The sequence below is a fragment of the Passer domesticus genome, chromosome 9 (assembly GCF_036417665.1).
Source record: "Passer domesticus isolate bPasDom1 chromosome 9, bPasDom1.hap1, whole genome shotgun sequence".
Lineage (NCBI taxonomy): Eukaryota > Metazoa > Chordata > Aves > Passeriformes > Passeridae > Passer > Passer domesticus.
Genome location: NC_087482.1, coordinates 11788803 through 11859522, shown reverse-complemented (window position 1 = coordinate 11859522; position 70720 = coordinate 11788803). Strand labels below are relative to the sequence as shown.

Here is a 70720-nt window from a genome sequence, read left to right as displayed (position 1 = left end):
ACCATTAGAAATCCGGAGATTCCGGTAAGAATAAAACAATACCCGATGTCTTTGGAAGGGAGCAAAGGGTTGAAACCGGAAATTGATAGACTAATCAAACAAGGATTATTGGAACCCTGTATGTCCCCTTATAATACCCCAATTTTACCAGTAAAGAAATCAAACGGGTCTTATCGTTTAGTACATGACCTGAGAGAAATAAACAAGAGGACAATAGCTAGGTTCCCCGTGGTGGCTAACCCTTACACATTATTGAGCAAACTAAGCCCGGATAACCACTGGTACAGTGTAATCGACCTGAAGGATGCCTTTTGGGCTTGCCCCCTAGATGAAGCAAGCAGGGATTATTTCGCCTTCGAATGGGAGGACCCAGAGACAGGGAGAAAACAACAGCTTAGATGGACGGTGTTACCCCAGGGCTTTACAGAATCCCCTAATTTATTTGGACAAGCTTTGGAACAAATCTTGGAGGATTACCAAACCGAACCAGGGATAACCCTGATACAATATGTAGACGATCTATTGTTAGCAGGGAAAGATGAGGAGGGAGTACGAAGAGAAAGTATAAAACTTTTGAATTTCCTGGGGCTTAAAGGACTAAAGGTTTCGAAGGCTAAGCTGCAGTTTGTAGAGGAAGAGGTAAAGTACTTAGGACACTATCTCAGACGAGGTGAGAAGAGAATAGATCCGGAAAGGGTGCAGGCTATTCTATCATTGCCAACCCCCAGGAACAAGAGACAAATCAGACAAATCTTAGGTTTAACAGGATACTGTAGACAGTGGATAGAGAATTACAGTAGTAAGGCCAGGTTTTTATACCAAAAATTGACTCAGGATGGGTGGATGAAATGGACTCAGGAGGATACAGAAAACTTGAGAGAATTAAAGGAGAGCTTGGTGCATGCTCCAGTTCTAAGTCTCCCTGACTTAAAAAGACCCTTTTATTTATTCGTCAATATTGAAGGGGGAATTGCCTTTGGAGTACTAACCCAAGAATGGGCAGACAAAAGAAAACCGGTAGCATACTTATCGAAACTTTTGGACCCCGTGAGCAGGGGATGGCCTACGTGTTTACAAATGTTAGCCGGGTGTGCCTTATTAGTTGAGGAAGCTAGGAAAATTACCTTTAACAGTAGTCTTAAGGTTTTCTCCCCCCATAATATCAGGAGCGTAATGCAGCAAAAAGCAGATAAATGGATATCAGATGCTAGGCTCCTGAAATATGAGGGGATTTTACTAGAAGCACCAAATTTTACCCTAGAAACAACTGCTATTCAAAATCCGGCTACCTTTTTGTTCGGGAATGTAGAAGAAGCACCTTTAATACATGATTGCTTAATAACTATTGAAGAACAAACCAAGATTAGGCCTGACCTGGAAGAAGAAGAGCTAGACGAGGGAGAAAAGTTGTTCATAGATGGGTCCTCCCGGGTGGTAGATGGGAAACGTCAATCAGGATACGCTATTATTGGGGGCACAGACTTACAAGTAGTGGAATCAGGGGCTTTAGATAAATCTTGGTCAGCACAAGCCTGTGAACTATACGCTATTCTGAGAGCTTTGAAGCTCCTAAAAGGGAAAGAGGGAACGATATATACCGATTCTAGATATGGGTTCGGGGTAGTACATACCTTTGGAAAATTATGGGAGGAAAGGGGATTAGTAAACTCACAAGGGAAGGGATTAGTTCATCAACAATTGATAACTGAAGTACTGCAAGCCTTAAGGGGACCAAAAAGAATAGCAGTGGTACATTTGAAAGGCCACCAAGTAGGAACAGACCTCAAGACGAGGGGTAATAATGCAGCAGATCAAGAGGCTAAACGAGCAGCGGCTAGAGAAATGCTCTTGAGAGAAAAACCAAGGGAGCAGGATAGTCAGGAAGATCCAGCATTGGTCTTCACTCCCGAAGAGGAGGACAAATTGAAGAAAATGGGATTGTCTAAACTTAATGGGGAATGGGTAACTCGGGATAAGCGGAAAATATTGCCAAAAGCCGTGGCCCAAAGAGTCCTATATAAACTACACCAAGGTACACATTGGGGAGCACAAGGGTTAGCAGATCACTTTGCAACCCAATATATGACTATAGGGCTACATGATATCGCCAAATACATTACCAAGAGTTGCCCAACATGCTTACGGGTTAATCGAAATAACCTGAGGAAGTTGCCCCCAGGGGGTCGGCCGTTGGCCAAAAGACCATTTTCACATATACAAATTGACTTTACTGAACTTCCAAAGGTAGGGCGGACACGATATCTCTTGGTAATGGTGGACCACCTTACCCATTATGTAGAAGCATTCCCAACTACCAGGGAAACCGCCCATACTGTAGTAAGAATCCTATTAGAGGAAATAGTGCCAAGATATGGAGTACCTGAAACCATAGATTCAGACAAAGGGCCGCATTTCACTTCAAAGGTAACCCAGGATCTAGCCGACTCCCTAGGAATAAGGTGGGAGCAACATACCCCTTATCATCCCCAGAGTTCGGGAAGGGTGGAAAGAATGAACGGGGAAATAAAAAAACAGCTAACCAAGTTAGTATTAGAAACTAAGTTGTCCTGGGTAAAGTGTATACCCCTGGCATTACTAAACATTAGGACACAACCCCGGGCGGACACAGGGTTATCCCCTTTTGAGATGCTATATGGAATGCCCTACCACTTAGAAAAAGTACAGATAAACCCCAATATCAGTAATAAGAGTCTGAACAGTTATTTGGTTACCTTGGAAAAATACAGAAAGAAACTGTGGGAAAAGGGAATGTGGGTTCAACGACCTCCTTTGAATCTTGTGTTACACCAGGTTCAGCCAGGAGACTGGGTGTTAATCAAGAGTTGGAAGGAAAATCCTTTAACCCCAAGGTGGGAAGGCCCATATCTTACCCTGCTCACCACAGACACTGCTGTGAGAACTGCCGAAAAAGGGTGGACTCACGCCAGTCGAATAAAAGGACCAGTGAACCCCTCCGACTTTCCTGAGCATTCACAGAACTGTCAGTGGAGAATAAAAGGACCCCCAGACGGCCTAAGACTGACATTCACCAAAGCACCAGAAATGGGCCGTCATCCCGATGACTGAGCAGTGGGAAAGGCTAGGACCAGCGGACCAAAGGAGGGTCCAACAAAAGCTGTCATTAACTTTACAGCCGTATCTACTAAGTTTAGCACGCTTCAACTCAGCAGCTCGAGAAGCCTTAACGAATCCTCCAGACAATTGGATCTGGTGGATTGAGACTTTTGGACCCCGAGAGGAACCCTCGTTCCGACCCCTTAAACGCAGTCCCTGCTGTTGCTGTGGAAAAGAACTTTGTGAGGCATGGGTAGCCTTTAAATGCGGTGGTTGTAATAAGGTTTATTGGAAAGAACAAAGGTTAATATATCACTTGTGGTGTGAGAGGTGTGCAGGCGAAGACATTAGGAGGGGAGATTGGGCTCTAGTATTAGAGAAAGAGAACGGAATACCTTATACTCAATTTCGGAGTGTGTATGAGACCCCAGAACAGCTCTTGTTAGCATGGGCAAGGTGGCAAATTAAATGTTGGTCGAAAAAGTGCCGACAGATCGCCAATTCCCGTATTCTAACTGCAAGGTGCCGACATACGGTACCACACTTAAAGACCTCGATAGTTGGACCCCTAGGAAAAGACACAGACCCAGACACAGCTTTAAATAATTTGATTGCTAAATTTGAACGTCTACATATCAAGAAAAGCCGGGCCAATCCATCCCTGTCATAAACTTTGTAAAAGGTTGTGGTGAGTCCACTGCCAGAGAGGGAGGGCTCCCAGAAAAATACATACCAACCTCGTTGGGAGGGATTACTAGGGAAAGCTAGAGTGTCCTAACCAGTCTCTTGGTCCTTACAAGGGTAAGACTCGCAAGCAGAATAACAGCTATAGGTGCGACTCCCCATTAACCCTCTTAAGAGGCGAAGGAGGTGCAAACCCCATCCCTCAGAAGATCCTTGCCGCCGAGAAGATAACAACCCTCGTAACTAGTCGCAAACTAGTTGACGAGCGAGGCGGAGGGATACTCAGCGGAAGGATGGAATTTCACAAAATGGGAGCACCAATAAAGCTTACAGGCAGGGATCAAAAGGGCCAAGGGACTCAAGTTGAAGAAAGGGTGAAACTGGACAGGCTGATTATTCACACCCATACTGGCAGTGGATGTTACTCAACTTTAATGCGAATATTGATGATATGGTTATTGATTAGGGAAACATTAGGGGACAGCGTAAGCCATGAACCCTTCAAATGGTCACTCATTAGGTGGGAAGATCAACGAGTCATAACAACAACTACAACTTCAGGGGTCCCCTCCTTTAGATGTCAGCTATGCGATATTATCCAGGCTAAACCCTGTTTAAATAGGATAGGGTTTTATATGTGCCCAGCGTCGAATCCAGGGAAACCATACTGCAACTATCCTGGACACTTTTATTGTGGATATTGGGGATGTGAAACGATAGCTCATGGCTTTACCCCAGGAGGAGGGAGGGACTCATATATAAGAGTCGGATGGTACCCATGGGGCTGTACCCCTCCCCGATTTGATTTTGCCGGTGGAGTGACAACGGGGGGGAACTGCCAGTCCATTCAGATAAACGTGACCAATGACAAAATTAACGATCCAGTCTGGGTCACAGGAAAAACCTGGGGGGCAAGATTATGGGAACCAGGAAAGGATCGGGGAGGGCATTTTCTAATAAGAAAAGAGCCAGTCCCTCATGATCCGGAACCTGTGGGACCGAACCCCGTACTTACTGAAGAGGGGAGAAAGGGAGAAAGGGGCAATTATTCATTAGTAGAAAATCACACAAGGAAGCCGACTCAGTCGGGAGAATGGCCACTAACAGCTCCACCTGCTCGGGAGTATAGTATGCTGTGGAAAGTGATGCAAGCTACATTCAGAGTTCTCAATACTACGAACCCAAATTTAACCAATGAGTGCTGGTTGTGCTATACTGTTAACCCGCCTTTTTATGAAGCTTTAGGAACTACAGCAAAACCTAGGAGGATTAACGGAACCAATCCACGGGAGTGCCTTTGGAAGAGAGGCCAGGACAGAACCCCAGGGATATCAATAGTTCAGGTAACAGGGAAAGGGAGGTGCGTAGGAAAAATTCCATCAGACAAAAAACATCTGTGTGAAATAGATGTGACAACCGTTAAGTCTGAAAAACCGGCCAAGTGGCTTCTCCCTGCAGTAAATGCCAAATGGGTATGCAATACACTGGGAGTCACTCCATGTATATCTATACCTCATTTCAATGAGTCATCCGAATATTGCATACAGGTTGTGATAGTTCCCCGAATTATATACCATCCAAAGGAATACATATATGAACACCAGATCACTCCTGAACATCATTTAGTGAAACGAGAACCCTTTACGGCCACAGCTCTTACAGTAGCCGTCCTATTGGGCTTAGGAGGAGCAGGAGTAGGAACAGGGGCAACTGCCCTAATAAACCAGCAACGGGGTATGAAAGACTTGAGAGCCTCAGTAGATGAAGATCTAAGTAGAATCGAAAAGGCAATAGATGGACTAGTCAAATCAGTAAGATCTTTATCGGAGGTAGTACTCCAGAACAGACGGGGATTGGATATACTGTTTCTACAACAAGGAGGGTTGTGCGTAGCATTACGAGAGGAATGTTGCACATATGCAGACCACACTGGAATAGTGATAGATACCATGGCCGAGCTCAGAAAACAATTGGAGAAGCGAAAAAGGGAAAGGGAAGCACAACAAAACTGGTACGAATCATGGTTCAACCGCTCCCCTTGGCTTACCACACTCCTGTCCACTATAGCGGGACCTCTCATATTGTTCATCCTAACAATCACTTTCGGGCCTTGCATATTTAATAGATTGATTAATGTGGTAAAGGGGAGATTGGAAGCCGCCCACCTCATGCTCATTAAGGCAAGGTATGAACCTCTAAGCGATGGGAACACAGAGGACTACTTAGAGCTCAGCAGGAAGGAGCTTGCCAGATTCAGTGAACAAAAATAGTGACATAGAAAAAAAGGGGGGTTTGTGATGGGAATATGACCTTTTTGTTCACTGAAAACAGGAGAAAACATAAGGTTGTGATGGGAATGTGACCTTGTTGTTCACTAAAAGCAGGAGGAAATATAATGTAAATAAGTAACCGCCAACTGCCATGCGATAATGTATGAGACAAAACATTGCTGAGCTAATCAGGATACAAGTTATTCCCAGCCCAGGTTCCCAGAGGGGGGGGGGGCGCCGAGGAAAAGTACCAGAAGCCCTATTCAACGACCACCAGGAGGCGGAAGGAGACCCTCTAACAACCTGGTGGACATGCGCGGAGGAGCACCGGAAAGGCGACGGGGCCGGGAGCGCGGGAGAGTACAAAAAGGAGAACGGAACTGTTTTCGGCGCGGTAGTTGGCGGAGCAAGGACTCCCCCACCGCCCAGCGCTGCGATTTTGCTTTCTCTTTTCTGTATTATTAAATTGGCTATATAATTGACCCGACTGGCCCATTGTGCTCATTTATAACAATGGAATTGCACAGATAGGGCATGGGAGGACAAAAAAAATTATTCAGATAGGTGAATTCAATGTGGATTTCATGAGATTTCATTCATCTTCAAACCATTTATATATATTGTTCATGTCTCTGAATTCAGCTTGCAGATTTTTTCTTTTTTTTTCTTTTTTCTTTTTTTTTTTTTTTTTTTTTTTGTGTTTGCTTTAGGTAGATTACAGTTTAAATCTAGCATACTTTGCCTAACTACTCTTGTGTCCCATAACTCTTTAAAAATACAAACCCTCAACTTCAGCAACTAAATTCCAGGCTAAATAATAGAGAATGTTGGACCATAGGTCAGAAAAATATAAGCACATAGAAATGTTAGTGGCAAAAATGGTATGGTTCCATTTAACACAAAATGCAGAGGTAGGCCTGAGAAGCAGCACTGTCATATATAGTAGTGGAAAACTGCTATAAATAAATATTTAAATACCATTTTAAAATCTGAGCTGTAACTGTAATATTTGCTGCTGTATGTTTAACTATTTAGGTTGCATTTAATTTAGCGCTTTTTTTTTGTGGTAAAAAAGCAAGTATGGTATTTTTTGCAGTATTTTAAAATGTATTTTTCCTTTAAAAACACACTCGTAGGTCTTATATCATGTTACATTTCCGTGACATTTTTTTTTTTAATTTGAAGTCATATCACTTTATGTCAAAATATTGAGAGAAAATCACCCAATGCTTAACATCCTCTAAGAAGGGCATGAGTGCCCCACTGGCCACTTAGGGAAGGTGGAGATAAAATTTCCCCTAGAGCTCTCTAACATAATCCACCCATGTTAACCCTAAAGGAGGAGTTTGTGGGTCAGTGTGAACTTTTTCTTTTCTTTTTTTTTTTTTTAATTTTTTTTTCCCTTTCCGAACATTTCAAGATATTTTTTTTTTAATTTTTATTTTCTATTAATTTCTTTTTAGGGGTCCATCATTAGCAGTCCTCACATGCGCCGAAGAGCTACATCAACCCGAGAGTGTCCATCTCGCCCTCACCAGACTATGCCCAACTCCTCCTCACTCCTAGGGTCCCTGTTCGGTAGCAAGAGGGGCAAGCCCCCCTCGCAGAGCCACGCGGCCGCGCAGACCCCGCACCACGCGGAGGGCGCGGCCGCCGCGCCGCACCCGCACCACGCGCAGTTCTGCCACCAGAACCCGCCGCCCTACCACCACCACCACCACCACTACCACCCGCCCCCGCACCCCCACCCGCACCCGCACCAGTACCACCAGCACGGGCACGGCCACGGGCACGGCCCCTACCTGCCGCACGCCCCGCACCACGGCCCGCACCACGGCCCGCACCACCACGGGCCGCCCCCGCCGCCCGCCGCCGCCAGCACCAAGCCCAAACACAGCGGCATCAGCACCATAGTCTAGGCCTAAAGACCCTCCTCGTGAGTCTAGTTCCAAACCCAGCTGCAAAGGCACTTAGAGGAAGCAACAAAATCACACCGTCAGTTTTTACCCAGGCCGTTTAATGAGCTTAAAGGCTTGCTGTTACTAAATAAAATAATTCCAGTTAGCCCAGGCCATACTGGTTTTACTTATCTACTGGATAGATGTTCACCACCATCTGGTTAGTTCTTATTTCCAAACTTGCCTTGACAACGTGCTGCTTGCTGAATCTGAGGAAAGCTACCTTTTACACCAAACCCCTGGACAATTTTACACACATAATGAAAAGCTAGCCTATGGAAAAAAAACAGGGAAAAAAGTCAGAGAGAACCAAGTGTTGCATTCTTGCTCTTTTACTCTCAATGGGCAAAAAAAATAAGTAGACCTGATATGGTTGATGAAAGTACGTAAGTAAACTTTATATAATATAAATATATACATATAAATATATATATATATATATATACTGTATAGTTAACATTTGTGCTTGGAAAGAAATTTTTTCAGTCCACAAAACTAGCAATATAGACTTTACAAGGAATTCCACTTACTTGATAGGACAGTATAATAGATGAATAGCATATGAAAGTAGACCAAACCCATTAAACGTTAGAAACCAATTTCAAACATTTCAGTATTTTCATCACAAGTCCCCTGGACTTGTTAAGATTTCTAAGCAATCATTACTAAATGTGCCAAGTAACATAGCATTTAAATGTTATAGTCCAATACTGCTTTGTATAAATCCTTATTTTATTCACACGATGATATCATACGTAATCAGTATTAGAGCTGCTCTGCTATTTCAGGTAAGCAAACTCGTTAAGATGCAGTAATTATTCCGTAGCAATGGAGGGTGCCCACCTACCAGGGGGCACCTCCGAGCATTGGTCACACAAGTTTTTAGACACTTTAAAGGCTGTGATAACTGTGAATTTACATGATCCACATTTCTTTTGTAAGCATATGGATTGAACGAGCACATGGGAAGAGTTCCGCCAGGTGCATGTAAACACTGCAAAAACATTCATCTCAAACATGAAAATGGCAAACCTCCATCCTTCTCAGCTACTTTGGTTCCTGTTTACCATAATTGCTCATTTTTACCCCCAGCGAAGCTGAATTCTAGTCCAGAGTGTTTCCAGTGGAAGTGCTCTAAAACTTGAAGGTTTGTTTTAGAATTTAGTATAGGGTTTTTTTATATATATATATATATATTAAAAAAAATTCAAAATCTGTAATTCCATGTAGCCATGTGCTAGCAATGAAGTGGCTTTACCATTTTTACTCATCACATTTGTTAGTTTGAAACACCCAGCACTCAGCAGGCTGAGTTTATGCTCAAACCTTCACTTCCATAGTCCAGTTAGTTGCAAGACATCACATAAAAATAGGCTGTGCTGTTGTTGCTTATGTGTTGTAACCAAACAATTTGCAAATTTCTCTACAATTTGTATCCCAAAATCCTGTACAAAGTTATCCATGGCACCTACTTTGTAGTTTCAGCACTTTGAGCCACTGCAAGGACTTAACACCTAAACAGTAGAGACAAAGGAATCACAACTGCAAAACTGTACCAGCCTAAAAGCAAACCTTGAAGAGGATGAGCAAAAAGTTCCAGTGAGAGATGGGTAAAAGTAATCACAGCTCCAACCAGTCGGGTTTCTGTGTAACAGAAAACAAACAGTAATAAAAGCGTCCCAAATCGGGAGGACATGGGAGCAACAGAGTGACTTGTCCTGTTGGCTTGCTCATGGCATCTCTAGTGTGGGGAGGATGGGAGAGGTTCAGTCATTTTTTCCCTTTCATACCATGGATACCACAATACCAGCAGAACTGCAAACTGAGCACTTTGTTCACCTCCACAGAGAGCAAATACAGCAATCTAGAGTTTAGCCTTTTGTTTCCAGCAGTCCACGTTTGTTTCACACATGTGCAATATGTTTTCCCCTTCTGCTCCTTCTCCTCAGAATGATCTCCATGAAAAGAAAACAAGTGATTATTATTATTTTTCTGTGTCACTCATTCTATTCTAAATTCTGCGGCTTACCTTAAGAGGGCTCACCTGGGTCCCCTGAGGCTCTGTTCCTTGCAGTTTAAAAAATATATACTGTTCTTATAAGGGAAAGTAGAACTGTCTGCATGTCATCTAATGTTATTAGTGTGAGGCTACACTCTACATATTGTATAATTGCAAAATATATCAGTGTTACTGTTGATATTAGTTGAAGTAAAGTGATAACATGTTTCAATATGTAGACTTTTCTTCATACATCTGTACCAATAGTAGAGTCTAACTGTAATTTATAGGTTGTTCCAGAAAAGATGAAGAACCATTTAGGTGCAAACATCTCTGAGAAACTGCATCTTTTAATTAAAACAGAGGTAAGAAAGCTCCTCTTCACTGGGTGATGGAGTCTGTACTTGTTTCAGATGCAGAGGCATAATGGAAGTAAAATTCTGTAGATGGAATAAAGGCAGAATATGCAGTAGCAGTGGAGAGGAAAATCTGACTCACTGTGTTGATTAACGCTGAAGGTGTTAAATCTCCCAGATCTGCATTTGCTTTGTGTTTAAAAAACCCTTTCATTCATTTAAATTAGAGTTACATATATTCTGTGCTTAAACAGTGAGCCACAGTTTAATGCCTGCCCACTGATTTTCCATGTGCAGTCAATGTATTTGTGAACCAAAGTGTTGAGGAGATGTCACAAATGTGCATGCACAGAAACATTTCCACATGGTTCCATGGACACTGGGGAGGAGAATGTGCCTGCCCTGGGCCTGCAGGGAGTGTGAAATCACAGATCACTTGGAGGCTGGTTAGAAACCAAAACTGGTAACCTGAGAGCACGGGATTTGGAAACTCTGTTCTTGCTCTTTCAAGCCAGGGAGGAGAAACAGTGGACTTTACTTTTTTTTTTTTCCTAGTTTTGTTCTGTTTTGTTTCTTAGACTATGTGTTTCTATGTACTCCAACCAAACAAAAGTGTCTTGGTGTCAGCACAAGTCTCCAGACCTTTGCTGCTTGTATAGGGTCATAGTAAAACCTCTCTGACTCCATCCTTGATCAACAGTTGCTTAGAGCAGTGTGGGTCGTGCCTAGAATAGGAGAATTCCAGCACTTAACACTGCCTGGGGTTAAGAAAATGAATTAAAATGAATTCTTCAGCCTGCAGACAGGAGTAGAATGGAGAGGGTTTTTTATCAGATACCATTGCCAATTACAAACTGGTACAGAACTGCATAGACTGACCGTGATTCTCTCTTCCCATAAACGATGTGGCAAAGCAGTAATGTTGATTTGGACAAATGAAAGGGAAACGTAAAGAATGAAGGTGTGGCAACAACAAAAGAAATCTTTTCTGGGACAACAATCAAATATATATTTGGGGTTTTTATTTTTTTAAGTTAAGAATGAAATGTAAAACAATGTAAAGAAACAAAAAATCAAAGTTCATCCTAATATAATGTGCGTCTTGTATTGCTAAAAAAAAGAGTCTAACATACAGTGTAGAATGATTTTCCCATCATGTACTGCATACAGCAGAAGCCTCTTGTTTCTTGATAAAATGAGCTGAAAGACAGTCAGCAGATATTTAAACACTGAATCTCTAGATGTTGACTTGCTGTTCCATATGAAGCTGTGTGTTTTCTGCAGTTAAGCATGCATTTTGCTGTTCCCTTGTAAAATACCATCACACTTCTTGACTGAAAAATGGATTCTCGTGTATATATTTCAAAGAAAAGTGGAACCAATAACAAGATTCAATTTGGAAAAGAGAAAAGGGGGTGGTGAAAATGGGACCAGTAGGGGGAATAGAGAATTATCTAAATTGTACATAGTGTGTAAATTAGCATTACTATAAGTCTGCAGTCACTTTGAGGTTGCCTATCTCCTGCTAGGAACTTAAATCAGCTTTGAGTTGTATTAAACTGTTAGAATTAGGTCTTGAATGCAGACTCTTAAAGACTTCAAAAATCATTATGCTTACAAGAAGCTTCTGTTCTGGGGAGGCTCGAGACCCCTTTTGTAACTCTGGGGAAGAAAGGAGTGCTTTCATTTTAATATGCATTCTGTTTGTAAGTAGTAACAGACCCTATTGATGTAAAACTAACTGTGATCATGTGGAGAAATCAAATAAATAATTTAAAACTCTTTGTTTCTCATTTAATGCAATCCAAGAGCTTCAACTCCTCATATTTGAAATTAAGGAAATTCCTTCCAATGGTATCCTGGCCCTGCTGAGGCAGTGGGATTTGTGCTGCTCACTTCAGAGGGGCCAGGAACTGAGGATCAGGTGGAGGAGGTGGTGAGTGGAGTCTGTGACCCGTCCTCACTCAGCTTGGTGGGGTAGTGCTGAAATAAATTGAGTTCTAGAGTCACTAAAGAGCAATGAATCCAACAGCCAGATGTGCAGACAGGGAGAGAGTGACTCCAGCACCCAGATGTGCAGACAGGGAGGCATGGCAGAGGTCCTGGTGGACAATTCCTAAACCCCTCGAGCCCCGGAGAGTGCTGGCAGCTTTGAGACCTTCTGTCCCAGGGGCTGTGTGTCCAGCTGACCCCAGGCAGCCTCAGGAGCTACTGTCCAGGGCACTTGTGCCCTGCCTGGGCAGGGCCCCGTTTGTCCTTTCCAGGGTCAAGTCCTGGGCTGCTCCGTGGAACCCCCAGGAGCTGGCAGTGCCTCGTGGCCACGGGCAGGGAGCCCCGGACCCCTCAGCCCAGCACCGAGTAAGTACTGCCCAGTTACTCCTTGTCCTCTGTTTGTGTGTCTCAGTTTCCAGCCCTGAAGGATCCTTTGCCACACGTGACCTTCCCAGTGTTTGAATTGCAGTTACACTTTGATAATCACCTGTGGATATTCCATTGTGCCCTGAACTTGGTGCATTTCCAGCCTTTCCAGGAGATTGTAGTGTGTTCTGGAAAGCCTGGCCAAGCTAATGCTCAGCTGTCAGTTAAACTAAACACTATGTTTGCTTCTGTTTTCTACAAATTTTAGGACATTCTTGAATTATTTTGTGGGAATAGTCAACTATGACCTCTTTCTGGAGGGCTGTAATTTCAGGATGCACATCTTCATCAATTTTTTTTTTTGGTAGGTAAGTTCCCACTTACCATCATCCTCTGTGCCACTCTGAGCTGTGGGAGCCCTTTGAAGGTGACCAGTGAAACATCCTCTAGTGGAAGTAGAAGAATTTGCAGAGCTGTTCTTCACTGATGCTTCTATTCCTGGTTTAGAAATTAGGATTTGTAGAACTTTAGCAGATTTTGAGAAGACAAGAGGTTTGCACGTGGCAGTGCACTCACAGATTGTGGGAATGAGTCGTCATGCAATAAACAACTTCTCAAGCTCTTCTAAATAGCAACTTTTTAAAAACAGGTTCTTTCCCAAGAATTTTTGCCTTTTTTTTTTTTTTGTTGAAATAAAGAAATGCAAGATTAAAAGGACAGAAAAACAAAATAAAGATCTTCAAATGTTTTATCTGTATCTTTCTTCAGATTTTTGTTGACTTAACAATCAATGAATTCTATTTAACTTTGTTTTTTTCCAGTTGGCCTTAATGATTGATTTTGATTCAGAGTTTCATAAAAACAGGTATGGTATTTTAGCATATATTTATTTTAATAGTTGTGTAGTGTTTTATTCATCTCCACCCTGTGTTACAGCTGCATTAAATACACCTTTTCCAAAGGAATCTTTCTGGATTTTTACCCTGCTTAGTGATTTTGGTGCCATATTTTGTTGATGTAAAATTCCTGGAAGGGAACATAGCACAACCAATTTAATAGAAATATCTGAACCACACAAAAAATTCATGTTAGGTGTAGTTTTTTTAAGTAAGCCTTCTTTCTGTTTCCTATTATTTCAAGAATTAAAGACAAATCCTGTATTACTCAGCAAAAGTAAATCAACTTCAGGATGAGGCTGGTCATGAAAGTTAGGAAAATCTTAAATTAATATTTCTGCTGGAAGTACTTCCTCAGCTAAGCAAGACTTAAATGAAAGTTGTGTGTGCATGATGCTGACTTGAAGCCATCACTTCTTCACTTTTTCAAATCTTTAGATTTATCATTTTTGCCATGTGAATAATCACACATTTTTAGGGATAAAATGGAAAAAAAAAACAACAACAAAACCTTTATTTAGCATTTTTGCAGTAACTGAGATGTGAAATTAGCAGCATGGTTCACGAGACACAGCAGCTGAAAGCAGCCACAGGAGAGTGCAATCCATCAGCTCTGCTGGGTAACGGCACCACTGGAGCTTTCATTTATTTTTCATCCTTGGACACAGTGCTTTAGACAGGTCTGTGTAATGAGCAAAGCAAAAATAATCTGTCTTTAACAAGATGAGCAGAGGAAATTCATTCCAAGGCAAATGAAATATTAGGAGGGCATGATGGAAATGTCTTTTCTCTGCAGTTTCTCAGCTCTGCCACAGCACAGTGCCTGGTTTCTGATGAGGAGATGGGCCCTGGGTGAGTGTCCAGGGAAGTGGGAGAAGCAGGGACGGTGCAGGAGTTCTGTGACTCAGCAGTGGGATCAGAGTGAACCAAGGCTGGAAATTAGTTCATTTAACCATTGCCAGTCTGACTTTGTAGTGATTTTTTATAGGAGCAGAGCTCAGCTGAGTGTGGGGCCCTGAAGGGAGGTGCCCACCCCCTGAGCATCTTCCCCCTCCACCAGCTCCCCGTGTTCTCTTGGCTGATATTCCTTCACTTGCTGGCTAATATTTCTTTATGCCCATCTCCAACAAGGAAGAACATTTTTATTTAATGATTCATCCTGTATATTGTCCTTGCCATCTTTCTGGTAGTCTCGTGTCTCTCATTCTGCCTCAGCCCTTACACCAGGCTCCAAAAAATGACTCTGCTGTAATTAAAAATAACATCCAAAAAAACCCCAACCAAACCCCAAAAAACCAACCAACCAAACACACCCCTGCAATCAGCAGAGTTTGAGATGCTTCTGTTGTCCTTCAACCCCTGAAATTGGAAGAGCAGCAACATTTTCCAGCCCAGTGACGAATGCGCTGAATATTCCAATTCAGACTTGGAGCATTCCACGTGTTTATAGCCCTGAATTTTCATGGCATTTCAGCAGGTTTTAAAAATGTCCTTGATTATGTGCTAACTCCTCTGCTATGCCAATCTGTACATTTTCAAAATCTTTTGTTTGTGTATTTTGTGCCTAAAGGAGGAGGAAACTTTGTTTCTGCTCTTACTATTTTTTTTCTACTAGTACAATATGCAGTTTCCTGGGCTGTTGCAATATTCCATTACCCTCCTCACAAATTTCCAGACTGCCAGCATAGCTTCATGCAAAAAAACCCACAAAAAACCCAAACAAACAATAACAACAACAACAACAAAAAAAAAAAAAAAACAAAACAAAAACAAAAAAAACCCCACAAACCCAACCTGTCTATATATTAGTAGTGAACCACAGGGGACATGTCCTCAGCAATTCCTCTGACTGCAGGAATTTGAAATGCCTTTGAAAAAAAGCTGGTGAAAAAGCACTGGCATTTTGGGTCATCTGTTTCTCTTCCCAGATGAGAAAAGGGAGAAACAGATGCCTCATTGAACTAATAAATAAATAATAAATTAAATTAATAATAGAAATATTTAACATAAATATATAAATAAATTATTTAATAGAAATACTTAAATTATTTAATATAAATAATGTAAATAATAGTTTATTAATATTGTACTAATAATTATTAATGAAATGTTCTTGAGTTCATGGAGCTCTTCCCTTGTCTCTGACATTACAGTGCAATGAAGGTTATTTTGGCAAAGAGCTTCTTGACCCATGTCCCTTCTGTATCCATTAATAGTGCCAAGATGTGCTTTAACCAGTTGCTGCAAGGTCTTTTTATAGCCAGCCTTGGCCTCTCACTCATCACTGTCCCCTGTGTGTGACATAAAGGCAGCACTCTCCAGGCTGGCCCACAGCTCCTTGGGTGCAATCCCACAGCAACAGCTTCTTTCCTGCACTGAGCTCAGGTCACCTCCCCTCGCTGAGCCAGAAACTTGATTTCAATACACTCTCCGGCACATTTTCCCTTGCTTGAGAAACTAAATCTTATTTGGCTGTTAAAAAAAATTATAGCGTGAAATAAAATATAAAATACTTCAAAACATGAGGCAATTTAGTGCTTCCTTTTAATCTAACATGGCAGAGCTGATGGACAATTTCCCTGCAAGTGCCACCTGACGTTGTGAGAGTCCCTTTGACTAACAGAATGTGTCTTTATTTTTCAGGTGGTTTCTTAGATGGCCACAGTCCAGTCAGTGTGAATGGACAAGAGCCTGGACGAATTTATTGATGTATTTATACAGTGACCATGTTAACATCTGGGTTTCAAACACATCACATCACTTGCACAGCCCACAACCAGGAGCAAAAGTGGAAATACCCGTTCCTGCCCTCACCTTTCCCAGGATTTCATATGTGAAACAGCTTTTTAAAAAAATGTTCCAAGTCAGGAGGTGATGCAATGAGCACATCATCGATGAGCACACGCCTGTGGGAAAGACAATTATGGATGTCAAGTGCAAAACTTTCATACCATCTGTCAGCTTGAACAGGAGCAAACAATGATTGCATAAAGAGAGGAGGAATTGTATGCATTTTCCTGGAAATGCTGCAAAGCCTGGTGAATGTTTTTGTAAAGTGGTTTAGTAACACTTTTTCAGTAAATAAAATATCTATGTCTCAAAGACCTAAATGTTATCAGGTCATTTTATTGCTGAATACCAGTTTTTAAGCAGCTGCTGGAAAAATATGGAAGAATAAAAAGGAAAGCTGAAGGGTATTTTTATTGTAGTCATTTACTGATCTCCACTTCTCTTGCATTAATTCCTTCTCAGGAAGAAATTTTTCCGCTTCTGTGTGGAATGGGCTGAAATGGACATCACTGTGGGAGTTGTGGTTGTTCACAAAATGTGGGTTATGAGGAGCTGTAACAGCTGAGGGATTGGATGGCCCAGGAAGGGAACCTGAAATGATGGGAACATGTGGATGAATACCTCAGTGGCAGAGACAGCAGAGAGGAGTCATAAATAAAAGTGGGGAAAGGAAAAGGTTGGGCATATTGCTGAAGCAAAAGAGAAAAATACTGTTTTAACTTTTTTTTTAGTAGATGGTGCAGTTCTGTGCAAGGCAGTTTGAAGATGTGTCAGGTCAGGGTGGAGGGATTCTGCAGAGAACTGCAGCTGCCAGCAGTGTGATTTCAGCTGTGGTTACACACAGCACTGGATGGGAGAAGATCTGTGGTGTGGCACCACTGGTGCCAGCGCAGGGACAGAGCATTCTCTGTGCCAGTGATGGTCCACCTGCAGTTTCATGCTGTGGGTGTGATATCACCCCCTGTGACTGGAAAACCCCAGGTGTTTATTTATTCAGGATATCCCCACAATGCCATCCTCATGCTTGCTGAGTGAACACACAGGGTGGGGTGTGCTGGCTGCTGCCTCAGTTCTTGTGAACTTCATGATGAGGCATCTTTTCCCTGTGCTTCCCAACTGCCCAGCCTTGTTTTCACTCTTTGGATCATTTTCTTCAAGCAGTTTGTACCACGCTCTGTTTATCCTTTCTTTCAAGCTGCCACATCACCCCTACATCACCAGAACCTGCCTGACTTGTCTCAGGAGAGGGTGGCCTCAGTTTAACCCTTTCATTCCTGATATTCAGTCTGGCAGGTGTTGTGGGACCTGCACCTCTCCTGCCCAGGAAGATAAAAAACTAATTTTTTAATCATTTTTTACCTCTCCTGCCCAGAGCTGGGATGTGGCACTGGTGTGGCAGTGCCACCCAGGTCCCCTCAGAGGGACATGGTGTGGCTCTGCCCCATTAACCCCACATGTCACAAGGCTGAGGCGTGTTCCCTTCTATCCATACCATCAAGCACTGGCACCTCATCACTGCACCCCAAAGACTGCCAAGTGCTGCACCCAGCTCAGCGTTCCCCACCCATTGTTTGCTGCCCGGGAGCATTAGACATCACCTCTTGCTTTTCCACCCTTCAAAAGCAAAAGAAGCAGGATAATGTTACTTAATCAAAGCTGAGCACATCCTTACCTTTTCCTGATCCCTCACTCTCAGCCCTTCTTGTTCCCTACTTGCAGTGCAGTCGAGAGGCAACCAACATGGCAATTTATTTGGGTTACAACATTAAAGGATTTTCATTTTATGAGTCATAAGTACAGGAAGCAAAATAAGTGAGTTCATTAAGCCTGTGTTTACTTGTTCTTTTTGCAAATGCCATTTTGTCACATTCTGCAGTTCCACACAGACCAAAGCAAAGTGAAGGCAGGTGGACATGGACATGCCTAAAATGACAGAGTAGCAGCAGCCTTTAAAGGGATTATTTTATCTGAAATAAATAGTTCAAACAAATTAATTCTACCCTTGAGTAAATGAAGCTCAACACGCCTTTAACAGCCCTTCTGTGTCGGTGAGCAGCCCCAGCCACCTGCAGATGAGGCAGCGGCTGGGGGGTGATGGTGCCACAAAACTGACCGTGACCTCCCGTACAGAAGGGGAGCACTGAGTGCTTCTCAGCCAGATTTCAGTGAATATCAGTAATTTCACACAGGTTTGGCACCTGGGTTTTTTAAAAAAAGACAAAACCCGCTGCCAGAGGGATGGCAGGGAAAGTGAAGGAGGAGGGGGATGCTCGGTGCAGGGCAGCGCTCTCGCAGGGCACAGCGAGCAGACAGGTCTTTGACACTTATTTATGCGTGGGAAGGGCTGCAGGAGTGCGGGGCCGCTCAGGGGAGGTTGGAGCTGCTCACACCATCCTGCCCCGGCTCCCGACACACGGAGCAGGGGGAGTCAGGCTTGGATTTGGGAGATTCGGGGGCGATTTCCACGCTGCAGCCCAGGCTGTCCCGCAGCTCCAGGAGGGGAAGCAGCGATCCCTGCCTGCGGTGCTGCTCGCGGGCTGGCCTGCTCCGCTGCTTTCGCTTCATGAGGGCGATTCAAAGGCTGCACCAAGAGCTGCTTCTCGGCGGGACCGTGCGGCTCGGGCAAGAGCTGCCGGGCCGGGGAGGGGAGGGCACCAGGGAAGCCGTGAGGAAGCCGTGAGGAAGCCGTGAGGAAGCCGTGAGGAAGCCGTGAGCGGCGTTACTGCGGGCCCTGCGAGCGAAGCGCCCCAGGGCTGTGGGGCCGTGCCCGCCGCAGGTCACCCGGATGGAGCACATCCCCGCGGCTCCTGCGAGCGAAGCGCCGCCCCGTGAGGCGGTGAGGCCGCGGGGCTGTGGGGCTGCGGGCCGTGCCCCGCCCCGGCGGGGCCGGGCGCTCGGCGGTGCCGTCAGCGGAGCGCCGAGCGCGGCCATGAGCGCGGTGCTGCTGCTGCTGCGGGCCCTGCGCTCCGCCCGGCCCCGGCCCCAGCTCCAGCCCCAGCCCCGGGCCGGCCCCGCGGCCTGCGCACGGCCGCGCCCCGCCGCGCCTTCGCCAAGGAGCTGTTCCTCGGCACGCTGCGCAAGGTGGGTCCGCGGGGGGCGGTGGGGGCCGGCCGCGCCCGGGGGTCGCTGCCCTTTCACCGGCGGACAGCGGGGCTGGCACTCACCGGGGGCTCGTCCGCAGCAGCGCCAGGGCCTTTCCCAGCTGCTCATCCCAGCCCGGGCTGCGGGCGTTGCTGTGAGCCCTCGGCAGGGCCCGGCCCGGCCCGGCTGCCCCGCAGCCCCCGGGTCCAGCCCTGCGGAGCTCCCTGCCCTGGCTCTGTGTGTCCCTCAGCTGCAGCCGGGTAACTGAAGGGAGCCTTTGCACACAGAACAGGCGATGGGGCTCAGAGTGACCCAAACAACGCCGAGAGCCCCTGTGCCTGCCAGCCCCGCGGGTCCCCTGGGCGCTGCCTGTGGCCGTGCTCCCCCTCTGGGCATGCCGCTGAACTTGGATCACTTCGTCCTCTGGTTGTTCTTCAAGGATGGAGGCTTCATGTAAATCTCTGCCTACAGTTTTGGTAGGAAAGATTGGTGTTCTTGTGGTGCCTTGAGATGCCACTGGACAAAGAAGTTAAAATCTGAGATGGAACGCTGTATTAAGCAGAGTTTGTTACTGCAGGGCTTAGAGTGTGCATTTATCAGAGATTGCAGGGTGAAGTAAACGGAAAGAAGGAATAATTCAAATCCACTGAAATGAGTTGAGCAATAAAGTCTCCTGCAATGGAGCTTGTCAGATAAGGTGTTAAAACAGGCAGCACTCAGGCTCCACTGTGTTAAACCCCTCTACAGATGTGTCTCGGGTGTTTCTTCCCTCAAGTTTCAACACAGCAGCTTTCTGAAAACCTCTAACATTTCACAGGTCCTGAATTTTTGATGCTGATATATTGCTCAGAGTACCATGAACAGATTTGTGTGGACAGAGATAAATTCTTCTGTTTAAAAGGGGAAAGGCAGTAAAAATCAGAAGTGTTCTTCTCACGTAGCCTCCCACTCCTTGTGTTCCTTGTTTGTATTTTTTACCAATTCCAACCTGTCAGGCTGTGCTGCTTCCAGTTCATGGCCAGAACACCCTGGGGATGATAAGGAGTGGTGGGGCTCACTCACCTTTGTCCTCGAGGCATTAGCAGGTGAAATGTGCTGGGTGTTCGCAAGGGACAGTGCTCATGGGCTGAGCTTTGGAAACATCAAACTCATTTTTATCAGTCCCTGAATAGGGTTAAAACTCATGGGTGATGAAGAACTTTTGCATCCTCGTAGTTCTTAAAAGATCTCTTGATTTCTCCCTCATGTTTCTGTTGTTCAGTTAACACCCTCTGGTCTGGTTTTGATGTGAAATAAAGTTGGGTCCTGTGGAGCCCTATTTCTGTTTCGGGACATTTTCCACAATTCTTAATTTGCACAGTGTTTTAGAGTCTTTGCAAGGCATATCTCCCATGATTTTTATTTTAACTGCATGGTTCGTGTATTAAAAATTATTAAATAATTCTCCTATTCTTCTATTTTAGGAAGAAGTTTTTCCTTACCCAGAAATTAGCAATGAAGAACTGGCAGAAATCAACCAGTTTGTGGGACCTGTTGAAAAGTTCTTCAATGAAGAAGGTATATTATTGTGTTTTTATCCATGCAAGTGATTTAGTGATTACAAAATTATTTCACTATAGCAGTTCCATAAGGTGTTTCAAACATTTAATTTAGTTTATGCATTTATTGCTGCTCACACAGTGATGCTGATTCTGTAGCATGTCCATTTGTGGCTTTTTTGGGAAGTATTTGGGTGCTGATCAGAAGAATTAAATCTCCAAAACGGGAAAAACCAAGGATGTAAAAGAATTCTGGGATAAAGATAGGATTTGAAATTGGTTTTAGCTCAGCTGAATTGTGCTTCTAACTACTTCATACATTGTGATTTTTTTTTTCCTAGTTCTAGTTCCTAGAACTTTATAGCTGTCCTACTCTGGTAAAACTGACCGTGGCAAAATGCAGCAGAGATACTCAGAAATGCTGGCTCGTTGAGGAGTTATGAAAAATCAAAAGCATTTCTGTTTTTTCAGTATTAGAGTAATAATTCCATTTGGGAAAGGCCTTATTACCATCTGCATTCCAGAGAGCATTGCAGGGTGTCCTTCCATTCGTGCTGCCTTGGATAAGCCAATTCCAGAGCAATTGCAGAATAGTGGTTTGCACAGACAGCAATTTCTGGGGCAGTTAAACAGCACTGTCTCAGCCTTCCCATTGACAGAGGTTTTCCAAACTCTGTAGGAGTTTGGAGAAGCCAGTGATTGTCACACATCACAATTGGCAAGATCCAGGTGATTTTAACTGTAAAATTGTAGTGTTGCTCACTGACAGTAAATAAAGGATTTATTCAAATTACATTTTTTAACTCTTTGCTCTGTGGGGGGGAACATGGTTCATGGAGTAAACAGCCTGATGTTTAGGGAAGGAATAAAAGGGTCAAATTATGGAGTCTGGAGAAAGTATGATTCCTGTTTGTTTTCACTGCCATGGTACAGAACAGCTCTCTTAATCCCCCAAGAATCTAAAATCTCCTAAGAACAAGATTTTCTAATTTCCTCATTTATGTACTTTTTTTTTTCTTGTATTCACGACCTAGACTTAGTTCAGATAGAGAATCCTGAAAATACTTTGCTTATTCCAGTCTTGGAATCTGCTGGCATGCAGAACCAGTAGAAATGTTTGAGAAAATGAAATAAATGCTGTATTTTTCCCATTTGCAAGTCTTTTTCCTGAATATGTGGTGAGGACAAACAGGATGGTCAGGCTGAAGCTAGAAAGAAGAAATTCTTGTGAAGCTGGGAATGAGAAGGGTCATGAGTGACTGTGGCCCTGGTGGGGGAATCCTGTAGCCTCCCAGCTGCTCTGGGCACTGAGAAACACAGTGTCAAATGAGAAAAAAATTCTGTATTTGTAGTGGACTCGAAGAAAATCGATCAAGATGCAAAAATCCCACCCGAAACCTTACAAGGACTGAAGGACCTGGGTCTCTTTGGCATGCAGATTCCAGAGGAATATGGTGAGTAAATGCCACAGAAGAACATCTAGGGGTGCATTTTGTGCCGCTTTTGTACCTCTCCAGTTAAAGCTGCTACATTCCTGTATTTCTGTACTTGAAATGGATTTTTGGGGGAGCGGGGAAGTGGCACAAAAAATGTACTGAAATAAAACCTGGTGCCTGTTCCAGGTGGGCTGGGCCTGTCAAACACCATGTATGCACGTCTGGGAGAAATCAGCTCCCTGGATGGCTCCATTGCAGTGACCCTGGCAGCTCACCAGGCCATTGGGCTGAAGGTAATGCTGCTGCTCTGGGGCCAGGGCTTCTGCACAGATTGCATGGAAAAGGTGAAGTGAAAAATGTGGGGCTTAGGGGGAGCAAATCAGAATTACTGGCAAAGCATAAATCAGGTTGTTGGTGTCTGCAGCAGCCTCTGCCACTGGTTCAGTGTGAGACAGAAAGGCTGCATAGGAAGTACACAAGGAAGTTACTATTAGGATAATTGTTCTTAGGTGAATGAGTCCAAGTTGTTTTTTTTTTTTTAAATTGGCTAAACTTGTTTAAAGTACCTAGAATAAATAGAATTGAAGCAGTATCAGGGGGGCTCAGGTGATGAGGAAGGAAAGAATTCAGAAAAGAGGAACTTTGGCTGGCTGGGGCTGCATGTTGGGGGGCCTAGAGGAGATAACTCATCTGAGAGAAAGTGTGTCAGTTTTGAACTTGAATATAGCCATAGGTATTTACCTTTTTAGTGCTGGGTGGATGGCAGAAAGAAGCTTGAAACCACACTCAGTTTGTTATAGCAAGAGAAGATTCCTTGTGGAATTGAGCAGAGAATGCTAATGAAAAAATATTTTAATGACTGACAAATAATACAGTCTTGTTGATTAAACTGTCTCTTGCTATGCCATAAAACTTGCAGATGAAGTTTTCTGAACATGCTGGAGCTTGTCAGCTCCCTCTCTTTTCCCACAGGGTGATGCTGCAAAGTTTCCTGTGCTTGTTTCTGCAGGGGATCCTCATTGCTGGCACCGAGGAGCAGAAGGCCAAGTACCTGCCCCGCCTGGCCTCGGGGGAGCACATTGCTGCCTTCTGCCTCACCGAGCCCGGCAGGTGCTGCTGCCCCACAGCCCCACAGGGGCTCACTGCCTTAGCTGCATTGCTTCATACCTTCAGGCTTCTTTATCTGGGGCCCATGGCTTCAGTATATACATCTGTGGCTTAGTTTTGGTATTTCAAGGAACACTCCAATTACTCTTTCCCCAGCATGCTGCTTTTGGCAGTGTCCATGAAATCCTTGATTCTTGTTCTCATCCCAGGAATTCATTTACTTGAAAGGATGCTTTGTGCTACGTCAGAAATAATGTGCTGTGACTGTTCTGGGATGCTTTCAGTTCTTATTCAAAATATAAAAGCCTGTTTTGAAGGAGCTACCAAAACTAAAAGGAAGAATTTTTGTTGTCACTTAAGTGAGAGGCTCATTGTGTGTTCACATAGCTCAAAGTGTAGCTCCAAAATGTTGCTTTTGTGGCATTCTACACATTCTGGTCAGGTTATAATCCTGATAACATGGTAATGAGAAGAAATGTCCCCTCAGGTAACTTTTAGAACTGTTCAATCTAGTGAGCTTGCTTGTTAGTTAAAAGCTAAAATTTATATACTGCTATTTGAGACCCCCTCCTTTTTACAGAATAGGAAGAGGGGGAATATGCAGTTTTGTTTTTTTAAAGCATGTTTACTTCTTTAAACATTCGTAACTTGTTTGTTTTCTAGTGGGAGTGATGCTGCATCCATCCAGACAAGGGCAACCCTGAGTGAAGATGGGAAACACTTCCTGTTAAATGGCTCCAAGGTACCTACTCACAGACTGGGAACAGGAAAGGGGTTTCTTACAAATGTAGGAAGTGTTCTTGTCTTTTGCATCAGTCTGGAACTGGGAGGTTTCCAAGCTAGAGGAGAATGACCCTGTCAAAAAGATTAGGCACAAAGGGAATAGAAAATTATTGTTAGAGAATTACTGCATTAAACTCCTGGTAAGGAAAATGGAAAACTACCCTGGGTTCTTTCTCTGTTGGCCATTTGTGTGTTCAGCTTCAGGGCGGGTTGGTTTCTTAGTAAATCAGCCCCTTCCATGACAGCTTAGGTAAAAGGAAACCTGAACCTGTATTTGACATCTCTTCATTCTGCAGGCTAGATTTTAAAATAAAACTTGATATTTAATTAGAAATAGGTCTGCTTGGAACCTTTCTGTTAAAAGAAACCGTGACAAAAGCCAGTCTTGAAGAAATCAGAGATGTCCTGGTTTCAGCAGTATTAGATGCGTTGCAGACTTGGTCTGTAGTTGTTGATCCATTTGTGGTGTGAAGAGACCCACCCTGGGGGAGAGGCTGATCAGAGAATTTCTCATCAGAGTTAATTTTTGGCCACAGGGTTTGTCCAGTCTGCATTGCCCCTGTATCTCTCAGGTGCCAGCAGCAGCAGGATGGACCAGCTTTTGTGGAAATGCACTGTGGATTTTAATTTAATGCATATTGATACTACATTCTGGTTTTAAAGTTGCTCTAAACTGAGCACATGTGGTCAGCTCTCCTCAGAAATGTGCTCACCCTGGGAGCAGACCCTCATTAGAACTGAAGGGAAGGAACAGCAATTTTTCAGCACTCTGTTCTTTTCCCAGCCTGTTACAAAACCCTGGAGGGCTGTGCCCACAAAATCAGCACATTTACCTTTCTTACACATCTTCCCTCTCTCAAAACAGGTCTGGATCTCCAATGGTGGCCTGGCCAGTATTTTCACAGTGTTTGCCAGGACAGAGATTGTGGACAAGGACGGGCAGGTGAAGGATAAAATCACTGCTTTCATCGTGGAGCGGGACTTCGGGGGCGTCACCTATGGGAAACCCGAGGATAAACTGGGCATTCGAGGCTCCAACAGTAAGAGCCACCTAAAACTGTTAGCAGAACTTGTTTTCATAGTTTAAGGTTTTATTTTGGTTGGATCATCTGAATTCAGGGGCAAATCAATACGTATTCCATGTTACAGTATAAGTTTCATGTTTCTTTAGCTGGCTTTTCCCAGGAGCCCTTCCTGACGCAGGGTCTGAAATAAGAAATCCAATTTGTGGAGTTCATTCACTGTGCAGTGAAAGAAATTATTCAGGAGTCTCAGTGGCCAATAGGTTTAATCTAGAAGTCCACGTTCTTCAGCTCTTCTAAGCTTTGTAATGATTGCATCTTTTCACCATCTTGGTGACTGTTCAGTCAGTTCCTTAGAACTAGAAATAAAGACCAAACTGTAGTTCTCTGTTTACACAGTGTATATTCATAATATTTTAAATATTTTACATCAATAACTGATGTCAACTACAGCCTTTTCCCAAATTCTCACTTCTTTGGCGAAGCATGTATAATTCTGTCATAAACAATGCATTAGGAAGACTTCATTTCCTGCTACAAATAGTGACTTAAGTTCCTGAATGTCTTTTAAGTATTTCTGTGTCATATTTGATCAAGTGTTAATTCTGTGTTTCAGCCTGTGAAGTACATTTTGAAAACACCAAAGTGCCTATAGAGAATGTAATTGGAGAAGTTGGAGGGGGATTTAAGGTAAGCAGTGGAGAATAACTACTGGTGATTTATAGAAGTCTGAAGGAGGCTGTTTCCCCCCGTGCTGAAGTTTCCTTGTGGGTGGTGTGAGCACTGCCACACTCTAGGGTACAGGAGGAGATATTCCCCCATTGATCTGTAAATTGGTGTCACTGGACAGTGCACAGTGTGCCATCATCTCAGATTTCTGTGTTTCTTCTCTTCTTGTTGGGCTTTTGGTTGTTTGTTGTGGTGTCCCCTCAGAAGAGGGAGTGACTTCAGCTGCCCTTCTGCCCTGAATGGAGGACATGTCCTCTGCTGGTTCCAGAGCAGAATGTGGGAAGGGAGACACCCTGGCACAGGCTGTGTGGATGTCACAGGGAGTGCTGGAGGCATGCCCAGCTCCAAGGTGCCCTGGCTGTCAGGTGCTTCTCCAGGGCTGCCCTGTTGCACAGGGAAATGCTGGCAGGACCCCAGGAGAGAAAACCACAGGTGGCCTTGCAGTGTAACCTTTCTCTGAGAGTGTGACCTGGGGAGTTGCTAACCTGCTCTTACTCCTTCTCCATTTCTTATTCCTGCTGTAGCAGGCAAGTCCAGGCCTAAGTGCTAAAAGAAATTATTTTCCTTAATGTAGTAGAGATTAAAAGAAGATTGTTATGGTGCCTTCCTGACAAGTTAAAATGTAGGACAGTGACTTCTTTCCTAACAGGCTTTGACATGAGTCACCCATGTTGAGAAACAACACTACAGACACCAGACTCCAAAATCTATTTTTTTTACGTTATTGGTCTGTATTTCATTTCTATACCTCCTTTCTTATCCCTTCTGTGATGTGTTGCTGAAAGCCACCTGAGGCAGAGAGCAGCCATCACAGGTCAGCTGCAAGGAGAAATACTGTGGTTTTCTTCATCTGATAAACTGGAGCCGTGCTGTCCAGCTGGAATGTTGTTTACCAGCTGCAGATAAATGCATTTTTATCTACATTTTACCTTCATCTAATTAGAGATTATTTCCAAGTCACCGGATCATCTACTTCAGATACAAAATTGGATGTAATGGGTGGCAAGAAAAGCCCAGTTTTGAAGCATTTTCCTTGGGATGCTGAGAGCTGTGGTGGCTGATGTGAGGGCACTCTCCAGGACTGGCAGTGTGTCCCAGTGAGGAGTGAAATCCAGGGAACACAGAAGCAGGAAGCAGTGACCTAAGGAGAATGTGGCCTAAACCCCATCTGTTTCTTCACAGGTTGCCATGAATATCCTCAACAGTGGAAGATTTAGCATGGGCAGTGCATCTGCTGGAATGATTAAGAAGTTGATAGGTGGGTGAATTGGGAGCTCTGCATGGCTGGGTGCCAGCAGAAACTGCTCTGCCTGAGGCAGATCATGCAAGACATTCAGAGTGGGAGCAGGAGTCTTGACCTTGTCATAACAGGCTTTGATATCTTTAAAACACGAAAATATGGTTTTGAAAAATTAAATTAAAAGCCTGCTTGCAGAGGTTTTGAAATAAAGGTCTTTTTCCTTTTGTACAGTGTAGATTCAGTTCATAGAGTGGGAGGTTATTGCCTCTGTTGGACTTCCCTGAGGTAAAATGTTATTCCCAACAAAAAAACCTCTGTACTATTGATTTTAGAAGGTGTAATCTCCCCTGGAACCTCCCACCTGAATAACTGGCTCAAAGCTGCACACAGTAACTAGGGCTAAAACTGCTTTCTGCCAATTATTAGCCAAAACAGTAACAGAAGTCTCTCTAACCAATTAGCACCAAACCTGATCACTTCTCTTAAGAGTACAGGTTCATACCTCTGGTTCAAAAGCCTTTGACAGGCTGGTCCCACACTTGGTCAACAACATCAGTGTGAGGGTGATTTTCACAAAGTGCTGCTTCTGGAACAGCCAGGGGGCTCCTGGGCACAGACTGGAATGTCACCGCCCAGGGAAGGACACCAGCTGCTGGAATGGTCTGTCACAGCCCTTCTGAGAATGACTTGTTTTTCTTTCTTTGAAGAACTGACATCAGAGTATGCTTGCACCAGGAAACAATTCAATAAGAAACTCAGCCAGTTTGGATTAATTCAGGTAACAAAACATGAAACACCTAAATCTCTGTGCGAAGTGCCAGGACATAGATTGCATTGGGTGTATTTTGGCTGTACTGGTTTAAAGGATTTGCTAGAAATTTGTGTGAACCTGGTGCTGACTTCTGTACACTGATCTTTTAAATGTCCAGAATGATAAATGTATAAAAGTATTTTTTATTTATTGTTGTTTCAAAGTGGTACTTTTTATTGATTGATTAATTTGATGATGTAAAACATATAAGAACTGCAGGTCTTTTTAAGTTTGAGGGTTGATTGTGGACTTTTGCATCTGAATTTCTGTACGATTCCTCCTGTTGCTGTGTGGCAGGAGAAGTTTTGTTTGATGGCTGTGAAAGCCTACGTGATGGAGAGCATGGCTTACCTGACTGCAGGGATGATGGACAGGCCAGGCTTCCCTGACTGCTCCGTCGAGGCTGCCATGGTCAAGGTAACCAGGGCTGGGAAAAGGCTCAGTGTTCAGCCTGCAGAGGGCTGAGAACTCAGGGCTGCATTTAGAGGAGAGAAGCACTGCAGCCAGGTGGAATGACAGATACTGTTCTGTCTGTACCCCACAAGCTCAGACTCGTGCAAAATAAAACCAGCAGGGAACAGGTTGAGAATGTCACAGCCGCTGAGCTGGCGTCTGAGGAGGCCTCACATGAGCACTGGGACACTCAGTCACACTCCAGCTGCCATCCTGGCCAAGCTGCTGCTGTGCCAGCTTTCCCAGGGAGCTGATGGCACAACAAACCCTGTGGAATATCCAGGCTGTGGCTGTCAGGGTGTCCCTCATGGTCACTGCAGAAAACTCCTGCTCTGGGCTCCAGCCAAGCAGCTGCAGCTGCTCTCCCTGTGTGGGGCTGCCCCTGTCCCTGGAATGTGGAGAGTGCCCTGTGCATTGCATCACTAAATTTGACAAACCCCTGAGCCACAGGGATACTGCTCCAGGACCGGTGTAACACACAGAAAACGCTGCAGCAGTGTCCTGTGGATACAACCCCAGAGCAGGGCATCCTGTGTTTATTGCTGATTTATTATCTACTCTCTGCTGATCAAACCCTGTTCCATGGCAGGTGTTCAGCTCTGAAGGTGCCTGGGCATGTGTGAGTGAGGCTCTGCAGATCCTTGGAGGCCTTGGCTACATGAAGGATTATCCTTATGAACGCTACCTCAGAGACACCAGGATCCTGCTCATCTTTGAGGCAAGTACCAGGATCCCCTTTTTCTGCAAACTGCAGTTCACACCTCCTATAAAGGGGAGTAGAAACCTGAAGGTTTGATTGACCAGGATCTTGTTCCTTCAGCTGCAAAGTCTCTAACAGTAAAACTGCAGGACTAACCTTGTTTTCTTTGGAATATCAATAGTAGTTCCCTATAATAAAATAAGCTATGATGGCTTTTACAGACTGACCACAGTGTGAGTTACAGCAGTAACCTTTCCTCTTGTGTGCTTCTCACAAGAGAAGCAGAGAAACTCATAAAAGATCAACTTAGACATTTAATTAACTTATTGATGGCTATTTAAATTAAAAGAAAGGTTGGTTCTGAAGCTTGTTCTCTTTCCAAGCTGGATTGTCAGTGACCCATCATGTGCACATCAGAGTCACTGTCAGACTTGATTTTAACTCAGCTCATTTTGAGCAGTTCTACAACTATTCAAATATTCCTTCACTGGAACAGTGCAGAGCATTTTTAATCAAAATGCATTTTGTCTGTTTTCTTTTACATTGGGGTATATTTGTGTGTTTAATGATGAGGGGCTCAACTTCTGCAATGCCCCATGAAATCAGAATTAAAACTGAGATAAAGCAAAAGGCGGCAGTTTATGTGTGGGGAGAGTCATCATGTGATACTGGAGCAGTGGGAAGAGCACAGGGGCACAACAGACCTGCTTGGAAAACACTATTGTAAACTCTGGTTACCCACCTTCTCACTTTCTCTTCTGCTTTTTCCAGGGCACCAATGAAATCCTGAGAATGTACATTGCACTGACAGGGATGCAGCATGCAGGGAAGATCTTAACTGACAAAATTAAGTATGTTCTTATTTATTCTTAATAGTTTTAAATAAACTAAACAGAATCAGATAACTTTATAGATAAGAGGACAAACTGCAGGGAATACCTGCAGTATTTCTATTTATTGTCTGTAAAAGTTCACTGTTACAGGGACTCTGTGTTTTTAATGGGATGGTTCATAGATTTAGGAATTGTAGCATTTAATGCATTTTATCTTGGACTTTTACACAAGCTGTAATTATTTCTTTCAAGACCAGTAATTAATATTTTGTATCTGAATGAAGTTGTATTGACACAACAGCTGCATTGTGCATATTGAGTACTGGTCTCTGGAATTCCTTGTGGGTGTCTTGGAGAGCAGCTGATGACTCTTAAGGCTCCACAGTTGTTCTCCAGACTTCACAGCAGTGGATCAGGACTTGGTGCTAAAGTATTTGGAATTCCAACTGGTTGTGTCTGAACCTCTTGGAATTTTTTTTAACAGCCATTCTTTCCCCAACATTTCAGAGCAATCAAGAAAGGAAACGTGGGAGTGGCGCTGGGGGAGTTCCTGACCAGGTTACAGGACACCCTGGGCAGGAAGGTGGATCTGGGGCTTGTAGGTGACAGTGGGGTGGTGCATCCCAGCCTCCAGGTAAGGGCCTCTCTGCTGAGCTCTTGTGTTTGTTCCCTTTGCTGCTTGCCACAATTTCATCTCCTGTTTTTGCAAACCAAAATGTATACCTAGGGGCAGTGAGATTTTCCAGGGTAAGCAGATGTTGGCACCATGACAGGGTAAGAAGTTACAGTTATTGTCCAGGTATCAAGGGAGGATGAAGGCTGCTCTAAGCCTGTGTTTATACCAAATCCAGTTTTAGATCCATTTGGATAATTTGTATAAATTGAGCCTTCACCATATGAAAGCGTTTTTAATGGCTGCCCTTTGTTATAAGGTTAGTTACAAAACAGGAGTTTTTCCTGTTTAATTGGAACAGAGTTTCAGGTCAGAATGACTGTGAATTACACATACACATACTTGCTTAATCACTTAGGAAAAGGTTTTTATGACCAAAAATGAATGTTCTGTTAATAGGAAAAAGATAAGGTATATTTTTCATGGGGCGTTCTGTTAGTTACTTTTGTTATCATAAGCCTATACTAAAAGTTACTGAGGGTAAACTCCAGAAAATTGTAATGGATCTTTGAGAGAAAGAAATGCGCCTGTCTGGCTTTTAGCAGCAAGGTGGATGAATGTTAAAAAAGAGAAAATCCAGTATCCTCTTTAAAGGGGGTGGGGGTATGTTGCTTTTCTGTTATAAGACTACTCAAATTGTTCTATTTTGTGTTTTGTTTTATAGGAGAATGCCAAGAAACTTGAAGAAAACGTTTATTATTTTGGAACTACAGTCAGGGGCCTGCTAAGTAGGTTTGGCAAGGTAACTATTTATTTTGTCTGTTGTCTTTGTTACTGAATAGTTTATGCTCAGGGCCCCACTGGAACCTGCAGGGGACTGAGTGTGGCAGGACCAGCACTTCCTTCACATGACACCTTCTCACTGGGTGTGAGAAAACACACTGACATTAGGTACTCAGTGTAATGGGCAAGTTACATTGTTAGAACCAAAACCAAAGTACCAGCACCCTCAGTGAATTGGTTGTTTTCTTCTTGTGTAAGCACAAATCCTGCTGCTACAGGCATTTAACAAAGTGGTTTAAGGCACACATCAATATTACAATTTTACAAGTAGAATTTAAAAGGTGCAGCTTAGTAAACCCAAAAACAATGATAATTTCTGACCTAGGCTAGAACCGGTTTATGCGAAATAAAGCTGGACCTAAACATGAAGTATGGACAGTGATATTTGGTTAAAGTTTTAAATTGGCAAACCACAAGCAGATAATGATTTTCTCTCTCCCAGACAATAGTGGATGAGCAGCTGGTGCTGAAGAGAGTGGCAGATGTGGTGATTAATTTGTATGCAATGACTGCAGCCATCTCCCGGGCCAGCCGCTCCATCAGCATCGGGCTCAGGAACCATGACCACGAGGTGAGTGTCCCTCAGCACCAACCATTCCCACTCAGGCTGTGCTCCTGGCAGCAGGCAGGCTGCATCTCTGGGGAATTACAGCAAACTCTCCCATAAAAGTGCAGCAGAACGTGGCTAAACCTGCCAGAGTGCAGGAGCCTCTCAGGGGCTCTGCTTGTTGAGCTGCACACTTTCAACATGTTTAAAATACTTCTTTAACACATACACAGACATTTAGAACCTCACCACAACTCTGCACGTTCTCTCAAATCTGTTAACACCATGCAGTTCTTCCCAAGCTCTTTCCATATAATCATTAATAAAAACACATAAGCACAACAGTATTTGGGCAGCACAGCTCAGGTCAGGACAGGACAGTGCTTATTTAGTAGCTCATGTAAAGTTTCATGGTAACAGTGGTGTTGCAGCACAAGAAAAATTTGCTCCAGATCAGTGTGAAAACAAATCCAACGTGATGAAGGTTTGGCTTTGGCCTTGAGACTTTGCTCTTTGTGTGAGCCCTGCTCTGGATTGATTCCCAATCAGTCTTGGAGTAGCTTTTGGGCGAAGGCTCATCCCAGCCCTGAGCCTTGGCAGTTCTCTGGCCTCAAAGGGACAGCTGAGGCTGCACTGCACATGACTGGGGTTCAGGGCACCATCATCAAAGAGCTTTGAGATGTTTCAATTACTGTATTCTTACTACATGGTTTTTGTTATGAAATTCATTCACTATTTTTAAACTCAGTTTTACTCCTTTTCCAGGTGTTTCTTACAAATATCTTCTGCACAGAAGCCTATTTCAAGAATAATTATGCCATGGCTCAATTAGAAAAATGTAAGTACTATAAAATAGTTCTTACGCTCTTCTGTCTTTCAGACTGTAATCAAAAAAAGGTGAGTTTGATGTGACCAACAGAAGAGTTTGGCTCCGCTTTTACTTGAAACAAGCAGCAGAGCTGGAACCTGTTGAAAAGAGTCTCTTCACTTCATAGCTAAAGCCAACTGCCAGCGTTCCTTATTGAGGAATATAATATCTACATTTCATGTATATACTTCTGACAAGTAGCTGATAGAAATGAGGGATTTGGACTCTTTGGGAAGTACTGACCAGCTGGGCATTGGGTCTCTGAAGCTCAGTCTGTAATAACCAATCTTTTTCAATAGAGAATGTTCAGTTTCTTCCTGGCCCTCACACTCTTGCATTTGTGTTCAAAAACACTTCTTGAAAGAAATTTACAACAGCTCTTTGTGGTCCCTTAGTTGACTTTTCTCTCTTTCTCCACAGATGCTGATGAAAACCTGGATGATTCCATTAAAAAAGCTGCAAAGCAGATCCTGGAGAAGAGGGCATACATCTGCTCTCACCCTCTGGACAGGACCTTCTGATTCCTCCCTGAGAGCAGGCACTCATGAATGTCAGTCAGGGAGGAATTTGCTGCAGTTCCAGTATTTGGCATCTTAAAAGCATCTGTTATTTAATGTCTTTACTAAATGTAACTGTGTAAAATAAAACTTCTTTCTAACCAAAATTTCATAGGAAAAGGATAAATACAGAGATTTCATTTAAAGCTGAAGTTATTTTATTACAGACATACATATATATATATATATATATATATATATGTCTGTTTCCCCTGTAACTGGATAAAGACAGGTGAGGTTTAGATGGGGAGATGTTTCTTCCTAGGAAGGGACTGTGGGGTTTCTCAGTATTTTTGTACTTCAATCAGCTGCTCATTCACTGAGCAAGCCTGAAAGACTTGGGTATACCTGTGTTTGAGGATTCCAGGATGAGGGAAGAGATGAGAATCTTGACTCCATGTTTCAGAAGGCTGATATATGAGGATATTATATTAAAGTACTACACTACAACTATACTAAATAGAGAGAAAGAATTCATCAAAAAGCTGGAAGGGAAAGCAAAGGAATGAATAACAAATCTTGTGACTGTTCACAGCTTTAACACAGGTGGCTGTCATTGCTCATCAAGTAAAAACAATTTCACATGCTGGGTAACAATTCTCCAAATCACATTCCAAAGCAACAAAACATGGAGAAGCTGAAGCTTCCCAGCTTCACAGGAGAAAAGACCCTGGAAAAAGGATTTTTCATAAAATGTGTCTGTGACACTCGTAGAATGAGAACAGTTCTGTTTAGGAGCCCAAACATTGGTGCTAAACAGGTTTATTCTCGGTTTTTGGGGGCAAGAGGAAAGAACTGAAGCCAGTTACTGTAAAATGCCTGCACAAGCACCGGTGCAAATCACAGCCAAAGGAAGGCTGAAGCCAGTCCCACAACCACAGCCCAAGCGGCCAGAGATCCTCCTTCAACCCTGGCTGCATTGAAACCCCACTGACTGCCAAGAAGAAAAGCGCCCTACTGAGAGCAAGCAAACTTAAACCTCTGCCAGGACACAAATTTAGAGGGAAAAAAATCAGACACACTTCCCAGTGAGAAGGGTTGGAACTCTCTGCCCCCCAGCACTTCCCCGGCAGGCAGGTTCACAAAGGTGCTGGGAGCTAAGCTGTGCCCTGCGAGGGAACAGAGCCAGCCTCCCTTCAGTGGGAGAAGGCGCGGCCTCAGCTGTAGCCCCGGGTGCCTGCGGTGGCCCAGGGCACGGCCATGGCTGTCAATGTGTTGGGCTGCAGCACAGGGCAGGCCGGAGCTCAGCAGCCTCAGCAGAGCCCAGGGCCGCGGCCCTTCCCTGCCGGGGCCCGAGCCTGGCCCGGCCCGGCCCGGCCTGAGCAGCCCGGACTGGCCCAGGGGATGGGCTGCGCCCGCCCGCTGTGCCCACAGGCTGGGCCCAAGCCTTTGCAAGAGGCTTTCTCCCAGCTTGACAAAACCTCGGCCAAGTGTCCCTGTGCTGTGCTGAGAAGAGTAAAAAACCCCCTCAAATTTAACCCTGCTGCCCACCGCATGAGGGATCCCTGCACACCTTAGGAGAGGTCATCAATACTCCTTTGTGCCTCATGAGAGATCCCTGCACGCCTCTGCAGGGACCCCAAAATATCCCTTTGTGCCTCGTAAGGTCCAGGCCCAGATGATCCCCCGGAAGGAAATTTGCCCTCAGCCCAGGGACGCTCAGCATGGGCTCCCCCATCCCCTCGGGGCCCCGCCGCTGGGCACAGCAGCCCCTGCCTGGCTCCTGCCTGCCCACACCGTGGCCTTCCACGGCTGCTCCTGGGCATGGAGCTCAGTCAGTGCTGGTGCCGGGGGGGCTTTGCTGGTGCTACCACATGGACATAGCTGTGAAAACTCTATTTCTTTATTTAAACATAAAATAGGGGCCAAGCCCTGCCCTGCCAGACAAGGGCTGCCCACCTTCAGTCCTGGCCGGGGAACAGGACCAGGGGACTCCGGGGCAGAGGGTCTCGTTGAGGAGGGATGGATTTGGGGATGCCTTCATTATGGTGGTGCAGCCACGGCAGGGCAGATAGGGGCAGAAGTGAAGAGCTGGGTTATATTGTCAAGTTGTCGTTGTCTCTATTTTTAGGATAATTTTCTGAAGATGCACAGGAGCACCTGTGAAGAGAGGAGGTGGCTGAGGCCCCAGCTGCCAGTGGCACACAGGGAGCCTCCTGCACAGCAGGGCCCAGAGCTGGCAAGGCTCCCCAGCACGGCTGGAGCTGCTGGCACAGCTGGGCCCAGCTGGACAGCTGCCCCTCAAGGCCCCGGCCAGCAGGGCACGGCTCTGGGCAGGGTCCCTGGCCAGGAGCGGGCCCCAGAGCGCCTCTGCCTTTCAAGGGCAACCTCGGCCCTACTCTTTCTCCTCCCCACCTCCCTCTGCCTCTGCCCCGTGCCCCTGGGGCTGCTCTTGGCCAGGCAGCCTCAGTGGGAGCCAGCTCTGGCTGCTGCCCCAGAGGGCCCCAAGGACAAGGCCCAGCAATTGAGAGGCCAATGGAAGCTCCGCAGAGCTATTTGTAGAATCATAGACTGGCCACAGCTCCACTGGAGACTCTCTGGGAATGTTCCCTGACTATGAGCAGCATTTAAAGGAAGCTGTTTGAGGCAGAGAATCGCAAAACACTCACGATTTTCTCTTCCAGCAATACCAGATTGCTGCACAGCACATCATCAGGCACAGTGCCGCACCAGCCACAATGGCCATCAACTTAATCAAACAAGGTGTTCCCCAGCAGAAAACTCTTCTCATGCTTTTCCAGATGATGTCAGAATGTGTTGAGGTGCTGGCTGCATCTGTGGGAGTGATGGGGAGCGTGAGCCCGTGCTGTGCTGCACTGCTGAGCTGGCAGCACGGTGGATACAGGCAGGATGTTCTCTGTTTCCCCCAGAGCTGGGGCCTGCAGGCACCTTGCTGCCCTTTGGCACAGGCCTGCTCAGTACCCAAACCCCTGAGCCTGCACACCGTAATTCCTCTGTGCTGTGCCATTCTGCTCCAGGCAACACTTGTTGAAGACATGGATAAGGAGAAGGAAAATGGCCAGCATTTTGGAGCTGCTCCAGGGCCCTCCCTCCTGCACAGAGCGGCCCCTCCAGATGTGCGCAGAGACTGGGAAATTGCAGGGGATCTTAGGGTGTGCATGGCCTGTGATGCATGGATGCCTTCCCACTGTGCCGGGCACGGTGTGTCCACATGTGCAGCCAATGCCCCCGGCTGCTGAGTCCCAGGGGAAGGCTGAGGGAAATGCACCCACCATGCTGGCTGTCCACACCACTCAGGAGTTTTTCCAGATGTTTGGATTCCTCCAGGGATGTACTAGCTCCTATAGGTTTCTTCTTCCTTCTTGGAGGACCTTAAGAGAAATATTTCCGTTTCCCAGGAATGGATCCCACAAAACGAGGGCTCAGCCTGTGGGGTCAGCAGGCACACGCTACTCACCCCTGCCATGGGAGCTGGGCCTGCGTGCAACATCCACCAAAGTCCTCCCTGCAGACACACCTGTAAAACAACAGCCACAGAAGCTTCTGCCATCTCTGCTGATCTGCACGGGCACCACTGAGCCGCAGGAGCGGTGAGGGGATCGCGCAGGGTGAGGGCACACACGTGCATGGTTCTGTGCTGGCACCTGCAGCAATGCCCCCCCGGCCCAGCTTTGGGCTCTGAGCTGGCAGCTCTCCCAGGAGAAAGGCCTTGACCTACCCTCAGCATCTCCCAGAGGCTCAGTAATGGGTATGCGTAGGGAATCCAGATCGTCTCCATTCACAGGATAGTCTTCGTCCACAGGATCATCTTTGTCAACAGGCTCATCTTCATCATCAGGATCATCATCAGGGTCATCTGCAAAGAAAGGCAGGACAGAACAGTTCCTTTGACCCTGCTGAAGGTTCTCCTTCAGGCCTGAGTGGCAGTGAGGGCACCTGGGTGATTGCTGCCCTCCAAGGCACTCCCTCAGCTCTGCCTCCCACTCAGGAGCAGGGGCAGGGGCAGGGGGACCTCGTGCCTGCAGTGGCCCCACACTGGGATGGAAGGAGCCCCTTGCAGGGCAGTCAGGGCAGAAAGGATTCCCTGGAGCTGCCAGCAGCTCTAAAGCCAGCCCCGGGCAGGGCCAGGGCTTGGCAGTGGCAGCAGGAGCAGCTCAGGCTCCCTGGGGCTGGCAAAGGAGCTGCCAAAGGCTCAGCCCCGGGGCACAGCCCTGGGCCCGGCCCCTTCCCTCTCTGCTCTTCTCCCTGGCTGCACAGAGCACATGGAAGGACACACTGGCATTGCCCACGGGAGGAAGATGGACAGCTAAATGCTCCTTCCTCCCACGGGCAGCAATCCTGTGAGATCATTGTTGGGTACAAGAGTACAAATTTGGAGGCCAGGATTTCCAGAATCCATCAAACTTTGGAGGATCTTAAGGGAAATCACAAAGGAATATTACTCTGGACAATGATTACACTTGGATTGTGATTGCTCTGTTAGCAAAGGGTTGCTGATAACCTACCACCACCAAGCTCCAAGATCCTTAAACTGTGCTTTAACAAATGACGGAAGTCACGTTCCCAGTCTAGAAAGGAGCACAGATGGGAACTGTTCCATGCTGTGCTGGGATCCCCTTGTATAGGGAACCGAGCACTGCAAGGGGGTCAGGTAATGCTGTGTGCCCGCACTGCCAGACAGCAGAGAGGGCAGCTGAAACCTCAGCAGGGCTCAGGCCCAGAGGCACAGCAATTACCTCCGGGGCCTTTGCCTGGCATGGCCTCCCTTCCTGCAGCAGAGGCTGCCATGGAGGCACTGCTTCCTCTGGGAAATGCTGCCTTCAGCACAGGCTCTCCTTCCATCTCTGCAGAAAGGAGAAGGGAATGCTCCATCAGGTGAGGCTGTTCACCAATGGGAATGTGGCATCTTCAGGAGGCAATGCTTGTCTCAGTAATGGACAAGATTCAGGAGAAAGACCAGGTTATTGGGGCCGCTCCAGGGCCCTCCCTCCTCCAAGGAGCTGCCCCTCCAGATGTGCTCAGAGACTGGGAAATTGCAGGGGATGTCAGGGTGGGCATGGCCCATGGTGCAGTTTGGGCAGCCAGTCAGCTGATGCCAAATGCCTTCCTGCAGGGGCTGGGCAGAAGATGCAGCCAGGCCAGGCTGGGAAACAGCCCTGCAGGGCATGAAAGCAGCAGCAGCAGCGGGGCAGCGAGGCTGCCATGGATCCCTTCCCACTGTGCCGGGCACGAAGTGTCCAGATGTGCAGCCAAAGCCCCCGGCTGCTGAGTCCCAGGGGAAGCATGAGGGAAATGCACCCACCACGCTGCCTGTCCACATCACTCAGGACCCTATTCATGTGTTTGGATGCCTCCAGGGACTTCCTGTCTCCTATAGGTTTGTTCCTCCTTCTCGGAGGACCTTAAGAGAAGTATTTGCATTTCAGGTGAATGGATCCCACAGAACAAGGGCTCAGCCTGTGGGGTCAGCAGGCACACACTACTCACCCCTGCCATGGGAGTGGGGCTTGTGTGCAGCAACCAGGAAAGGAGCCTGAAAAGTCTTTGCTGCAGACACACCTGTAACTCAACAGCCACAGGAGCTCCTGTCACCTGGTGCCTACCAGGCTGTCCATGATTATTCTTTTAGGAACATTGACAACATACCTTCAGGAGGCTTAAGAGGTTGGAAGTCTTCATGGAGCCAAGCTGCTGGAGAAGCCTTCCTAGCATGCTCATCTAGAGGGGAGCACAGATCTGATCAGACCCATTTCCATGGTGTGCTGGGATCTCCCTCTGCCTGAGGGAACTGGGCACTGCAAGGGGGTCGGGTAAGGCCGTGGGAGCCAGATGGGAATGGACATGGCCAAAGCTGCACAGGGGCCTGGGGAGCTCTGGACTGGCTCTGGTCACTCTCCTCCCTCTTTGCAGGCCCTGTGCAACATCTCTGGAGTGGTGGCTGGAGGAGCCCAGAGCCTGTGGGGGCTCTCTCCCTCCCACAGAGGAAATCCACACTAAATCCTTGGGGGAAACTGCAGCAGGCAGTGCCACAAGTGTCCCTCCCAACCTCCGTCCCTCCTTCTGCTGGGACAGCTTCCGCAGCCCAAGGGCACATATCCAGGCTCTCTCAGGACACACTGGAGCCTTGCTCTCCCCCTCTGTCCTTTCCCCACCGTGGGCACTCCGTGCAGTCGCTGCCAGGTTTCAGGACATGTCTCCCATGGAGGGACCCCAGCAGGACTGCTCAGTGCCCTGAGCCTGCTCGGGATAATTCCCCTGGGCTGTGCCGCTCTAGTCCAGGCTGTGCCCGCACTGCCAAACAGCAGAGAGGGCAGCTCAAGCCTCAGCAGGGCTCAGGCCCAGAGGCACAGCAATTACCTCCTGGGCCTGTGCCTGGCATCGCCTCCCTTCCTGCAGCAGAGGCTGGCACAGAACCACTGCTTCCTCCGGGAAACTCAATCTTCACCACAGGCTTTGCTTCCATCTCTGTAGAAAGGAAAAGGGACAGATGAATCAGGTGGGGCTGTTCCCCAATGGGAAGGCGGCATCTTCAGGAGGCAATGCTTGTCAAACACATTAATAAGGTTCAGGAAGTCATCCAAGCTTTGGAGCGGGACCAGGGCCCTCCCTCCTCCAAATCACCACCCCTCTGGAAATGCCCTGTGACCGGGAAGTTGCAAGGGATCTCAGGGTGGGCATGGCCCATGGTGCAGTTTGGGCAGCCAGTCAGCAGATGCCAAATGCCTTCCTGCAGAGGCTGGGCAGAAGATGCAACCAGGCCAGGCTGGGAAACAGCCCTGCAGGGCGTGAAAGCAGCAGCAGCAGCAGCGGGGCAGCGAGGCTGCCATGGATCCCTTCCCACTGTGCCGGGCACGAAGTGTCCAGATGTGCAGCCAAAGCCCGCGGCTGCTGAGTCCCAGGGGAAGCATGAGGGAAATGCACCCACCACGCTGCCTGTCCACATCACTCAGGACCCTATTCATGTGTTTGGATGCCTCCAGGGACTTCCTGTCTCCTATAGGTTTGTTCCTCCCTCTTGGAGGACCTTAAGAGAAGTATTTGCATTTTCCCCGGGAGGGATCCCACAGAACAAGGGCTCAGCCTGTGGGGCCCGCAGGCACACACTACTCACCCCTGCCATGGGAGCGGGGCTTGTGTGCAGCAACCAGGAAAGGAGCCTGAAAAGTCTTTGCTGTGGACACACCTGTAACTCAACAGCCACAGGAGCTCCTGTCACCTGGTGCCTACCAGGCTGTCAATGATTATTCTTTTAGGAACATTGACAACATACCTTCAGGAGGCTTAAGAGGCTGGAAGTCTTCATGGAGCCAAGCTGCTGGAGAAGCCTTCCTAGCATGCTCGTCTAGAGGGGAGCACAGATCAGATCAGAACCCATTTCCATGGTGTGCTGGGATCCCCCTCTGCTTTAGGGAACTGGGCACTGCACGGGGGTCGGGTAAGGTCTTGGCTGCCAGATGTCAGTGGACAAGGCCAAAGCTGCACAGGGGCCTGGGGAGCTCTGGACTGGCTCTGGTCACTCTCCACCCTCTTTGCAGGCCCTGTGTAACATCCCTGGAAGGGTGGCTGGAGATGCCCAGGCCCTGTGGGGGCTCTGTCCCTCCCACAGAGGAAACCCTCCCTAAAGCCCTGGGCAAAACCATCCCCAGCACTTCCCGGGGAGCAGGGAGCGCTGTCCCGGGAAAGGGCAGCCAGGCTGCCGGCTCACCTGCTCGCCGCGCTTGCAGCGGAGCAGCCTGGGCAGCCCTGGCAGGCAGGGCCACGGCCAGGAGTAGTAGGAGGAAGAGGCGCAGAGCAAGGGCCATGGTGCCTTGCCCTCTGCCAGTCCCACAGCTCTTGCTGCCACCGCTGTCCCGACACCGCTGTCCCAATGTCAGCACCGCTGCTGCCACCGCCGCTGCTGCCGCAACAGTTGTGCTCAGGGACTGACTGCTGGCTCCTTGTGCTGCTGTGCAACCACGGGGCTCTGGCACCTCTGGCACCTCTGTGACCTCAGGGCCTGCTGAGAGCTCAGCCTGCTGTGACCCCAGAGCCTGCTGTGACCTCATGGCCGGGGCAGGTTTTTGTGGGAATGGATCTCAAGAGGTGCCCTTCCAGCAAGGAGAGTGTGTCCCAGCTGGTAGCTATGTGCAATCTAGCTCTTTTTCACAAGAACCGAGCTATACAATATTGGACACGTGAGACATTTCATGGTTCTACATGCCAAAGCAATGTCACGTCCAAAATTCATCTCACGTTGGCCATTCCCGCTATTGCAGGCAGCCCCAGCCCTGCCCCGCTCCCACCGAGTCCGTGCTGTGCGCTGTGCTGGCCTTTGACCCCTATTTCAAAAGTGAAGGGCTTGATGCCATAGCTTACAAAAGTAATGCAACACAGGCCATCAGGGGAGCTGCAAACTTTAGGGGACACCCAAACCCTCTGTACATCTTATGGCTAGACCCTCAGCCACCCTAAAATCCCCCTGTGTGCCTCACAGGAGACCCCAGAACCCTGCTCAATTTACAGGTGTCCCTCGGCCCCTGCACACCTTTCCACATACAATAAATTCCCTGCACAATTTTTGGGGGCCCCCAGCCCCTTGCACAGCACAGAGATGATCCAAAGCTGCTGTGTGCCTTTAGAGGGAGCCAAACATAACACTCAGGGAGCAGCAACAGGGCTGAGCCACCTTCTGTGTGTGCTCACCATGTGTCCCTGGGGGAACAGATGAGGCTTGGGGGCAAATGGCCTCTCTGCTCATAAGAGATCTGGGAGTGCCACAGGTTCAGTCTCTGTCGGGCTCTGAGCTCACCCCTCAGGCTATGAAGGACTTCCTTCAGAGTCCAGCCTCATTCCATTGATCTCAAGGCATGCACTTTCTAGGTGGTTTCCCTCTTTTCCTAGGCATGCCCCTGGAGGAAGAACAGGCCCAGATGATGCCACGGAAGGAAATGTGCCCTCAGCCCAGGGACGCTCAGCATGGGCTCCCCCATCCCCTCGGGGCCCCGCCGCTGGGCACAGCAGCCCCTGCCTGGCTCCTGCCTGCCCACACCGTGGCCATCCACGGCTGCTCCTGGGCATGGAGCTCAGCCAGTGCTGGTGCCGGGTGGGCTTTGCTGGTGCTACCACCAGGACACTGGGTCACAGCTCCATCTCTTTATTGCAGCAGAAGAGCTGATTTGGGAAGTGCTGTGCTGCCCCATTTCTTCAGCCCCACTAGCTGCCCACTCCCACAGTGGCACTGGGCTGCCCCCAGAAAACTGTCGAATCTGGGCTGTGGCTGCAGGGCACAGCTGCTCTACAGCACAGGTGGACTGCCTTGGGGGTAGGTCTGCCCTGAGGGTAGGGACAAGGAACGGGGTGAGGTCTGCTCTATGTTTTCCAAAGGTGATTATTCTACAGACGATCAGGGCCAGAACAACACTGCATTAAAGGCATACACCAACTTACAAACTTGGCAGGGTCCCAGGGCAGGATCCAATCTTTAGCCAATTGGGAGAAACTGAGGGTGGAACACCAGGCGGGGAATACAAGGTTTAAACCAATTGGGGATTACAGGGGAGGGGAAGAACTTAAACAAACCAATGGGGTTCCGAAGGATACAAAATTGATAGGGAAGTCTCTAGAGCAAGGGGCAGGCTTGGAGAGGGACTGACATGCAATGGGAGGAGGAACAGTGAACAAAAGGGCAGGTCTTTGGAGAGATGGACGAGTGGGGCAAAACCAACAACACAGTGGGAAAGGAGCAACCCATTAGTAATAAAATATGCTATAACAATACAAAATAAGGGGAGGGGTTTATAAAACTGTCTGTTAGGACCGAATTACAATCAAAGACATGAACTGCAGTGGGGAAGCTCTGATTCAAGGTTCAGTTGAGCACTTCCAAATTATTTCCTGGCAGAAACAGATGGCCCAACTTGCCCTTATCACATGGAAATAAAGGGTTCCCCAACAGCAACCATTCTGAGGCCCTTCTGGGCATCGGGAACAGGTGTTGTGGTGCCGGCTGCATCTGTGGGAGTGATGGGGAGCGTGAGCCCGTGCTGTGCTGCACTGCTGAGCTGGCAGCACGGTGGATACGGGCAGGACGTTCTCTGTTTCCCCAGAGCTGGGGCCTGCAGGCACCTTGCCGGCCCTTGGCACAGGCTGTGCCAGCCAACAAAGCCCAGCAGGCCAGGAGGAGAGCCCGGGGGCAGCGCAGCTGCTTGGGCAGTGGCTGCTGCCAGGGACACGGGCCAAAGCCATCCCTGAGCAGCCACTGCCACCCCTGGCCCTCCCTGCCCCATGACAGCTCCCCCAACCCCAGGGGACAGACTGTCAAAAAGTCCACAGCCAGCAAAGAGATTGTCCCAGGAATTGTGTGCTGCTTTTCCTCCCTCCAGTTGTAAATCCCTCAGACTGCTGTAAATGCCCACACGTGGTCTGATCAGCCCCTATGCTTTTCCACTCTGCTCTCAGAAATTTTGCAACAAATCCACCAATAAATTCGAGGTTACATCTGTGAATTGCACACTACAGTTTCCTTCATTTTTCCCAGTACCTGGAAGTTTCTATATTTAGTAATGCCCTTGAGGATCTCTGATTCTTTTCAGTATTTGGGTTTTTTTGTATTGAGACAGACGATACAGCCTAATTCATTTTAGTTTTTGCAGGTCTGGGTTTTTCCTCAGCATGATGGTTTACTTATTATCTACATGTAAACTTGTTTTTATTTATGGTTTTTTTTGGTTCCCCAAGGAATTATTTTGACAATCTGTCATTCACTTCATAGTTAATGTTCCGTAGAAGAACAATTTGGACTCTCTTTCTATAGAAATATAAAGATCTCAGAAAGCTGTATTTTTAATTTTGAGGACACTCTTTCTTCCCACTCCCACCTATAACAGTGATCCCTTTTGAAACATCTCTGAGGACATGTGGAGTTATTTGGGAAATGCTTGGCTTAACCTGGGTAATGGGTTACTATTTTCAGTGCTATAAACCTACATTGCTTCAAGGTTCACACCACGGTCCTGATTTGTGGCTCAATGCATGGATACCTGCCTGAATTAAAACAATGTTTGTGAGGCAGCTGAAGAGCTTAGACCTCAGCGATTAAAATTCCTGGGAGGAGGAGGTGGAGGAAGAAAGGATAAAATCCTGTTTCAAAAGCTGTTTTCTCACTTCTAGTATGCCAGAAGTATGGTAGATTACACCTATCTTCAAATGTCATTTACTTACAGAACAACTCTCTACAGTGCCAGACTCCAGGAGAAATGACTCAACACTTTGCCTCCCAATGCATCAGCTTTAATTCTAGTGAGAGGTAGGCCTTAATTACAGTCCAATTGGAGCAAATCAACAAAGCAGTCTTGCCGTTGTGTGAGTGGCAAGAGGAATTTGCTTGTGAACAGATGAATATGTCCCACTCAGTAATGAACAAAATTTGCCCTGACTTGGAAGAAAGTAGACAAGGAGCAATGCAGTATTTGGGGTTTATCCAGGGATAAATGGGGCAAGAAGCTGTAACAACTTACCTGTTTTACAGAACACAAGTACTGATATGGCCAATAATGCACCCACAAGAAAAGATCTTCAGGACATTCCTTTATTTCTCTAACCAGGAATGGGCAGCAAAATGCTGGCATTTATCAGAACTGGAAGCCGTGTTCCTCTCCTGTTTCTCCTTGAGCACACTGTGTGTTATTTGCAGACTTCACTGTCCAGCCCATCAATCCTCTCGTGGCCAATTGCTAAATGGCACAAGTACCAAAATACAGGTGCCAGCATAATCAGCCCAGCACTAATGCAGCACTGCTTTGATGGTGCACAGGAGCACAGAATGGCTTGGCTTGGAAGGGACATTTAAAGGCCATCTAGTCCCAATGGCCTGGAGTGAGCAGGGACACCTTGAACTAGGTCAGGTTGCTCAGAGCAGGAGCTTGAATGTCTGCAGAGATGGATGTCCACCTCTCTGGGCAACCTGTGCCAGGTTTTCATAACAAACAGTGTAAAAAATGTGTTTCTTTCATCTAGTCTGAATTGACCATCTTTTAGATTAAAACCATTCCCCCTAGGTCTGGTCATGAAAGGCTCTGTTAAAATTCTGTCCCATCTGTTTACAAGCCCCCATAAGGCACTGAAAGGCAGCAATCAGGTGTCCCTGGAGTCTTCTCTCTTCCAGGCTGAACACTGCCAGCTCTCCCAGCCTGTCTCCAAAGCAGAAGGGCTCCAGCCCTCAGAGCATTTTGTCCCTCCTCTGGATTTGATCCAACAGGTCCATGTCCTTCCTGTCTTGGGGACCCAGAGCAGTATGCAGTACTCTGTCGTGGGAGAGACCGAGACACTACAAAGCAACACACTCCATTTCCAGAAGACTTCAAACCCTGTTTTTATTCTAGCCTGCATGCTTTTTCTCCATTTTTACAAAGCTCTTAAGTTTATACTTTACTCATTGGTCACGAGATACAAACAAAATACTCATTGAAATAGGGAGTTGTAGGTTTCTCTTATTTATCCATGTTTCTTTCTTGGTTTCTATGTCAACAACCTTAGTAGAAAGTTCTTTCAGGGGTTAGCACGGATCCTCTTATCAAACTTCTCAATGGCTCACAGAAATCACTGTAAAACCTCTTCCACAGTACTCCAGGTGGGGTCTCACCAGAGCAGAGAGGTGGAATCACCTCCTTCAACCTGCTGGGCACTCTCCCTTGGATGCACATGGCTGCCTCATGTCCAGCCTCTCTTCTAGCAGCAACCCCAAGTCCTTGCTGGAGCTGCTCTCCATCCCTTCATGCCCCAGCCTGTGAGATCAGCTGAGCTGGGACTGTGTCACAGCCCTTGGGCAGAGCAGCTGGGCAGGATGAGCTCCCTCCCGAAGAAGGCAGATCCAGCTCCCGAAACAACTGCACCCTGGCCATGAGCTCACAGCAGGCTCTGAGGTCCCAGAGGTGCCAGAGCCCCATGGTTGCACAGCAGCACAAGGAGCCAGCAGTCAGTCCCTGAGCAGAACTGTTGCGGCAGCAGCGGCGGTGGCAGCAGCGGTGCTGACGTTGGGACAGCGGTGTCGGGACAGCGGTGGCAGCAAGAGCTGCGGGACTGGCGGAGGACAAGGCACCATGGCCCTTGCTCTGCGCCTCCTACTCCTGCTGCTCCTGGCCGTGGCCCTGCCTGCCAGGGCTGCCCAGGCTGCTCCGCTGCAAGCGCGGCGAGCAGGTGAGCCGGCAGCCTGGCTGCCCTTTCCCGGGACAGCGCTCCCTGCTCCCCGGGAAGTGCTGGGGATGGTTTTGCTCAGGGCTTTTGGGAGGGTTTCCTCTGTGGGAGGGAGACCCCAGAGGTCTGGGGCTTCCTCAGTTTCCACTCCAAGGATGTTTCACAGAGCTCGGAAATAGTGTGGAGAGTGACCGGGGCAAGGCCATAGCTCCCCATCCCCCGGTACTGCTTTGGTCATGGCCATTGACATCTGGCTCCCATGGCCTTATCCGACCCATCCTCATGAAGAGGAACTACCTTTCTCTAATGTCCTCGAAGAGATAAGACCCAAGACACAGAAGACAAAAAATCCCTGGAGGCAGCCAAACATCTGGACCAGATGATGAGTGCACAGGTGAGACGCCATGGTCAGTGCATTTCCCTCCCTTGCAGTGCCCAGATCCCTAAGGCAGAAGGAGATTCCAGTACACCATGGAAACACTTCTGATCTGTGCTCCCTTCTAGGTGAGGCTGCTGGGATGGCTTCTCCAGCAGTGGGGATGGAAGATGATTTGGAGCCCTTGGGAATTTCTGCAGGTTAGTTCACCAGTTTCCCTGAGAGAATAATTATTGTAATCCTGGAAGAACAAGGTGACAGAAGCTTCTCTGGCTGTTGAGTTACAGGTGTGTCTGCAGGGAGGACTTTTCAAGCCCCAGGGCTGGATGCTGCACACAATCCCAGCTCCCATGGCAGGGGTGAGTAGTGTGTCCCTGCTGACACCGCAGGCTGAGTCCTATTTTTGTGGGATCCATCCACATGAACTGGAAGTACTTTTAAGGTCCTCCAACAGTCAGTACCAAAGAGGAGACAGCAAGTTCCTGGAGTCAGGAAAACATCTGGGCCAGATGCTGAGTGACCTGGAGAGATGCTGTGGTGGGTGCATTTCCCTCATGCTTCCCCTGGGACTCAGCAGCCAGGGCCTTTGGCTGCACATCTGGACACGCCGTGCCCGGCACAGCGGGAAGGGATCCATGGCAGCCTCGCTGCCCCGCTGCTGCTTTCACGCCCTGCAGGGCTGTTTCCCAGCCTGGCCTGGCTGCAGCTTCTGCCCAGCCTCTGCAGGAAGGCATTTGGCATCTGCTGACAGGGAGCCCAAACTGCACCATGGGCCATGCCCACCCTGAGATCCCTTGCAATTTCCCAGTCTCCAGGCAGATCACAAGAGGTGGTGGTTTGGAGAAGGGAGGGGCCTGTCCAATCCCAAAAGCTCATCTGATTTCGTGATCCTTGTCCATGACTTTCACCAGTGTTAGCTTCTGAAGATGACACCTCCCCAATGGGGAACTGTCCCATCTGATCCATCTGTCCCTTTTCTTTCTCCAGCGATGACCCAAAATCTGGCACAGAAGGTGGCTGTTCCAGGAAGAAGCAGCGGCTCAGTGGCAGCCTCTTCTGCAGGAGAACAGGCAGTTCCAGGCACTGGCACAGCAGGTGATAGCTCCAGTGTCTCTTGAGAGGGCCTGAGCCTGTCCCCTGGGGCTGGGGGAACTGTCACGGGGCAGGGAGGGCCAGGGGTGGCAGTGGCTGCTCAGGGATGGCTTTGGCCTGTGTCCCTGGCAGCAGCCACTGCCCAAGCAGCTGCGCTGCCCCCAGGCTCTCCTCCCGGCCTGCTGGGCTTTGTTGGCTGGCACAGCCTGTGCCAAGGGCCGGCAAGGTGCCTGCAGGCCCCAGCTCTGGGGGAAACAGAGAACGTCCTGCCTGTATCCACTGTGCTGCCAGCTCAGCAGTGCAGCACAGCACGGGCTCACGCTCCCCATTGCTCCCACAGACGTTATCAATGAAACAGGAATATATGCCCCGGATCCAGAGCGCCTCCCAAGAATTGTCTGCCCCCAGGATGTGCACAGGACCTGCACGATAGGCACGGTGGTGACAGTGTTCACTGTGCCACTTGTGCTGATAGGCTGCTATCTTGGCATTCGTAAGCTGTACGAGCTCAGATGGTCAGTTGTTGATTTTTCTCCACAGTTTTCTTATAACTCTACTTCTGGCATTGGTAGCATGACTGGGAGTCATGCTACTGTGGAGTTGTGGCCAGTCCATTGTTGTCCAAAGAACTCTGCTGAGGGTTCTGCTGCTGCCCAGTGCTTCCATTGGCCTCTCAGTTGCTGGGCCTTGTCCTGGGGGCCCGCTGGGGCTGCAGCCAGTGCTGGCTCCCACTGAGGCTGCCTGGCCAAGAGCAGCCCCAGGGGCACAGGGCAGAGGCAGAGCAAGTTCTCAACAGCATTTGGGCAGCACAGCTCAGGACAGGAAAGGACAGTGCTTATTTAGTACCTCATGTAAAGTTTTACAGTAAGAGTGGTGTTGCAGGTCAAGCAAATTTGCTCCAGATCAGTGTTAAAACAAATCCAACGTGATGAAGGTTTGGCTTTGGCCTTGAGACTTTGCTCTTTGTGTGAGCCCTGCTCTGGAGTGATTCCCAGTCAATCTTGGAGCTGGTTTTGGGCGAAGGCTCATCCCAGCCCTGAGCCTTGGCAGTTCTCTGGCCTCAAAGGGAGAGCTGAGGCTGCACTGCACATGACTGGTGTTCAGGGCTCCATTATCAAAGAGTGTTGAGATGTTTAAATTACTGTATTCTTACTACATGGCTTTTGTTATGAAATTCCTTCATTAGTTTTTAAAACTTAATTGTAATAAAACTTCTTTCCCAGTGCTTTTTCCAGTTATTTGATATAGTCAGTGATGGCCAAGGTATCCCATGGCTGAATTAGAAGACTGTAAGTATTATAAAATGAAATAATGTTGACACTCTTAGGTCTTTCACAGACTCCTGAAACTTATGTTGGTTTGATGTGACCAACAGAAGAGTTTGGCTCTGCTTTTAATTGAAACAAGCAGCAGAGCTGGAACCTGTTGAAGAGAGTCTCTTCACAGCTAAAGCAAACTGACAGGGTTCTTTTATTCCAGCTCTAAGCAGGAAGATAAAAATCTCTCAGCAGTTAATACTCCTGACCAGTAACTGATATAAACTAGGCATTTGGGCTGTTTGCTGCCTCACCCCTGAGTTCCTCAGAGCTGCAGCTCCCTGTTCTCTTGGCAGACAGGGGCTGGCTATGGATGACAGTCACGTCTCTGGCCTGGTGCACACCAGGTCCACACATGAGCTGTGGGATCGTCCTTGCACACCCCATCCTGGAAGAACCCAGGTCAGTGATGAGTCTGACACAGTTTGATGCATGGCAGCAAAAGAAGGCAAAATAAAGGCTAGAATTGGTACCATTCTGTAATATGCTTTTGCCACCAACATTATCCAAGTTCCTATGCTTGTTTTCCTGGAGAATTTGCACTCAACAGAGCTTCAGTGCCTTTGATCAAATCAGTCTTAAGAGCAGCTTGGGGCTGGTCAGTCATTTAGATGTCAGTACTGACTGGGGTCCAGGCAACAAAAGAACATAAGCTGCAGGCCACCCATACAGCTTTTCACCTTAATGAGCACAAAGCCTTTATTTTTGCCAACGAAGGGATGTTGGGAGGATTTTTGCACCATTGGGCCAAGGCACAAGGCTGTGGATCTACACAGCACTTTGGTAAGGAGGGGAACACAGGTGGGGGCAATCCAGGCTGTTAGCAGTGCCCCCACCCCCTGATTAGGGACAGCACAATTGCTTTTAGAGCTCCTTAACCAGATGGTGAAACACTGATCTTCTTTTCCTGCTCCTTGCATACTGACAGGCAAGTTGAACAGAAAATCTGCCTCTTCCTCCATGATCTCTGAGCACCAAAGCAAAGAACCACAAAAAAACCCCAAAAAACCAAAACAAACAACAACAACAACTACAACAACAAAAAAACCTAAACAGCTAAAATACAAATAATTTTTTGACCAGTCAAAGCTTTTTTTAGAACTTTATAAGACTGACTGAGCCAGTGCTGAATTAAGAGTGGAACATGTTATGTGTCTTGCACAAAGTATGGGACAGCTGCTGCCATGCAAACGTGGGTGCAGGGTCAGACCCTTAACTTCAGACACAGCCCTGCTTTCCTGAGGGACAGAAATTCATCTGTTAGAATCCCTTGGAGCTTCTGGAGCTGCTCTTGGCCCTCCTGTGGATAACTGGGTTGCTGTGGAGCACTGGAGAACTTTCAGCTTGGTTCCTGTTATGTATATTATGGTAATTCGTACTGATAGAACACAAATATATATATATAAAAGAATAAAATATCAAACCTTGAAATCACAGTAGCAAGGGAAGAGAGGATTGCTTCACAGGGTGAGGAAACCGCAGCTGGCAGTCGGGTAGGAGGAGTGTCATTAACATAGGAAGTGAACCCAGCCAGCACAGGAGATTGTCGTTCTCACTGGTGTGAACAGGAGGAGGTCCAGCGATGGTGGCCCATGGAGATGTTCATCTTAGACAGAGGGGACCATCAAGGACATACATCTGCATACGGGATTCCGGTAACCAAAGAGTGGATACACATCAGTTCCCGGACAAGGTTCTGTCCAGCACAGGACGGAGAATAGAGGCATCATGAATGTGAAGAACCCTGAGGAAAGACAAAGGGACTCTGCCACGGGCTAGAAAAAGCGTATAAGAAGGGATTCTGCCAAGCAGCATTGGTGAACAGGGGGGATTGGGTGCGATAGAAGGCGGATCTGTGTTCACCCAGCTTCCATCCCAGGGTCAGTGCTGTCCTTGATTGTTGGCTGTCGGTACTGTATATCGGTTGTGAATAAATTTATATTTTATTTTTATTCAATTGGCTGGATCGATTTTTACCTATAACAGTATCCATGTATGGGGGCCTGCAGAATCTAAGCAGCATCTTCCTTGGCCAACAACAGACTGGAAAGGAAAAAACAGCATCAGAAACCTGAGAGATGGAAAACTTTGGGCTGTTTGAGATCAAAAATGTCAACTAAAAATCTCGGTGGTGAAGAACAACCTTTCTCACAAGGATTCCAGTAGAATAAATGACACAGGTGTTGGAATAACAGCCAGTGCCCACAGCAATGACAATTCCTTGGTGAGGAGGGTCCCAATTCCTTGGAGAGTCGGCTGAGTAACGACACTCACAGCCAATGTGGCTACATGTCATCCTCCTTTATTAAGCAACTTTGGCATATTTATCCTTCTCTATACACTGTCGCACGCCACTGGTGCTTAATGCTGATTGGTTAAGTAGCTATATTCACACATACATCTTAATTACTGATTGGTTGTCACGCTATAAGCATCTTTAGCTAAGGTGTGCCAAATGAGCAGCTCCCACGACGAGCTTGGCGCATTTGGTTTCATCCTGGCACAATGCTCATTCTTCCTTGTTGTATCTATTTGAGGACAGTGCATGGTCTATCTTGTTCCTGTTCGAGGACGGTACATGGTTTTCAGAGTAACTCTGTAATCTGCAGACCAGGGCTGTCCCATTCCCGCAGGAGAATATCATGGCCTTGTTCAGCCAAGAATCCTTCTACACCTTGGAATAAAAGGCAGTGCCCACTGCAAAGACATTTCCCTGTCCTGTGGGCTCCATAAACCACACAAGAACATGGCACTTTTCCTGAGTGCTTCCCAAAGCTTCTCTGCAAGAAGCACTGGAGAAGTGCATGGGGCAAGAGTTCTGCAAGTGCCAGGCTCTTGTGCAGCAGAAAAGTCATAAAATATGAAAGATTCTAGCAACCCAAATAAATCCATCATTTATGGCTTGTAAAGACTCCAGTGAATCTCAGTTGCTTCAGGGCAAAAAGAAACACAGGGCAAACTTTCCCAAGTGTGCTTTCATGACAAGATTCCTGTTTGGCTGCTCCTGTTTGTGGAAGAAGACAAGATTACAAGCTGTCCAGCTGAAGAAGGAAAGGAGGATGTACACTTCCCTGTCATATTTTCCTACTGACAAAGGAATTAAGACCAAGAATTTGGGTAAATGGAGGGATAAGACTGGAGTACGGATGAAGTTTTACATCCTAAGATACTTCATTTGCTGAAATAGAAGCACTTTTGTTGTACATGGATCTCCTTGCTAAACCTCTTTGTCTTCAAACTCCCTTCCTCCATGGCAGAACTGAACAAGCACCATATGTCAGAGCCTCAAGTTAAAAGCTCTGTGATGAGATAATTTTAATGGATCCATTACCATTCTGTGGGGTTGCTGTCATGAGGAGCTCAGGTGGCTTTTTGTTGAGACCCAAATCAATGAGCCATTTGTCCCAGCTCCACCTGTCCTGAGGCAGCACTGGCTCCACTGTGCCATTTCTAAATGAAAATTGAATCTCCTAAAGAAGCCAGGCCAAAATCACGAGGGAGTAGTCACGAAAAATAATTTAGGTAGTTTGCTGGGTATTGATCAAACAGCTACCAGCATCCCAAAGTCCAGGCTACCCTAAAAAAGGCTCTTTGCTCTGTAAGAAGCCTTTCAATTGGTAGTGTTTCATACCCATGCAGAAGAACAAAAAGCCAATTCCACTGTAGAAACATGAGCTGCAGCTATGCACTAAATTGTGCTTAGTAGCTGACCTGCTGCTTTAGTTTTGGGGCAGGAGATACTGCCATAAAATTTCACAAGAAAACTATTCATTATCTAAACTATGCAGTATTATGTTATTTTCTACCTCCAGTATTGCCAGCACATAGCTTAAGGAAGAAAGGTATTTACCAGCCACCATAGATGAAAAAAATTAAAATTAAAAAAGGGCTTTTAAGGAAATCAGAGTGATGGCCACCAGTCATTTTCCAGCTTTGCCGGATTTCAGTTCAAAGTCAATCTAAACAAGCCCGCATGTGTCTAGCAAGAAGGAAATCACAGATCATGTCTGCTCCTCCACCCAAGCTTTGCTGTATCAAAGATGGATGGTATTCTTTTCCAGCTCTCAAGAGATGTGTCATAATTTCCAAATAAACAAAATATCATACATAGAAATATTTCACAGATTGTAGCAGTTTCTTTGCGAGGAGCTCTCCGGGGAGTCCCCGGAGGGCCCCCTGGGCTGTGAGTTCGCTGGCAGCAGCAGGCACGCAAGGAGACTCCACACGGCTTCTGAGGGTGCTGATTAGATGAGGGCTTATTGGGGACCCAGCCCCAGGAGTAACATGGTTTCTGAGGGAGAAGGGGGAAAGGGAAAGGGAGGGGGAGAGAGGGGGAGCCCAGGGGAGAGATGGGCCATGAGAGAATCTGGTCTTCCTCACACAGCTTAAGAGGGAAATTCAAAGTGGGTGCGAAATAACATTTGGACCAATGGGATTGCAGATTCATGGGACTTCAGGGGAGGAACACAGATTGGAATAAACCATATATTTTTGAGGGGTACATTTTTGAGACAGAGCATACCATTTGAATAAAATGCAACATCACAATAGATTAGTAACATAGATGATAGATGATAGATAGATGATAGATAGAGATAGATAAATAGATAGATAGATAGATAGATAGATAGATAGATAGATAGATAGATAGATGGATGGATGGATAGATAGATAGACAAGGCAGATAGAGATAGATGAATCACTTTATATAGAAAGGGATGGGGAAGTGAGAGGTTATTCTTTTCCACACATGGGAAACAATCTTTTTCCCAGAAAAATCAGCTTCCTTCTTTAGTGACCACCAGGGTATCTGAAGACCCCACCAAGAAGGCCCTGTGATGCCAATGGCCTGTGCATCCAGCAAGACAAGAAAGTAAGGCCTGCCTCTTAATACTACAGTGGGGTAAAAGTGGTTTATTCTCGGTTTTTGGTGGCATAGGAACGAACTGAAGCCACTTGCCATAAAATGCCTGCATAAGCACCAGTGCACATCACAGCCAAAGGGAGGATGAAGCCAAGGTGTCCCACAACCACAGCCCAAGCAGCCAGAGATCCTCCTTCAACCCTGGCTGCATTGAAGCCCCACTGACTGCCAAGAAGAAAAGCACCCTACTGAGAGCAACCAAACTTAACCCTCTGCCAGGACACAAATTTAGAGGGAAAAAAATTTAAAATCCCCACACCACCAGACACACTTCCCAATGAGAAGGGTTGGAACACTCTGTCCCCCAGCACTTCCCCGGCAGGCAGGTTCACAAAGGTGCTGGGAGCTAAGCTGTGCCCTGCGAGGGAACAGAGCCAGCCTCCCTTCAGTGGCAGAAGGCGCGGCCTCAGCTGTAGCCCCGGGTGCCTGCGGTGGCCCAGGGCACGGCCATGGCTGTCAATGTGTTGGGCTGCAGCACAGGGCAGGCCGGAGCTCAGCAGCCTCAGCAGAGCCCAGGGCCACGGCCCTTCCCTGCCGGGGCCCGAGCCTGGCCCGGCCCGGCCCGGCCTGAGCAGCCCGGACTGGCCCAGGGGATGGGCTGCGCCCGCCCGCTGTGCCCACAGGCTGGGCCCAAGCCTTTGCAAGAGGCTTTCTCCCAGCTTGGCAAAACCTCGGCCAAGTGTCCCTGTGCTGTGCTGAGAAGAGTAAAAAACCCCCTCAAATTTAACCCTGCTGCCCAACGCATGAGGGATACCTGCACACCTTAGGAGAGGCCATCAATACTCCTTTGTGCCTCATGAGGGATTCCTGCACCCCTCAGCAGGGACCCCAAAATATCCCTTTGAGCCTCTTCAGGTCCAGGCCCAGATGATGCCATGGAAGGAAATGTGCCCTCAGCCCAGGGACGCTCAGCATGGGCTCCCCCATCCCCTCGGGGCCCCGCCGCTGGGCACAGCAGCTCCTGCCTGGCTCCTGCCTGCCCACACCGTGGGCATCCACGGCTGCTCCTGGGCATGGAGCTCAGCCACTGCTGGTGCCGGGGGGGCTTTGTTGGTGCTACCAACCGGACATGGTTGTGAAAACTCTATTTCTTTATTTAAATATAAAATGTGGGACAAGCTCTGTCCTGCCAGACAAGGGCTGCCCACCTTCATTCCTGGCCAGGGAACAGGACCAGAGGGCTCGGGGGCAGAGGGTCTTGTTGAGGAGGGGTGGGTTTTGGGACGGCCTCATGGCGGGGATGCAGCCATGGCAGGGCAGATAGGGGCAGAAGTGAAGAGCTGGGATAAAGTTTCAGGTTCTCATTTTCTCTGTTTTTAGTTGCGTCTTCTGAACATGCACAGGAGCACCTGTGAAGAGAGGAGGTGGCTGAGGCCCCAGCTGCCAGTGGCACACAGGGACCCTCGTGCACAGCAGGGCCCAGAGCTGGCAAGGCTCCCCAGCACGGCTGGAGCTGCTGGCACAGCTGGGCCCAGCTGGACAGCTGCCCCTCAAGGCCCCGGCCAGCAGGGCACGGCTCTGGGCAGGGTCCCTGGCCAGGAGCGGGCCCCAGAGCGCCTCTGCCTTTCAAGGGCAATCTTGGCCCTGCTCTTTCTCCTTCCCACCTCCCTCTGCCTCTGCCCCGTGCCTCTGGGGCTGCTCTTGGCCAGGCAGCCTCAGTGGGAGCCAGCTCTGGCTGCAGCCCCAGCGGGGCCCCCAGGACACGGCCCAGCAATTGAGAGGCCAATGGAAGCACTGGGCAGCAGCAGAACCCTCAGCAGAGTTCTTTGGAAAATCATGGACTGGCCACAACTCCACTGCAGACTCTCTGGGAATGTTCCCTGACTATGAGCAGCCTGTAAAGGAAGCTGTTTGAGGTGGAGAATCGCAAAACACTCACGATTTTCTCTTCCAGCAATACCAGATTGCTGCACAGCACATCATCAGGCACAGTGCCGCACCAGCCACAATGGCCATCAACTTAATCAAACAAGGTGTTCCCCAGCAGAAAACTCTTCTCATGCTTTTCCAGATGATGTCAGAATGTGTTGAGGTGCTGTCTGCATCTGTTGGAGCAATGGGGAGCGTGAGCCCGTGCTGTGCTGCACTGCTGAGCTGGCAGCACTGTGGATACGGGCAGGACGTTCTCACTCCCTGTTTACCCCAGAGCTGGGGCCTGCAGGCACCTTGCTGCCCCTTGGCACAGGCCTGCTCAGTACCCAAACCCCCTGAGCCTGCATGCCATAATTCCTCTGTGTTGTGCCCTTCTGCTCCAGGCAACAGTTGTCAAAGACATGGATAAGGAGAATGGCCAGGGTTTTGGAGCTGCTCCAGGGCCCTCCCTCCTGCACAGAGCGGCCCCTCCAGATGTGCGCAGAGACTGGGAAATTGCAGGGGATCTTAGGGTGTGCATGGCCTGTGGTGCATGGATGCCTTCGCGCTGTGCCGGGCACGGTGTGTCCACATGTGCAGCCAATGCCCCCGGCTGCTGAGTCCCAGGGGAAGCATGAGGGAAATGCACCCACCACGCTGGCTGTCCACATCACTCAGGAGTTTTTCCAGATATTTGGATTCCTCCAGGGATGTACGAGCTCCTGTAGGTTTCTTCTTCCGTCTTGGAGGACCTTAAGAGAAATATTTCCGTTTCCCAGGAAAGGATCCCACAAAACGAGGGCTCAGCCTGTGGGGTCAGCAGGAACAAACTACTCACCCCTGTGATGGGAGCTGGGCTTGCGTGCAACATCCACCAAAGGACTTGGGAAAGTCCTCCCTGCAGACACACCTGTAACAAAACAGCTTCTGCCATCTCTGCTGATCTGCACGGGCACCACTGAGCCGCAGGAGCAGGGAGGAGATTGCGCAGGGAGAGGGCACACACGTGCCTGGTTCTGTGCTGGTACTTGCAGCAATGCCCCCCTGGCCCAGCTTTGGGCTCTGAGCTGGCAGCTCTCCCAGGGGAAAGGCCTTGACCTACCCTCAGCATCGCCCAGAGGCTCAGTAATGGATATGCGTTGGGAATCCAAGTCATCTCCATTCACAGGATAGTCTTCGTCAACAGGCTCATATTCATCATCAGGATCATTATCAGGTTCATCTGCAAAGAAAGGCAGGACTGAAGAGCTCCTGTGACATTGAAGATTCTCCTTCAAGCCCAAGTGGCAATGAGGGCACCTGGATTCTTGGTGCCCTCCAAGGCACTCCCTCAGCTCTGCCTCCCACTCAGGAGCAGGAGCAGGGGGAGCACGTTCCTGCAGTGGCCCCACATTGGGATGGAAGGAGTCCCTTGTGGGGCAGTCGGGGCAGAAAGGACTCCCGGGAGCTGCCAGCAGCTCTAAACCCAGCCACGGGCAGGGCCAGGGCTTGGCAGTGGCAACAGGAGCAGCTCAGGCTCCCTGGGGTCGGTAAAGGAGCTGCCAAAGGCTCAGCCCCGGGGCACAGCCCTGGGCCCGGCCCCTTCCCTCTCTGCTCTTCGCCCTGGCTGCACAGAGCACACGGAAGGACAGACTGGCATTGCCCACGGGAGGAAGATGGACAGCTAAATGCTCCTTCCTCCCACTGACGGCAATCCTGTGGGATCATTGTTGGGTACAAGAGTAAAAATTTGGAGGCTAGGATTTACAGAATCCATCAAACTTTGGAGGATCTTAAGGAAAGTGACAGAGGAATATTACTCTGGACAATGATTACACTTAGACAATGATTATTCTGTTAGCGAAGGGTTGCTGATAACCTACCTTCACCAAGCTCCAAGATCCTTAAACTGTGCTTTAACAAATGACGGAAGTCACGTTCCCAGTCTAGAAAGGAGCACAGATGGGAACTGTTCCATGCTGTGCTGGGATCCCCTTGTATAGGGAACCGAGCACTGCAAGGGGTCAGGTAATGCTGTGTGCCCGCACTGCCAAGGAGCAGAGAGGGCAGCTGAAACCTCAGCAGGGCTCAGGCCCAGAGGCACAGCAATTACCTCCTGGGCCTGTGCCTGGCATCGCCTCCCTTCCTGGAGCAGAGGCTGCCATGGAGCCACTGCTTCCTCTGGGAAATGCTGCCTTCAGCACAGGCTTTCTTTCCATCTCTGCAGAAAGGAAAAGGGACAGCTGAATCAGGTGTGGCTCTTCCCCAGTGGGAATGTGGCATCTTCAGGAGGCAATGCTTGTCACCAGGTTACTGGGGCTGCTCCAGGGCCCTCCCTCCTCCAAAGAGCGGCCCCTCCAGATGTGCTCAGACACTGGGAAATTGCAGGGGATGTCAGGGTGGGCATGGCCCATGGTGCAGTTTGGGCTCCCTCGCAGCTGATGCCAAATGCCTTCCTGCAGAGGCTGGGCAGAAGCTGCAGCCAGGCCAGGCTGGGAAACAGCCTTGCAGGGCGTGAAAGCAGCAGCAGCAGCGGGGCAGCGAGGCTGCCATGGATCCCTTCCCGCTGTGCCGGGCACGGCGTGTCCAGATGTGCAGCCAAAGCCCGCGGGTGATGAGTCCCAGGGGAAGCATGAGGGAAATGCACCCACCACGCTGCCTGTCCACCTCACTCAGGACCCTATCCATGTGTTTGGATGCCTCCAGGGACTTCCTGTCTCCTATAGGTTTGTTCCTCCCTCTTGGAGGACTTTAAGAGAATTATTTGCATTTTCCCTGGGAGGGATCCCACAGAACAAGGGCTCAGCCTGTGGGGTCAGCAGGCACACACTACTCACCCCTGCCATGGGAGCGGGGCTTGTGTGCAGCAACCAAGAAAGGAGCCTGAAAAGTCTTTCTTGCAGACACACCTGTAACTCAACAGCCACAGGAGCTCCTGTCACCTGGTGCCTACCAGGCTGTCCATGATTATTCTTTTAGGAACATTGACAACATACCAGCAGGAGGCTTAAGAGGCTGAAAATCTTCATGGAGCCACGCTGCTGGAGAAGCCTTCCTAGCATGCTCATCTAGAGGGGAGCACAGATCTGATCAGACCCATTTCCATGGTGTGCTGGGATCCCCCTCTGCCTTAGGGAAGTGGGCACTGCAAGGGGGTCGGGTAAGGTCTTGGCTGCCAGATGTCAGTGGACAAGGCCAAAGGTGCACAGGGGCCTGGGGAGCTCTGGACTGGCTCCTGGTCACTCTCCACCCTCTTTGCAGGCCCTGTGCAACATCCCTGGAGGGGCGGCAGGAGTAGCCCAGGGCCCGTGGGGGCTCTGTCCCTCCCACAAAGGAAATCCACACTAAATCCTTGGGGAAGACTGCAGCAGGCAGTGCCACAAGTGTCCCTCCCCACCTCTGTCCCTCCTTCTGCGGCGACAGCTTCCCCAGCCCACGTGGACATATCCAGGCCCTCTTAGGACACACTGGAGCCTTGCTCTCCCCCTCGGCCCTTTCCCCACCATGGACACCCTGTGCAGTGGCTCCCAAGTTTCAGTTCGTGTCCCCCATGCAGGGACCCCAGCAGGACTGCTCAGTACCCGAGTGCCCCTGAGCCTGCTCAGGATAATTCCCCTGGGCTGTGCTGGTCCTCTCCGGGCTCTTTCCGCATTGCCAAGCAGCAGAGAGGGCAGCTGAAGCCTCAGCAGGGCTCAGGCCCAGAGGCACAGCAATTACCTCCTGGGCCTGTGCCTGGCATCGCCTCCCTTCCTGCAGCAGAGGCTGCCAATGAGCCACTGCTTCCTCTGGGAAACTCAGCCTTCAGCACAGGCTTTCCTTCCATCTCTGCATAAAGGAGAAGGGACAGATGAATCAGGTGGGGCTCTTCCCCAATGGGAAGGCGGCATCTTCAGGAGGCAATGCTAGTTGAAGATATTAATAAGGTTCAGGAAGTCATCCAAGCTTTGGAGCGGGACCAGGGCCCTCCCTCCTCCAAACCACCACCCCTCCGGAGCTCCCCAGTGAAGGGAAATTGCAAAGGATCTCAGGGTGGGCATGGCCCATGGTGCAGTTTGGGCTCCCTCGCAGCTGATGCCAAATGCCTTCCTGCAGAGGCTGGGCAGAAGCTGCAGCCAGGCCAGGCTGGGAAACAGCCTTGCAGGGCATGAAAGCAGCAGCAGCAGCAGCAGCGAGGCTGCCATGGATCCCTTCCCGCTGTGCCGGGCATGGCGTGTCCAGATGTGCAGCCAAAGCCCGCGGGTGATGAGTCCCAGGGGAAGGCTGAGGGAAATGCACCCACCACGCTGCCTGTCCACCTCACTCAGGACCCTATCGAAACCCTATGTGTTTGGATGCCTCCAGGGACTTCCTGTCTCCTCTTGGTTTGTTCCTCCCTCTTTGAGGACCTTAAGAGAAGCATTTGCATTTTCCCCGGGAGGGATCCCACAGAACAAGGGCTCAGCCTGTGGGGCCCGCAGGCACACACTACTCACCCCTGCCATGGGAGCGGGGCTTGTGTGCAGCAACCAGGAAAGGAGCCTGAAAAGTCTTTGCTGTGGACACACCTGTAACTCAACAGCCACAGGAGCTCCTGTCACCTGGTGCCTACCAGGCTGTCCATGATTATTCTTTTAGGAACATTGACAACATACCTGCTGGAGGGTTAAGAGGCTGGAAGTCTTCATGGAGCCAAGCTGCTGGAGAAGCCTTCCTAGCATGCTCATCTAGAGGGGAGCAAGATCTGATCAGACCCATTTCCATGGTGTGCTGGGATCCCCCTCTGCCTTAGAGAACTGGGTACTGCAAGGGGGTCAGGTAAGGCTGTGGGAGCCAGATGTCAGTGGACAAGGCCAGAGGTGCACAGGGGCCTGGGGAGCTCTGGACTGGCTCCTGGTCACTCTCCACCCTCTTTGCAGGCCCTGTGCAACATCCCTGGAGTGATGGCTGGAGATGCCCAGGCCCTGTGGGGGCTCTGTCCCTCCCACAGAGGAAACCCTCCCTAAAGCCCTGGCCAAAACCATCCCCAGCGCTTCCTGGGAGCAGGGAGCGCTGTCCCGGGAAAGGGCAGCCAGGCTGCCGGCTCACCTGCTCGCCGCGCTTGCAGCGGAGCAGCCTGGGCAGCCCTGGCAGGCAGGGCCACGGCCAGGAGGAGCAGGAGGAAGAGGCGCAGAGCAAGGGCCATGCTGCCTTGCCCTCCGTCAGTCCCGCAGCTCTTGCTGCCACCACTGTCCCGACACCGCTGTCCCAACGTCAGCACCGCTGCTGCCACCGCCGCTGCTGCCGCAACAGTTGTGCTCAGGGACTGACTGCTGGGTCCTTGTGCTGCTGTGCAGCCACGGGGCTCTGGCACCTCTGTGACCTCAGAGCCTGCTGAGAGCTCAGCCTGCTGTGACCCGTGAGCCTGCTGTGACCTCATGGCCGAGGCAGGTTTTTGTGGCAAAGGATTTCAAGAGGTGCCCTTCCAGCAAGGAGAGTGTGTCCCAGCTGGTAGTTATGTGCAATCTAGCTCTTTTTCACCAGAAGTGAGTTAGACAATATTGGGCATGTGAGACATTTCATGGTTCTACATGCCAAAGCAATGTCATGTCCAAAATTCATCTCACGTTGGCCATTCCCACTATTGCAGGCAGCCCCAGCCCTGCCCCGCTCCCACCAAGTCCGTGCTGTGTGCTGTGCTGGCCTTTGACCCCTATTTCAAAAGTGGAGGACTTGATGCCATAGCTTACAAAAGTAATGCAACACAGGCCATCAGGGGAGCTGCACACTTTAGGGGACACCCAAACCCACTGCACATCTTATGGCTATACCCTCAGCCACCCTAAAATCCCCCTGTGTGCCTCACAAGAGACCCCAGACCCCTGCTCTATTTACAGGTGTCCCTTGACCCCTGCACACCTTTCCACATACAGTAAATTCCCTGCACAATTTTGGGTGCCCCCAGCCCCTTGCACAGCACCGAGATGACCTAAAGCCCCTGCGTGCCTTTTAGAGGGAGCCAAACATAACACTCAGGGAGCAGCAACAGGGCTGAGCCATCTTCGGTGTGTGCTCACCACGTGTCCCTGGGTGAACAGATGAGGCTTGGGGGCAAATGGCCACTCTGCTCATAAGAGATCTGCGGGTGCCACAGGCTCAGTCTCTGTCTCTGGGCTCTGAGCTCACCCCTCAGGCTATGAAGGACTTCCTTCAGAGTCCAGCCTCATTCCATTGATCTCAAGGCAAGCACTTTCTAGGTGGTTTCCCTCTTTTCCTGGGCATGCCCCTGGACGGGGTCCAGGCCGAGATGATGCCAAAGAAGGAAATGTGCCCTCAGCCCAGGGACGCTCAGCATGGGCTCCCCCATCCCCTCGGGGCCCCGCCGCTGGGCACAGCAGCCCCTGCCTGGCTCCTGCCTGCCCACACCGTGGCCATCCACGGCTGCTCCTGGGCACGGAGCTCAGCCACTGCTGGTGCCTGGTGGGCTTTGCTGCTGCTACCACTCGGACATAGTTGCGACAACTCCATCTCTTTATTTGAACATAAAATGTGGGACAAGCCCTGCCCTGCCAGACAAGGGCTGCCCACCTTTAGTCCTGGCCGGGGAACAGGACCAGGGGACTCAGGGGCAGAGGGTCTCGTTGTGGAGGGGTGGGTTTTGGGACGGCCTCATGGCAGGGGTGCAGCCACAGCAGGGCAGATAGGGGCAGAAGCGAAGACCTGGCATAAACTGTCAACTTCTCATTGCTTCTGCTTTTCGGCTTGTCTTCTGAATATGCACAGGAGCACCTGTGTAGAGAGGAGGTGGCTGAGGTCCCAGTTGCCAGTGGCAAACAGGGACCCTCGTGCACAGCTGGGCTCAGTCCTGGCATCCACGCCTGCTCCTGGGCATGGAGCTCAGCCAGTGCTTTTGCCAGTTGGGCTTTGCTTGTGCTACCACCAGGACACTGGGTCACAGCTGCATCTCTTTATTGCAGCAGAAGAGCTGATTTGGGAAGTGCTGTGTTGCCCCATTTCTTCAGCCCCACTAGCTGCCCACACCCACAGTGGCACTGGGCCGCCCCCAGAAAACTGTCGAATCTGGGCTGTGGCTGCAGGGCACAGCTGCTCTACAGCACAGGTGGACTGCCTTGGGGGTAGGACTGCACTGAGGGTAGGGACAAGGAACGGGGTGAGGTCTGCTCTATGTTTTCCAAAGGTGATTATTCTACAGGCAATCAGGGGCAGACCAACACTGCAACACTACATTTAAGCTTGTATTTATTTATGCGTTTTTTGTTCCCCAAGCAATTATTTTGACAGTCTTTTGTTCACTTCTCAGTTAATGTTCCATAGATGAACGGTTTGGACTCTCTTTTTATAGGAATATAAAGAGCTCAGAAAGCTCTATTTTTAATTTTGATAACATTCTCTCTCCCCGCTCCTAGCCTTTACAATGATCATTTTTGAAACATCACTGAGGATAGGTAGAGTTATTTGGGAAATAACCAATAGGCTTGGCTTAACCTGGGTATTGGATTATTATTTTCAGTGCTATAAACCTACATTGCTTCAAGGTTCACACCATGGTCCTGATTTGTGGCTCAATGCATGGATGCCTGTCTGAATTAAAACAATGTTTGTGAGGCAGCTGAAGAGCTTAGACCTCAGAGATTAAAATTCCTGGGAGGAGTAGGTGGAGGAAGAAAGGATAAAATCCTGATTCAAAGGGTTTTTCTCACTTCTAGTATGCCAGAAGTATGGTAGACTACACCTGTCTTCAGATGTCATTTACTTACAGAACAACTCTCTACAGTGTCAGACTCCGGGAGAAATGACTGAACACTTTGCCTCCCAATGCATCAGCTTTAATTCTAGTGAGAGGTAGGCCTTAATTACAGTCCAATTAGAGCAAATCAACAAAGCAGTCTAGCCATTGTGTGAATGGCAAGAGGAATTTGCTTGTGAAGAGATGACTATGTCCCACTCAGTAATGAACAAAATTTTCCTTGACTTGGAAGAAAGTAGACAAGGAGCAATGCAGTATTTGGGGTTTATCCAGGGATAAATGGGGCAAGAAGCTGTAACAACTTAACCTGTTTTACAGAACACAAGTACTGATATGGCCAATAATGCACCCACATGAAGGGATCTTCAGGACATTCCTATATTTCTTAACTGAAATGGGCAGCAAAATGCTGACATTTATCTGAAGTGGAAGCCGTGTTCCTCTCCTGTTTCTCCTTGAGCACACTGTGTGTTATTTGCAAACTTCACTGTCCAGCCCATCAATCCTCTCGTGGCCAATTGCTAAATGGCACAACGACCAAAATACAGGTGCCAGCATAATCAGCCCAGCACTAATGCAGCACTGCTTTGATGGTGCACAGGAGCACAGAATGGCTTGGGTTGGAAGGGACATTTAAAGGCCATCTAGTCCCAATGGCCTGAAGTGAGCAGGGACACCTTGAACTAGGTCAGGTTGCTCAGAGCAGGAGCTTGAATGTCTGCAGAGATGGATGTCCAGCTCTCTGGGCAACCTGTGCCAGGGTTTCAAAAGCAATAGTGTAAAATATGTGCTTCTTTCATCTAGTCTGAATTGACCATCTTTTAGATTAAAAGACCCTCGGTCTGGTCACAAAAGTCTCTACTAAAAATTCTGTCCCATCTGTTTACAAGCCCCCATAAGGCACTGAAAGGCAGCAATCAGGTGTCCCTGGAGTCTTCTCTCTTCCAGGCTGAGCACTGCCAGCTCTCCTAGCCTGTCTCCAAAGCAGAAGGGCTCCAGCCCTCAGAGCATTTTGTCCCTCCTCTGGACTTGATCCTTCCTGTCTTGGGGACCCACAGCAGGATGCAGTACTCTGTTGTGGTAGAGACCGAGACACTACAAAGCAACACACTCCATTTCCAGAAGGCTTCAAACCCTGTTTTTATTCTAGCCTGCATGCCTTTTCTACATTCTTACAAAGCTCTTCTTGGAATAGGCCATTGCAGGTTTCTCTAATTTATCCTTCTTTCTTTCTTGGTTTCTATGTCAATGACATAGAAAATTGGCAGAAAATTATTTCCAGGGTTAACGTGGATCCTCTTATCAAACATCCTGATGGCTCACAGAGGCCACTGTAAAACCTCCTCCACAGTACTCCAGGTGGGGTCTCACCAGAGCAGAGAGGTGGAATCACCTCCTTCAACCTGCTGGGCACTCTCCTTTGGATGCACATGGCTGCCTCACGTCCAGCCTCTCTTCTAGCAGCAACCCCAAGTCCATCCTGGCAGAGCTGCTCTGCATCCCTTCATGTCCCAGCCTGTGAGATCAGCTGAGCTGGGACTGTGTCACAGCCCTTGGGCAGAGCAGCTGGGCAGGATGAGCTCGCTCCTGAAGAAGGCAGATCCACCTTCCCAAACAATTCCACCCTGGCCATGATGTCAGAGCAGGCTCTGAGGTCCCAGAGCCCCGTGGTTGCACAGCAGCACAAGGAGCCAGCAGTCAGTCCCTGAGCACAACTGTTGCGGCAGCAGCGGCGGTGGCAGCAGCGGTGCTGACGTTGGGACAGCGGTGTCAGGACAGCGGTGGCAGCAAGAGCTGCGGGACTGGCAGAGGGCAAGGCACCATGGCCCTTGCTCTGCGCCTCTTCCTCCTGCTCCTCCTGGCCGTGGCCCTGCCTGCCAGGGCTGCCCAGGCTGCCAGGTTTGTTTTTACCCCAAGTGGCTTCAGCAAGGGCATTGAAACAATGAGATTGAGTTGGATGTTGGCTGAGTAAAGAAACTAATGCCACATCCACTGCAATCAGTGATATGCTGACAGATGTTACTAGTGTTAGACATGCTACCCTTCAAAACAGGGCAGCAGTAGATTTTCTTTTACTGGCACATGGACACGGTTGTGAGGAATTTGAAGGATTCTGTTGCATGATCCTGTCAGAGCATTCTGAATCCATCCAAACAGCATACAAAAGCTGAAAGATTTGACAGCTCAAATTAAAGAAGATGGTCTGTCATACTTAGATGATTTGTTCCAAGAATGGAGCTTTGCACCTTGGCTAAGGGAACTCTGTAAGATAGGTCTATATGTGCAGAGTGTTTTGGTGGCCATACTAGTAGTGACACCTTGCAGACTTTGGTGCGACAAATGATGGAGAAAACTATCAAAGAAGTTTTTGTCATACAAGAGAGAAAAGTAGGAAATAGATTCACAGAAAGTTGTCAAAATCTTACAGAGATGGTAGATGAAGGTATAGCCATAGAAAAATGTTTTGAATTAAACTTAGAACAGGCGAGATTTTTTGAACAATGACTTGTAATTATTATCAGACATGACTTATGCCCTTTGAACTGACTGGACTTTCACAGCATTAAAATTGCTGTGTTTTAGTATAGCAATACTTAATGTGAGCAAAAAGGAAGCTTTAAGCAAGTAACAAGCAGATATATTATAGGAAATCTACAAAACGCAAGGGAGTTAATAAAGGAGACAGTTAGGAAAGTTTCTTTTTAGTTGAACCAAGAGGGGGAATTGTGGGAATCCATAGAATCTGAGGGTTTTGGGAAAGCTGCAAAAGGCAAGCCTCAGTGACAGCAGAACTGCAATTAGAGCTAAAAAGTAATCATAAGATTTGTCAGCAGAAAAATTGTATAAGAGGTAGGCAAGTAAAGACTTAGAGAGCAATGGTCTATGTATTAACACTTGTCTAAAACAACTCCCTAACCTGCAGAAAAGTCTATCTAGTTGAACGTGAGGAAGTTCTAAGCTTAATAATGGAGCTCTGTGCGTTGTATTTTAAGCAGATATTGTATTTGAAATAAGCAAGCATTACTTTAACCAAAGGAATGTGTGCTTACATTAATTGGATGGAACTACTGTCAATAGGTTTTGGGTTTTGTGACTGGCCGGGAAACTTTTAAAGTAAGTTGCAACATTAAGTTCTTGGTCTGCTGCTTGGGATGTGAAATGCTTGCATCTTCCCATTGTCATAACTATATAATGAGACTGATGCTGGAAAATGAAACGGCTCAAGGCGCATTCCTGAGTAGTACTGTCCTGTTTGTGATTTCTACATAGATCCAGATCCAGCAATAAGGGGCAGCTGTCCAGCTGAGCCCAGCTGTGCCAGCAGCTCCAGCCGTGCTGGGGAGCCTTGCCAGCTCTGGACCCTGCTGTGCCGGAGGGTCCCTGTGTGCCACTGGCAGCTGGGGCCTCAGCCACCTCCTCTCACCACAGGGGCAGTTCGGGACAGGAGTTGAAAGACGGTGGCTGCACTTCACACCCAGACAGCGTGAGCAGCTCCTCCAGCAGTAATAAGGGCCTGGACAGCCCTCTCAAGTGCTCTGTGAAAGGGACCCCAGAACAGCCATCTGCAAGGGAACCTCCTCCTACCCTGTAGATCCCACTGCCACCTGCTCTCCCCATAGGTCTCCCCAAGATGCCTTCATCCCTTTTTTGGTCTCCCTGTATCCTGTCCCAGCCATTTCTCAAGTTCTTCTAGAGACCCCAAGACTAGCCGAGCAGCCTCCAGCCCCTCCTGAGACCAACGCATCCCTTCCTCTGCCCCTGAGCTCCCTGGCCTTGCCCTCTAAACAACACTGGAGTTAAGCCCTGCTGCCCCGCCATTGGGCCATTGTGAGTCAGTGAGGAGCAAGGGGTGCAGCTACCTGAGTTGCTGCTGAGTGGCTGATTATAAGAGGTGTCTGGGGAGCGGGGCGAACAGGAGCGAGCAAACAGGGGTGTGGTGAGTCTCTGGGGCTTATACAAGGCAGTTTGCACGGCAGTTCCCACAGGCAGGGCAAACAGGCAGGGTTGCCAACTTTCTTGCTAGTAAGGAGTCCTCTGTGTTGTTTGAGGTTTTTCTGCTGCCTGCTTGTGTTTGAGGTGTCTGTTAGTAATGGTTTCTACACGGTCACAAACTGTGGCTGGTATAAGTGTAAGTGAGTTGAGCCCTCCAAAAAGGATGTGTCTGTACAGACCCATCCGAGCCCAGAATGTTTGAGCTTATCGGTGGCTTCAGGGATTGTTGTGGAGGAGACCTGCCTGCGGTGTGAACAGGTGAACGACCTCCTTTCACTGGTGGCTGAGCTTAGGGAGGAAGTTGAAAGGTTAAGGAGTATCAGGGAAAGTGAAATGGAAATAGGTTGGTGGAGCTGGGCCCTTCCATCTTTAAGGGAGGCCTCTGACCGAGAGACTGAGGACTTCTATGCCTCCCGCTGTCAGGCCATAGAAGGGCACCTGGTGGATGAAGAGGAGTGGAAATGGGTCCCCATTTGGGGAGGTAATAACAAAAACTCCTCCCCATCCCCATCATCCTGGCAGGTCCCACTACAGAATAGGTATGAGGTCCTGGAACTAAAGACCCAACTAGATGATTTAGAAGAAAACTGTCTGCCCAGTGAGCCCCCCAATTATGATTCATCTGTAAGATGGATCACTACCTCTAACATCAAGAAGAAAAGAAGGGTAATCGTAGTAGGTGATTCCCTTCTGAAGGGAACTGAGGGCCCCGTATGTCGATCAGACCCATCCCACAGGGAGGTCTGTTGCCTCCCTGGGGCCCGGGTACAAAATATCACTGAGAGACTTCCTGGGCTGATTCAGCCCTCTGATTATTATCCACTGCTGATACTCCAGGCTGGCAATGATGAGATTGAAAAGAGGAGTGTCAAGGCAATTAGAAAGGACTTTAGGGTACTGGGTCAGGTAGTTGATAGGGCAGGAGCACAGGTAGTGTTCTGCTCAGTCCCTTTGGTGGCGGAGGAAAATGATGAAAGAAACAGGAGAATCCGCATCACCAACAAATGGCTTAAGGGTTGGTGTCATCGGCAACATTTTGGATTCTTTGATGATGGGGAAACTTTTACAGCATCTGCTCTGCTGGAACCAGATGGGGTACATCTCTCTGTTAAGGGCAAAAGGTTTTTAGCTCATGAACTGGCAGAGCTCATTGAGAGGGCTTTGAACTAGGTTTGAAGGGGGAAGGGGATGCAGCTGGGCTGTCTGGAAGCAGGCCCAAGGGTTGCAAGGCTAAGTTAGGGATGAAGTCAGTAGCCCAGCTGAGATGCGTGTATACCAATGCACGCAGCTTGGGCAACAAACATGATGAGCTGGAGGCCATGGTGCAGCTGCAGAGCTAGGATGTAGCTGCCATCACGGAAACATGGTGGGATGCCCCACATGGCTGGAGTGCTGCACTGGATGGCTACAAGCTCTTCAGAAGAGACGGGAAAGGAAGAAGAGGTGGAGGGGTGGCCCTTTATATTAAGCAGACTTTTGATGCCATAGAAATTGAAACTAAGGAAGCTGGAGTTGAATGTCTATGGGTAAGAATTAAGGGGAAGGCCAACAAGGCTGACACCCTACTGGGAGTCTGTTATCGTCCACCCAAGCAGGAAGAAGAGGTAGATGACTTATTCTATAAGCAGCTAGGTAATGTTTCAGGATCATCAGCCCTTGTTCTTGTGGGTGACTTCAACCTACCAGACATCTGCTGGGAACTTAATAGAGCAGTAAAGAGGCAGTCCAGGAAATTCTTAGAGTGTATGTAGGACAACTTTTTGTCGCAGCTGGTGGGTGAACCCACCAGGAGAGGGACTATGTTAGATCTGCTGTTTGCAAATAGAGATGGGCTGGTGGGAGATGTGGTGGTTGGAGGTCGCTTGGGGCAGAGTGATCATGACATAATAGAGTTCTCAATATTTGGTGAAGTCAGGAGGAGCACCAGTAAGACTCTTGCACTGGACTTCCAGAGAGCAGACTTTGGCCTGTTTAGGAGACTTATTCAGAGTGTCCCTTGGGAGGCAGCCCTTAAAAACAAAGGATCCAGGAAGGGTGGGCATGCCTCAAAACAGAGATCTTGAGGGCACAGGAACAGACTGTCCCTGTGTGCCGAAAGATAAGTCAGTGGGGTAAACGTCCAGCCTGGCTGGGCAAGGAGGTTTAGGAGGAACTTAAGAATAAAAAGAGGATGTATCAGCTTTGGAAGGAGGGTCAGGTCTCTAAGGAAGTATTCAAGAGGGCTGCTAGAGCATGCAGGAAAAAAATTAGGGAGGCCAAAGCTCAGTTTGAACATAGAATGGCGACTTCTGTAAAGGATAATAAAAAATATTTTTACAAATACATTAATGCTAGAAGGAAGGGTAAGACCAGCCTTTGTTCTTTATTGGACAAGGGAGGGAACTCAGTATCTGCAGATGAGGAGAGGGCAGAAGTGCTTAATGCCTACTTTGCCTCAGTTTTTAGTGGGAAGAGGACTTGCCTTCAAGACACCTGTCCGCTTGGGCTGGTTGATGGTGTCAGGGAGCAGAATGGTCCCCCCCATTATCCAAGAGGAGGCAGTCAAAGAACTACTGAAATGCTTGGATGTTCATAAATCTATGGGACCTGACGGGATCCACCCCAGGGTAATGGGAGAGCTGCCACATGAGCTTATAAAGCCACTCTCCATCATTTACCAACAGTCCTGGCTCACTGGTGAGGTTCCAGATGACGGGAAGCTGGCCAATGTGACACCCATTCACAAAAAGGGTGCAAAGGAGGATCCTGGTAATTATAGACCGGTCAGCCTGACCTCAGTACCTGGCAA

The 70720-nt window shown here is 48.4% G+C and overlaps 1 protein-coding gene and 2 long non-coding RNA genes across 3 annotated transcripts in view; 2 read left to right on the top strand and 1 right to left on the bottom strand.

The window, feature by feature from the left end:
* The window catches only part of LOC135307640 (uncharacterized), a 5900-nt gene extending 2356 nt beyond the window's left edge, over window positions 1-3544 (top strand). Inside the window, exon 2 of the long non-coding RNA XR_010368339.1 lies at window positions 2812-3544. This is a non-coding gene — a long non-coding RNA (uncharacterized LOC135307640). The remainder of the gene's footprint in view (window positions 1-2811) is intronic.
* A 17390-nt stretch (window positions 3545-20934) lies between these two features.
* LOC135307638 (complex I assembly factor ACAD9, mitochondrial-like) lies at window positions 20935-33654 on the top strand. Its single transcript, XM_064432042.1, has 17 exons — window positions 20935-21024; window positions 22358-22459; window positions 22628-22734; window positions 23451-23551; window positions 24212-24290; window positions 25197-25371; window positions 25970-26043; window positions 27265-27340; window positions 28030-28100; window positions 28431-28550; window positions 29176-29304; window positions 30058-30137; window positions 30627-30753; window positions 31457-31534; window positions 32018-32146; window positions 32888-32960; window positions 33411-33654. Exons 2-17 carry the CDS (start codon window positions 22438-22440, stop codon window positions 33509-33511), a joined length of 1542 nt encoding a protein of 513 aa, XP_064288112.1. The 5' UTR covers window positions 20935-21024; window positions 22358-22437; the 3' UTR covers window positions 33512-33654.
* Window positions 33655-35368: 1714 nt separating this feature from the next.
* Window positions 35369-36320, bottom strand: LOC135307172 (uncharacterized). The gene is made up of 2 exons (XR_010367894.1): window positions 36157-36320; window positions 35369-35647 (listed from the first exon to the last, which is right to left on the bottom strand). It is a non-coding gene; the product is annotated as an uncharacterized LOC135307172 (long non-coding RNA).
* Between the last annotated feature and the right edge of the window lie 34400 nt (window positions 36321-70720).

Excerpts from the sequence above, each read along its gene's own strand:
- LOC135307638 (XM_064432042.1), top strand. The coding sequence starts at position 22,438 with ATGCAGATTCCAGAGGAATATG. Across the intron at positions 26,044-27,264 it reads AAGTTGGAGGGGGATTTAAG|GTTGCCATGAATATCCTCAA; the intron begins GTAAGCAGTGGA and ends GTTTCTTCACAG. Across the intron at positions 31,535-32,017 it reads TGCTAAGTAGGTTTGGCAAG|ACAATAGTGGATGAGCAGCT; the intron begins GTAACTATTTAT and ends TCTCTCTCCCAG.